This window comes from Lynx rufus, unplaced genomic scaffold (assembly GCF_022079265.1).
Source record: "Lynx rufus isolate CCGP_SWC_20201006 ecotype Redwood Valley unplaced genomic scaffold, mLynRuf1.p SCAF_8, whole genome shotgun sequence".
Lineage (NCBI taxonomy): Eukaryota > Metazoa > Chordata > Mammalia > Carnivora > Felidae > Lynx > Lynx rufus.
The window spans coordinates 83,050,256-83,111,203 of record NW_025814896.1 but is presented as its reverse complement, the minus strand read 5'-3'; the positions used below and the strand labels follow the sequence as shown (position 1 = coordinate 83,111,203).

At 39.6% G+C, this 60,948-nt stretch overlaps 1 pseudogene; it reads right to left on the bottom strand.

Annotated features, from left to right (window-relative positions):
- Positions 1–6,017: 6,017 nt before the first annotated feature.
- LOC124504098 (trafficking protein particle complex subunit 2-like) lies at positions 6,018–53,507 on the bottom strand (annotated as a pseudogene).
- Between the last annotated feature and the right edge of the window lie 7,441 nt (positions 53,508–60,948).

The following is a 60,948-nucleotide window of genomic DNA, read 5'->3' as shown; positions in this document are numbered from 1 at the left end:
CAGTCATCAATGATTGTTGCCTGTTTGGACCAGAAAACAATCAAGTATAGTTTGCCTGACCCACAATTTCTCATTTCCAAGTCTATTAGGTTTTGACCTAATTAGCCACTGCAGGTGCTTTCCAAGAGAAGAATTATAGTTTTAAAACTAGGTTAATTAAATTACTTTTAAAATAAAAAAACAAATCTCATAGGCACTTAGTGTGTATAAGCTATAGTTTTAGTTGGCATTTTAGTTGTGATATTCCTCATTAAAAAGGTTAATATTCCCTGCCCACATCTCACCATATACAGAAATTAACTTGAAATGGATCAACGATGTAAATTTAAGAGCTAAAACCATGAAACTCTTTTAAAAACATAGGGGATATATAAATCTTCACAACCTTGGATTAGGCAATGGTTTCTTAGATGTGATACAAAAGCACAAGCAACAAAAGAAGAAATAGATAAATTGGACTTCACCAAAACTGAAAACATTTGTGCTACAAAAGATACCATCAAGTGAATAAAAAGGCAACTCACAGAATGGGAGAAAATACTTGCAAATTATACACCTGATAAGGGACTTGTATCTAGCATATATAAAGAACTTCTAAAATTCAATAATAAAAAACAACTGACCCAATTTTAAAAAAGGAAAAGGAGAGGGCACCTGAGTGGCTCAGTTGGTTGGGCACCTGACTCTTGATTTTGGCTCAGGTCATGATCCTAGGGTCATTGGGTCAAGCCCCACAGTGGGCTCCATGCTTAGCTTGGAGCCTGCTTGGGACTCTCTCTGTCTCTCCCTCTGCCCCTCTCCCCTGCTCACGTTCTCTCTCTTTCTCTAGAATAATTTTTAAAAAATAGGAAAAGGATTTGAATAGACATTTATGCAAAGAAGATATATAGAATGGCCAATAAACTCACGAAAAGAAGCTTAGCATGATTAGCATCAAAGAAACCATAAGGTAAATGCAAATCAAAACCACAATGAGCTTTCACTTCATACTCACCAGGATAGTTGTAATCAAAGTGGCAGATAATAACAAGCATTGACAAGGATATGGAGAAATTGGAAGCCTTATCCATTGCTGGTGGGAATGCTAAATGGTATTGCTGCTTTACAAAGCAGGCTGGAAGTTCCTCAAAAGGATAATCACAGTTAACATACAACTTAGCAATTCCACTTCTAGGTATATATCAGGAAAATGAAAACATATGCCCATACAAAAACTTGTACATAAATGTTCATACCAGTATTATTCATAATAGCCAAAAAAGTAAACAGCCCAAATGGCCATCAACCAATGAGTATACAGACAAAATATAGGGTGTCCAAATATGCATAATGGAATATTATTCATCCATAGAGAGGAGGGTAGTATGCTACACAGATGAACCTTGAAAACATGACGCTAAGTGAAAAAAGCCGGTTTCAGTTCCATTTGTAATTTATGATTCCATTTATATGAAATACTCAGAATGGGCAAATCTGTAGAGACAGAAGGTAGATTATGGTTGTCTAGGACCAGGTTGGTAGGTTGTGGGGAAGGAACAGAGAAATGAGTGACTGCTAATCAGTATGCAATTTCTTTTTAGGATAATGAAATGTTCTAAAATTGCTTGTGGTAATGGTTGCACAACTCTACTGTAGTATTTACTTATTTTTTTCTAGTTTTATTGAGGTGTAATTGAAATATAGTGTTGTGTATATTTTAAATAAGTGAATTTCTCCACGAAGCCTGTTTTTTAACCTTTCAGGATAAAAGCTAAAGTACTCCCCTCGGGGCCAAATTGCTCTACTATTAAGGGTGGACTAGAACTTGAATTACTGATTCTATCAGTACTCCCTCCAACCCAAAAGCTATTCTTCCTACCAAACACTCTAATGCTATGACTTAACAGCACTCTAGGTCCTAAATGCTGAGTCTTGCTTCACCAAATAAAGCTGAGATGTCTGGCATAAATAAATTGAATGGATGAATGTCAGTGTTCTTTCTAAGTTAGTTGGGGGAATGTTCTAACATATTAGGACTATAAGACTGACAAGCATGGCCACAGGGGCCTTTTTAAAAGTAGAGGTTAGGGGCTAAGAATCCAGCATCATAAAGACTTGGATTTAAAACTTGGCTCCCCTCCTTTCAGACTCTCTGAGCAAATTGCTCAATCTCTTAAATACATTATCTTATCTGGTCCTTATGTCAGGTATTGGTAGTCCCATTTTTTACAAATGAGGAAATTAAAGCTTAGCAAATTTATGTAACTAGTCAAGTTCAATTTCTGTACGTGGCAAAATGTTCATACTTTTGTCTGCCCACCTCCAAAGCTATGCCTCCTAATCACTTACAAACCACAATGGCAGCTTATTAATTTATGATGGGAGATGTATCCATTGACCAAGAGGTTTGAATCATCTCTTCAAGGTTAATTTTCCAGTTTCAAACACTTAGGAAATTTAATTAGTAACCAGAATTTTGATAGGTAAGTGTGGACTCTGAACAGAAATAATTGAGGAACTATTCTATGCAGGGAAAGTCTAGACACTTCCATCTGCTTTCCTAAAACCAGTAGGGCTCTGACTTAACCAGGTGTCGTTATTCACTCAACAGCTATGTTTAGAAGATGTACCATAAGCCAGGTCCCATTCTAGGACCTGGGCATAGTCTTGGCCTTCATGAAGCTTACATTTAGTTGGGAGAGACACACCATTAAAGAAATGAACTTAAAAACATGATGAATTCAGATAACCAAAGGGCTATAAGGAAAATAATAGAGAGTGACTTGGGATGGGGGGCCCCACTCTGAGAAGATAGCACATAACCTGAGCCTTTGTGTCCGTTAGGATTAGATTCAGCAGTAAGTGACAGAAAACATAGAATAAAAGTGACCTTTGGGGTGGCTGGGTAGTTCGGTCAGTTGAGCATTTGACTCTTAATTTTGGCTCAGGTCATAATCTCATGGTTCATGATTCTAACTCCTTGTCAGGCTCTGTGCTGACAATGCAGAGCCTGCTTGGGGATTCTCTCTCTTCCTCTCTCTCTGCCCCTACCCCACTTGTGCACACGCAAAAGTGACTTTTAAAAAACCCTGATGTTTATTTCACTGTTATGTAAATGAAGTCTGTAGGTGAGAATTCTAGGGTTGAATGACATTTTTTTTTTAATGTTTATTTATTTTTGAGACAGAGCATGAGCAGGGGAGGGGCAGAGAGAGAGGGAGACACAGAATGGGAAGCAGGCTCCAGGCTCTGAGCTGTCAGCACAGAGCCTGACGCGGGGCTCGAACTCACAGACTGTGAGATGGTGACCTGAGCTGAAGTCGGACGCTTACCCGACTGAGCCACCCAGGCGCCCCAGGATTGAATGACATTTTACAGCAACAAGGATCTAGTCTCCTATGTCTTGTTGCACCCCTTCCCCCATCCTCAGTCATGGTATCTAATGGTTGGTTGTGCTCTAGCTATCATTTCCACATGCCAGCCAGCAGAAAAGAGGAAGGGCCGGGGAGGGGTATGGAAATGGTGAAGAAGGGCAAGCATCTTCCTTTTAAGAACCCTCCCTGAAAGTTGCATATGCTATTTCCAGTTCCATCTCACTGGCTAGACTTGGCTAGCCACATCTAGCTGTTAGAGAGGCTGGAAAATGGAGTCTTTGTTCTAGACAGCCATGTGCCAAGCTAAAAATTAGAGGTTCTCTTTCCAAGGAAGAGATGTTGGGGAATGAATAGTGATCTTTGCCTTAAATGATGAGAAGGACCAGTTATATAAATATCTGGGGGAAAGATCTTTACAGGTGAAGGAAACTGAAAGTACAAAGACCCAGAGGCCAAAAAAAGAATGAGTAAATGAAAGAAAGAAAGAGAGAAAGAAATGAGGTTGGTAGGTTGATTTCAAGAAACAGAAGTCTATAGATCACAGTGAAGAGATTCGATTTTATTTCAGTCACAGTGGCACACTTTTGGAAGGTGTTGAGTACTGGCAGGTTTTGTTTTAAAACTGAATTTGGAGAAATGGTGAGGATATCAGTTAAGCATAAGACATTTTCTCCACTCTCTCACTAATTTCACAAAAATGAGATAAAATTTTTGTTTGCTTGTTTGTTTTTTAAGAATAAAGCTTACAGGGCAAGAAATGTGGAAAAGAGATAAAAGAAGGATGTCAGCAAATATTTGTAAGCTGGAGAGCAGAAGGAGGAATGACAGTTATAAACAAACCTCAGGAAGCTTAAAATTTAATGCCTGAGGTTGGGATGCAGGGAAAAGCAAGCTTCTTCTTGAAGCAGAAACCTGAAAAGGAATTGATTAAACATCGGTTAAAAATTAGTTGGACTCCTAAATATCCCCCTTTAGCCCTTTCAGCCAGATGACACCCTGCCCTGCCCCCCACACCACCCCTTCTGTCATGGAATGGATTGGATTTTCTCTAGAGTGAGTTAAAGCCAAAGGGACTCTGGACTCAGGGACACACACAGCTGGGAACTACAGGGAAATTAATGGGAAATCTATATCCAAAACAGCAAGACACCCAGCCTCCTTCCTACTGAACTGCTAACAAACTAGTAATCAGTTTTCATATAGATGCAGACAGCTGGGGATCCTCTAACAAAAATAGTCAAACCTCTCTACTAGATCACACTACGGTAATACCCACTGGTCAGCAAGCCTCAGTACCCAACACACAGCTGCCGGTCAGTTTTTCAGTGTTTCTATTTTAAATATCATTGGACAGCCTAAGATGTCAAACACTTGAGGAAAATCTCTGATACCTAAGACAAAAACCAAAACATGACAATGTAGGAAGAAGAGAACTTCTAAAAATCAATATCATTAATGTCTTTGTATCCTGAGAGGGATTAGAAAATTTTAAACAGGATAGGAGAAAAATTCAAAAGAAAGGTTGGAACATAAAGGTCAAGAAACTTTCCAGAAAGTTGAGTGAAAAGGCAATAAAACAGAAAAATTAAATTGGAGGTTCAGGCTAGAACGTTTACTATCAGAATAATGGAATTTACAGAAAGAAAGAACAGAAAACAGAAGGAAAGAAAGAATTTGAGAAATAAGACAAGATTAATTCTAAGAACTGAGAAACAATTTTCTAGACAATGTCCCATTTCTCAGAAAGTTACTAAAGGATGTACTCCTGGAAAATGGGGGCAGTTATTCAAGAAATATGAAATCAGGAGAATTAGGAGACCAGGGATTCAAGACAGAAGAAAGATAAGAATTCCATGATTGATGGTAGAACATAAATCCCAAGGAATCTGTTGTGCATCACTCTAGAGTCTGAATCAGGACAGGGTATTTCAGGAGGGAAATCTCTCTCCCCCCCCTTTCTCTCTCTCTCTCTCTCTCTCTCTCTCTCTCTCTCTCTCTCTCACACACACACACACACACACACACACACACACACACACACACACATACTAGATCATCTGATGTATTTTAAGACTTTGGGAGCTATAAATATGTACTTTTAGTGGAGAGTTTGGTGATAAACTAGTGATTATTTCTTAAACAGAGGAAAAACCAGACAATGATTAAGTCCAGGGAAAAAAATCTAAATTGTAATACAAAAGGAATGTTATTATGTATTCTACATGGCTCAGTATGGGTGTAACTCCCAAATAATGATCTAATCAAATATTATGATGTGTTGCTGCTAGGAGGATGGGGGGGCGTGTGTATGTTGGGAAGGAATTGTAATGGAGTTAAATGATCATTAATAGTAGATGGTTAAGGGGTGATGTTTAAACTGGAAAAGATCAAGAAATAGCTGAAGAAGCATGCTCAGAAATAAGGAGTTAAGTATCCAAAGAAACAACTAAAAGAGTTAAAAGTAGTTGCTTTGGGGAAGCAGAAACTGAGAGTTGAGAGGGTAGGGCTGGGACCAGATGTTCATTATTATAAGCTTTGTAAAACTGTTTGACTTTTTTTCCCCCTAAAACTTTCCCAGACTATTTAATCAGGTTACTTACAATGTCCACATTCCTGAGAATACCCCATTGTAGTGACATTGTTTATTTCCAAATTTTTCTGCATTCAACTTAAAAGGTGTTTCTTCCCAAGAAACTGAACTTTTCTGTCAAATGCGTTTGATGGAATAGGAGAAATGGCTTCATAAAATGGATTCATTGCAAACTTTCTGTATAAATCATAAAAACCAGTAAAGAAGTTCTTTTTTTTCTTAATGTTTATTTTAGTTGAGAGAGAGAGAGAGAGAGAGAGAGAGAACAGGGGAGGGGCAGAGAAAGAGGGAGACAGAATCCAAAGCAGGCTCCAGGCTCTGAGCTGTCAGCACGGAGCCTGACGCGGGGCTCGAACTCACGAACTGTGAGATCATGACCTGAGCCGAAGTTGGACACTCAACCAACCTGAGCCACCCAGGTGCCCCAGTAAAGAAGTTCTTTATTCCATCGTCACACCTTGTTTCATGAAGCATAATACATCTCATATGCTGCAGTAACAAATGCTGAAACAAGCCACTCATTGAACTTGTCCATGGTTTTCAAGTACATGTTGTCTGACAGCCACATATTCTCATCTATGTGGTCGAGAGCAGCATGAGCTAGAAACTGGTTCAGATGATGATGATGATCTTTGGATTCTGCTTTCCCAGCTGGCAAAAATTCCATCTCAAACACTGGATCATCATGGTGGCCAACAGTTACAAAGTAGAAGCTTCTAGACATTGTCTTCAATATATAGCTCCTGCGGAGAGACACCGACAATGGAGACAGCCAGTCAGTTACCCCCGCAGACCCTCACTCAGCAGCCGCTGTCAGAACTCCCTGAAAAGCATTTGACTTTTTAACCTGTGTGTGTGTGTGTATGTGTGTGTGTGTGTGTGTGTGTGTAGATGTAGGTGGAATACACCGTACTAAATAATGGCTGATTTTTATTTTTATTTTTTTGCTTTTTGGCTTTATTTTTATCAAAGCTTCTTTACCCTCTGCAACATAAATTGCAATATCATAGTGGAGATACTGTATTTTGCTTAAATTAAATTTTAACCCTGGATTTGAGAGCTTCCTTAGACTTCTACGTACAATATGGAAGACACCCTAGCATAATCTCATCAGCACCACTTTACAAACTTTTGCAACTTGATTATATACGTTGTTACCTCAACTTAGCTACTTAGTGTTGATTCTTACAGGTTTCTATTTCCAAGTATAATTTTTTTTGTCCTTGAGGTTTGCTGACCTACAGGTACACAAGGACTCTTTTATTGCATAAATTTTGTTACAAGTTGTATTTAAGATCCATACTGTATGGGGCACCTGGGTGGCTCAGTTGATTGAGCAGCCAACTCTTGGTTTTGGCTCGGGTCATGGTCTTCTGGTTCACAAGACTGAGCCCTGTGTCAGGCTCTGCACTGACAGTGTGGAGCCTGCTTGGGGTTCTCTCTCTCTTCTCTCTCTCTGCCCTTCCCCTGCCTGGATGTGCCCTCTCTCTCTCAAAATAAATAAATAAACTTAAAAAAAGATCTATACTATAAGAAAATGTATAACATTTATTATAACATTATATAACATATTATAACATATATATAAAACTAAATGCACATCCAATATAACATATATGATAAAACTTGTGTCTCTAGGGTGTGTTACAAAATGACAAATAATTTTAGTGAAGATTATTAGAGGTTTTAGACAAAAGTTTTAATTTAAGAATCCTTTGAATTATCTAGATAAAATGCATACAATTTGATTGAATTCAGAATTTATATACGTTTAACCTATGTAAGATACTCAACTACTTCGACACTGTGATTAAAATCTGATGGAATAGCTCGCTATGGAAAAGAAACACGAAGCTTGCGGGGGCAGTGATAAATTTAAATCTCTAATGAAAGATTAAAAAGGGATCTGTTGAATGCCCAAATCTCCCAACAGCAGCATGAGGAACAGCTTTTGTCACAAGCTGTTCCAGGCCTTGAAGCTTAACAAGCAAGTCTCAAATAAAAATATGTGAGTTTATAGAAATGAAATGGAACCTAATAAGACTAAGCACAGGCCCTGCCTCTTCGATTGGCCTGGAGGCTTATGATCTGTTTCTTCTACTTCTTGAGATTACTTATCTGTGTTATGGTCTTTGTGAGTCTAGCTGAGATCTTCACCCACATCTCCCTGGTGAAGCTGTAAGCTCTCTTCCATGATGACTCACCTCCAGACCTGGCTTTCAGATAAGGTGTAGACAGCAGGAGGACAGAGCAGGGAGTTAACTCTCTGATGCCACTGCGAAAGCAACATAACAATCCTAGCAATCTAGTCTAGTGGTTTCCAACTTTTTCAGCAGGAAGATCCCTTTGAATACACTTTGCTGCTTAATATTGGCTGTTGCTCTAAAGTGTTGCCGGGCAGAGCACACACTCTCTCTGCTCAGTTTAAGCAGGTGACTATCTGACATGTGCCCCAATAACTGTTGTGGCACACCCTGAAATAATCAGTATCACTATTATGAAATAACAGTATCACTGTTCTTTTGCAGAATATTGAAAATAGCCCTCAGCTACCTGTGACTACCTTCAGATTTGTTACAACCCCATTATTATTTTTTTTTTATTTTAAAAATATTTTTTTACATTTTTTCATTTTTAGAGCAGAGAGAGAGCACGAACTGGGGAGGAGGAGAGAGAGACACACAGAATCTGAAGCAGGCTTGAGTCTCTGAGCTGTCAGCATAGAGTCCGACACGGGCTGAAATCCACAAACCGTGAGATCAAGACCTGTGCTGAAGTTTGATGCTTAACTGACTGAGCCATCCAGGTGCCCCACAACCCCCTTATTTTAAAGATGAGTAAGCTGAGGCACACAGAGTTAAATGAAGGAATAATGAATATAGTTATATCATGGAATATAGAATCGAGCGGGAAGCGTTCTGAACCATGAATTAGAAGGCCTGACTTCTAGTCTTCTTTAGGAAGACTTAGCTTTATGATCCGGGTCAGACTTTTTATGTTTTTAGGTTTATTTATTTTGAGACAGAGAGAAAGAAAGAGGAGCAGAGAGAGAGGGAGAGAGAGAATCTCAAATAGGATCCACACTGCCAGTGCAGAGCCTGACGTGGGGCTTGAACTCACAAACTGTGAGATCGTGACCTGAGCCGAAATCAAGGGTCAGACACTCAACTGACTGAGCCACCCAAGGTGCCCCCACTCTTATTTTTGCATTGGCGATGTTCTAAGTAGGATGAACATTACTTCCTCCTCATATACCTGTTCCTTCCTCAGTCTCCTTCCCTTGTTTTCCTTTTCCCCTTGATTAGCAGAATAAGATTCTCCCTGTTTACCCCCATGACCTGTATTAACATTTCTAGAAATGTGATCACTTCTTCATATTTGTTCAGGTAAATGTAGATATTGACACATTACACTTGAATGGAGTTCCCTATAGATTATAAATGTAATACACCAGTGCCTGAGAAAAGGTTGTCTTCGGTGCCATCATCTCTGGTGGCACAGAAACCTAAGTACGCTCAAGTAGACTAACTCATACTGGAGACCTGTCCCATAATTTTGGGAACATGGCACTCTCACGTAACACCTAGTGCAGAGAACTTGAATTTCCTTTTGAATATCTGGATGGTTTAATCTTGGAATGTGAAGTTGCCACAGAAACAGACCTGCTCAAACCTGTTTGGGCGTTCTTAAGGATGAATGATTGCTCTTTACTCTGGTTAAGAGGAAAGACTTTCCATTGTCGATTTGGTCTGACAATCACATTAATGTAGAAAAAGGCTTTGTGAAGCATTATAGACAGTTTTGTAAATTTTGAAGACCTCAAGGAAAAGAGTTTACTAGAGATTTGCTGCTATCAACTTTGTACAACGGAAAGGCACAATCTATTACTCATTCAGGAAGAATGGAATGAGATCACTCAGCATGTGATAGCATAACATTACTCCTGAAAATGAACACTAGTCCACTTATTGGAAGTTAAGAGGAGTTGAAGGTCTAAATAAAGCTCTAAAGAAAATCATAAAGTCTCATTCTTAGTAGGAACAATAGCTTACTGTTTATTGAGCAACTTGTTTCTGCCACACACTATATAATAGTCCTTTTATAATTTTATTTTTTTAAGTGTATTTATTTATTTTTGAGAGAGAGATTGGCAGAGAGAGGGAGACAGAGAATCCCAAGGGGGCTCTGCACTGTCAGTGCAGAGCCTGACATGGACTTGAACCCATCAACTGTGAGATCATGACCCAAGCTGTTATCAAAACTTGGATGCTCAACTGATGGAGCCACCCAGGCACCTCATACACAAAGCCCTTTTAATATACTATGTAACTTAACTAAATTCTCACAACAATCCTGGGAGGTGAGTACTAGTATCACTGGTGAGAAGTGAGACTAAGGTTAAAGTCAGCTCGGAAGGCCTCACGCCTGGTAGGGACATCAGAATTCAAACCCACGTCTGTCTGATTTGAAGTCTGAGTTCTTTCCATGATAAAACACTGCAGCTGTTTTTTATTCTTCTGTGCTTTTTGTTTGTTTTAGTTCATAGTTAATCACATAGATACAATGTGAATTCATTCTTCTTTCAACATATGGTGCATTAGAGATACACTTAAAGTCCTCTCTTTAAGCTCATCATTAATCTCAGTTCCTTCTCACCTTCCTCAGAAATAACATTGCTTTAAGTTTTGGAAGATCCTTAGACATCATTCTTAGACTATCCATTAGATACACAGGAAAAGCTATTCAACATCATTAGCCATTATGGGAATGAAAATTAAAATCACAATGAGATACCACCATACACCTATTAGACTATTAAGTGACTAAAATAAAAAATAGTGATAACATCAAATGCTAGTAAGAATGCAGAAACGAGATCTTTCAGACATGGCCAGCCAGAATGTAAAGTGATCCAGTGAGTCTAGAAAATATGTCTATCAATTCCTTATAAACCTAAACATCACTTACCAGGCAAGACTTTAACTTTTACCCCAGAGAAATGAAAACATACTTTCACAAAGGAACCTATTCAGGAATGTTCATAGCAGTCTTATTTGCAATAGCCAAAAACTGGAAACAACCCAAATGTCCTTTAATAAGCAAATGGTCAAACAATGTATGGTTCATCCCTATCATGGAATTCTACACAGCAGTAAAAAGAAACAAACTATCAATACACAAAACAAGAACTTGAATGAATCTCAAGGGAATCATGCTGGGTGAAAAAAAAAAAGTCTTAGAAGGGCTACATACCATTTGACGCCTTTTATATAACATTCTAGAAATGACAAAATTATAGAGACAGAGACTAGATGAGTGGTTGCCAGGTGTTTGGGATGGGGTTTGGGGAGCATATTGGGTATGACTTCAAAGGAGTAGCATGAGAGACCTTTGGGTGATGGAGTGACTCTCTATCTGGGATTGTGGTGGTGGTTACATGAATCTACATATGTGATAAAATTGCATGGAAGTATACACACACACACACACACACACACACACACACACACACAGGAGTGTATATAAAACTGGTGATATATGTAGGGCACCTGGGTGGCCCAGTTGGCTAAGGGTCCGACTCTTGATCTGGGCTCAGGTCATGATCTCACGGGTCCTAGGATGGAGCCCCACGTTGGGCTCCCCGCTGACAGCACAGAGTCTGCTTGGCATTCTCTCCCTCTCTCTCTCTGTCCCTGCTCTGTGCACACACAAGCTCTCTATCTCTCTCTCAAAATAAATTAAAAATTTTTAAAGATCTTAAAAGTAGTGATATCTGAATAAAGTTGTGGATTATATCAATGTCACTTTCCTGTTTTTAATATTGAACTACATTTATGCAATGTATTATCATTGGCAAAAAAAATGGATCATGGGTACATGAGCCCTTTCTATATCATTTTTTACAACTTCTTGTTAATCTATGATTATTTAAAATTTAAAAAGTCAAGTTCAAAACATATCCATTGCATACACTTACGTTCCTGTATAAAATATCTAGTATTGACTTTTGTGTGGGTTTTTTTTTTCATAAATACTATCATTGTGAAGTATCCTTCTGCAAACATGATTTCTCACTCAACATTCTGTTTTGAGATCCATTCAAAATCTGTATATAGACACCTAGGTGTTGTAACTACCGCATAGGATTCTAATATATTAATATGTCACATTTTCTTCATCCCTCCCCAATTTATGAACATTTAGATTTTTTCAATGTTTTCTTATTACAAAGCCTGCCGTGATGAATATTCTTGTATGTGACCTGTTGTACACATGGGTAAGTTTTTCTACTGTTGTATTTCCTGTTCTTAGAGGTAATAAGGATACTAGCTATCAATGTTTATTGAGCACTGGCTATCATATTGTTATGATTGGTGAGGGATTGGGGAAGTTAACTAACTTACCAAAAGTCACACAGCCAGTAAGTGGCAGAGTCAGAATTCAAACCCATCCTGTCCAATTCTGAACCATAGTCTTTTGTTTGTTTGTTTGTTTGTTTGTTTGTTTGTTTTGAGAGAGATAGAGAGTACACACACAGGTGAGCAGAGGAGGGGCAGAGAGAGAAGGAGAGAGAAAATCCCAAGCAGGCTTCACGCTGTCAGCGCAGAGCCTGACATGGGACTCAGTGCCACCAACCGTGGGATCATGACCTGAGCCGAAACCAAGAGTCTGAGGCTCAACCAACTGAGCCACCCAGGCGCCCCTGAAACCCATGTTCTCAACCACTGTGATGTGCTGCTGCCTGCATTAGTGTTCAGTGTTCAGAATTTTCTGGATATCTTCCCTGACTGTTAATCAAGGTGTCCTCAATCTGTACTTTGCAGTTTGATCTTTTAACCTAAAATGGTGTCTTTTTATTTATTCTGGTTAATTAAATCATGACTTGAGGCCATAATTTCAGCATGTTGAGATAGATACTTATTTCAAACACAAGGGTTTTTAGAGCACTTCCTGTAAAGTATTCCTGCCAAAAATGTTGAACTTGAATCTAATCAGGCTTCTAGTATTAACTTCCATTTAGAGCAAATAAAAGGAACAGAGAGATAGTTAAGTGATACCATAGGGAAGCAACTGATATATACATAATGTAGAATATTCTATAGGACAATGAACACGGTTTTTGTGACAAATCAATACCATGAAAAAAGTGTACATGTATTTGTGTGTGGATGGGGTGGACAGACTTCTCTAAATTAAAAGGAATTTAGGAGACATGACAACCAATTATATTGAGATCTTATTTGTACTTGAATTTAAATAAACCACCTTTTTAAAAAATTTATTTATCCTGAGAGAGAGAGAGAGAGAGAGAGAGAGAGAGAGAGAGAGAAAGAGTGCACGCACAAGCAGGAGAGAGGCAGGGAGAGAGGGAGAGATTGAGAATCCCAAGCGGACTCCAATGAGGGCCGAACCTGAACCCACCAACCCAGGCACCCCTAAATAAACCAGCTTTTTAAAATACTTATTTTTGAGAGAAAGAGACAGAGTGCAAGCAGGGAAGGGCAGAGAAAGGGGGAGACACAGAATCCGAAGCAGGCTCCAGGCTCTCTCAGCTGTCAGCACAGAGCCCCACTCGGGACTTGAACTCACAAGCCATGAGATCATGACCTGAGCTGAAGTCCGACACTTAACCAACTGAGCCACCCAGGAGCTCCTGAACAAGCTTTTAAAAAAGTCACTTTTCAGGGGCACCTGGGTGGCTCAGTTGGTTGAGCATCCAACTATGGCTCAGGTCATGATCTCACGGTTCATGGGTTTGAACACCACATCGGACTCACTGCTGTTAGCCTGTCAGCAGAGGCCATTTCAGATCCTCTGTCCCCCTCTCTGCCCTTCCCTCTGCTTGTGCTCTCCCCAAAATAAATAAATATTATTTAAAAAGACATTATTGAGATGAGCAAGGAATTGGGATTTTCTGTTACTAGATGATGTAAAAGGACACTAAGGGATTATTGTTAATTTTGATAAGTGCTTTAAAAAGAATTGTGGTTATGTGAAAAGATGTCCACTTTAAAAAAGAGATTGGGGGTATTTGGGTGGCTCAGTGGGTTAAGCACCCAACTCTTGATTTCGGCTCAGGTTGTGATCTCACAATTCCTGAGATCGAGACCTACATTGGGCTCCGAGCTCACAGCACAGAGCCTGCTTGTGATTCTCTCTCTCTCTTCCTCTCTCTTTGCCCCTTCGTTACTTTCTCTGCCCCTCCCCTGCATGCGCACTCTCTCCCAAATAAATAAATAAACATTTTTTTAAAGATTTTTTTTTTGAGAGAGAGTGCAAGCAAGTGGGGGAGGGGCAGAGAGAGAGAGGGAGAGACAAAGAATCCCAAGTAGGCTCTGAGCTGTCAGTGCAGAGCCTGAGGTGGGGCTCAAACTCACCAACTGTGAGATCTGAGCTGAAACCAAGAATCAGAAGAATAACCGACTGAGCCACCCAGGTGCCCCCCAAAAGAAAGATTCTTACCAAAGTATTTGCAGGTGGAATTATATGATGTCTGGAATTTTCTGTAAATACTCGGGGGGTGGGGTGGGTGAGGGGGGGAGGTAGATACAGCAAATGGGCAAAATCTTGACAATCACTGAATCCAGAAGATAAACACATGAGAGTTCATTGCTGTTTTTTACTATTTTGCCAAAGTTTATAATAAATTTTAAAGTGTTTTTAATTATAAAGTATTAGAAAACATGGCAGGTGAGGATAAAGCTTTGAAAATAAGAGAGGGGCACCTGGGTGGCTCTGTAGGTTAACTGTCCAACTCCTGATTTCAGCCGTGGGTTTGAGCCCCACGTCCAGCTCTGTGCTGACAGTGAGGATTCTCTCTCTCCCCCTCCCTCTGCCCCTCCCCTGCTTGCAGGCTTTCTCTTTCCCAAAATAAATAAAGTTAATAAAAAAAAAAGGTAAGAGAAAAAATACAGCTCATAACCCACTACTCGGAGACACTGTTAAAATTTAGATGCATTTTCTTCTACTACTTTTCTATGCATCTTTTGTTTAAACTTTCATAGTGAAGATAAAAATCTTGATATAATTTTGTGTCCTTTTCCCCTTTACCTATGTAAGCATTTTTTTTTTTTAATTTTTTTTTCAACGTTTTTTATTTATTTTTGGGACAGAGAGAGACAGAGCATGAACGGGGGAGGGGCAGAGAGAGAGGGAGACACAGAATCGGAAACAGGCTCCAGGCCCTGAGCCATCAGCCCAGAGCCTGATGCGGGGCTCGAACCCACGGACCGCGAGATCGTGACCTGGCCGAACTCGGACGCTTAACCGACTGCGCCACCCAGGCGCCCCAATGTAAGCATTTTTAATATTATCGTGAATTTTCCTAAGCATCATATGTAATGATGACATAATAGTTCGTTGAATAGTTATAGCCAGGCCGCATTTGATATCTCTCCTCTGTGCTTACATGTCATTCTATTAAGATTTCTAATAAAGCATTTATTCTGTGTCACATTTTTTGTGTGGGGGGAGGTACAGTCTCGTCCTATGTACTAAAACTAACACCGTGCTGCAAAATTTTAACTAATGTAAAAGAATTAATATTTTCCATAACTGAGTATATACATGATCATGATGGTGTCTGCCATGACCTGGAGCAAAGAAGGTGATACGAGATAGCACAAAGCAGCATACAATTTGCATTGAGATAATTGCCTTATAATGTGACAAAAAGCAGGCACCAAAGCAAGACTGTTTGTATCCTAGAACATTAATACATTAGCTTGGGGAGAATAGATTGTCAGAGAAAAATCAAAAACCAATTCGATGAATTAATTATTAGCATGCTATTTTATTTGTATGTAAGAGTGAAATGCCGACAGATGAGATTTATAGAATAAGGAAAACAGGAAAGAGATGAAAAAGAAAAACACTGGGAACAAAGAACTTTGTTTCCCTTTTCTTAGGTAAGTGCTGCCTCAAGGTGTTAACAACGGTTTGGGTTATGGTTTCCCTAGAAAGGTTAGCTGTGAAACATTCATAACGAGCTGTCTTTGTGTGATGTTTTCCTCTGCCCTCTGTTAGCATCTTTTGTTCGTCTTAATTAGGCCAGGAACCCACATCAAAATTTCTCCAGCGCTTACAAGTCAGAAAAGTAAACAGTTCTATTCAAATTACAGAATGGTAGACTACCCAGCTTACAATGGTTCGGACTTAGGATTTTTCTACTTGACCATGGTGCGAAAGCAACATGCATTTAGCAGAACTGTACGCGGAATTTTGAGTTTTGACCTTTTCCCAGACTAGCAACGCATGTAAGGCACTCTGGTAATGCAGGGCAGCTGTGGTGAGTGCAGGTCTTAGCCATGCGACCCCGAGAGGAAACGACCCATAGCACTTACACCCACTCTGTACCCACACCGTGATTTTGTTTTTCACTTTCAGGACAGTATCAAATAAATTACATAAGATATTCAACACTCTAGTCTAAAATAGGCTTTGGGTTAGATGATTTTGTCCAGCTGTAGGTGAATGTAGGTGTTCTCAGCATGTTTAAGGTAGCCTATGCTAAGCTACCGTGTTCAGTTGATTAGGCATATTCAATCTATTTTCAACTTATGATGGGTTTATTGGGATGTCCAGGAAGATCTATAGTTGCCTTGTAACTGAAAGGTGTAGGAGTAGACTTCAGGCAGAGCGTGATCAGGGATCCAAATAATGACATCAGGACTCAATTTCTCTTAATCTCTTGGTTACATCTGAATTGTGTTGGCTTTATTTCAGGCAGGCTTTTACCTTGAGGCGGTAAGATGATGTCAGCAGGGGCGCCTGGGTGACTCAGTCAAGTATTCACTCTTGATTTTGGCTCAGGTCATGATCTCGCGGTTTGTGAGTTCGAGCCCAGAGTTAGGCTCTGTGCTGACAGTGAAGAGTCTGCTTGGGATTCTCTCTCTCCCTCTCTCTTCCACTCCCCTACACTCTCTCCTCTATCTCTCTCTCAAAATAAATTAACTTAAAAAGAAAGGGGGATGGCAGCAGTTCTCCATCCTATAACATTCTGGGTTCAAAGTTAGTTGAAAAGAAGTTTCTCTCCATGTTAGGCAAATTTGGTCAAATGACCTGCCCTGAACCAATCACTGTAATCAGGGGAATGGAATTCCAATTCTCGGCTGGTCTTGGCCACAGATTGAGGGAAGGTACCTATTGCCACACATGACTAAGAAGAGGAAGAATCCCTAAGAGGAAGTCAGATTGTGGTTACCGAAGGAAGGGGAAATGGATGTATGCCGGACAAGCAAAGTGCCGTAGGAGGCCACCATAGTGCAACAATATATGTATCAGTTAGGATTTTTTTAGATACAAGTAACAACAACAAGAAATCAAATTCTAATTGCCTTTCACAAAATAAGAAAGAAATTTCTTAACTCCTGTTCAAAAATGTACCCAGGATTTGTTTTAATCAGATATGGTAAGACATGCAGTCATAGAAATGATCATCACGTAGGAAGAAGTTTATACTCATAGACCCCTAAAAACAGGAGACATGGTATGCCACACAGGGCCAGGTGAGGAAGCCCTAGGGCTGGTCATGAGGGAGAGAGGTGTGAGAAGGAAGAGCATGGTCCAGAGCCTTTATTTAGGGTTTTTGTGAGAAGAAAGGGGTAAAGCAGAGTGGATACAATGAGTTAGCTTAAGATTGAATAGTTTGAGGGGAGACTGGGTGGCTCAGTCGTTTAAGCATCCAGCTCTTGGTTTCAGCTCAAGTCACGATCTCTTGGTTCGTGAGTTTGAGTGTCACGTTGGGTTCCATGCTGGCAGCACAGAGCCTCCTTGAGATTCTTTCCCTCTCTCTCTGCCCTCCCCCACCCCCGCTCATTCTCTCTCTTTCCCTCTCTCTCTTTCTTAAAATAATTTTTTTTTAAAAGACTGAATAGTTTGATTAATTTCAGTAGGCTCTGGACTATAGGGATGATCTCTAGTTGTCTGTACCTAGCTTTGGGGGTGAATTAGCTAGTCCCAGAAGGGGCAGTCTCTCCAGGATCAAAGCCCCAAGTGCCAGAACATCCAAAACACTGGAAATACGAAAGTACATCAACATAGCTCCCGTAACTGAAAAGTCCAGGGAAATAAATTTTCTGGTGTAGCTAGACATGACACACACAGTATTATCTCTGCATCATGCTCAGGCTCCACCTGGTGGCTCTTGGCAGTCCCAGACTCCACTGCTCCCTCTTCCGCCCACACTCCACAGAGCCTAAATGACTGCAGGAGCTCGTCTCTGCATCCTCTCTGCTTCAAATCCAGAAGGAGAGAAAGAGCTTCTTTCCTCCCACAGCCAAACACAACTCCTGGTTCTTATTCTTCTTGGCCAGACATGGGCCAATCACTGCAGCCAAGAGGATGGGAATCGCTTACTGACTTAGGGAGCACCCCTAGCATTGCAACCAAATGGCTTGAGAGGTGGCTGTTTGGGTGTTCTGGCATGCTATGTTGCCAGAAGAATGGGAAACCAAGAAAACAGCTGTCCACACTACATAATGGATGTCAGACATGTTTATCCTGGGTAGCTCTTACCTTGTAATTACTGCTGACTTGTTTCGTGTAACCTTGACCCTTCCAATCCAGTCACAAGTACCATCAAGAACTGTAGTATTAAAAAAAATTTTTCTTTATTACATTTATTTATTTTTGAGAGACAGAGTGAGACAAAGTGAGAATGGGGGAGGGGCAGAGAGAGAGGGAGACACAGAACCCGAAACAGGCTCCAGGCTCTGAGCTGTCAGCACAGAGCCCAACATGGGGCTCGAACCCACGAACTGTAAGATCATGACCTGAGCCGAGGTCGGACGCCCAACCGACTGAGCCACCCAGGCGCCCCAAGAATTGTAGTATTTTGATTTCCAGAGAAGATGGTGGAGTAGGAGGACCCTACACTCACCTTGTCTCATGGATACAACTAGATTAACACCCACATCAGTGTAAACAACCCGGGAAATAACCCAAAGACTAGCAGAAGGACTCTTCATAGCTAAATGCAGAGAAAAGGCCACATGGAAGAGGGTAGGAAAGGCAGAGATGCAGTTGGGAGCCAAATGGACCCATGGGACTATCTGTGGGAGGAAGGGATACTGAGGGTGTGGAGAGGGGAGAGAAACATACCTTCCCCCCAGGAACCCTAGGCACAGGGAACCTGCATGGGAAGATGAATCCCCATCACATCTGGCTTGGGAAACCAGAGGCACTGAATTTCATGAGTTCTTAAAAAAATTGTTTAATGTTTATTTATTTTTGAGAGAGAGAGACAGAGCATGAGTGAGGGTGGGACAGAGAGAGATGGAAACAGAATCCAAAGCAGACTCCAGGCTCTGAGCTGTCAGCACAGAGCCCAATTTGGGGCTCAAACTCAAAAGCCATGAGATCATGACCTGAGTCAAAGCTGGACAGTTAGCCAGCTGAGACATCCAGGCGTCCCTAAAAAAATATGAATTTTGTGAGTTCTTAAAATCAGCATGGCTTAACACTTTGAACTTAAAAAAGCAGCGGGCTTGGCTTTGGGAGAGCCAGGAAGGCAATAGGAAACTGAGTCCCTGCCTCTAAAGAGATAGTACAACAAATAGCCCTGTGGAGATACAGCATAGAAACAGAAGTTTGAAAATTTTCTTAGGTATATGGGAGGGATATTTCTTTACTAATCTCAGAGCATGTGCTGGAGGGGCAGGGATCTTTGGGAGACTTCTCCAGGAACAAAGGAGTTAGCAGGCACCATCCCCACCCCCACCCTTCCAAGCCTGGATGCATGGACTAGTTCCTGCTGGAACTAGGACAGTGCTAACACTTGCTACCTCACTTTGCTAAAAGCACACACTGGCCTATGTTTTTCTGCAGACATGCCCCCTCCACCCAGGCCTTGGCTCCAGATGCCCTCCCATAGCAGACCTTGGTAAACCTGGCTAATACCGAGGACCCCACCCCAGCACATTTCTGTGCATATGCCCCCCTTCAATCTGGCCTTCCTTGGTCCTGGCAGGTCCTGTCCATAGCAAACAGGCATAAACCTTGCTAACACCAATACTGTGCTCTGAATTCTCCTGCAGACTTACCCTCTCCAGTTCCCCCCATGCTGGAGCTATCCAAAGCGGTTCCACAAGTGTGGCAGTGTAGAAGCAGCCCTGACAGGGACAAGCACCACTGCAAAATGACTCCTACCCCAGGGAGAGGGGAAGATACCCATACATACCAGTCCAACTGTAGCCCCAGATGTGGGCTGGGGGCAGATGCTGGGTCTGACTGCAGGCCCCACATACCAGTGAAACTTTCTCAGGGGACAACACAAGGAAAGAGCCCCACAGTTTGGTGTCACCCCATCTCTGGCAAACACCTAATCTGATTCAACTCAAGCCCAAGAAGGCCCCCGACTGGCCCCACTAACAACACAGGGACCAAACCCTGCCCACAACAGGCAAAGAAAGACATTGCTGATGACTGGACTGAAGATAAAAGTGGCTCAATCACAATAGCAGGGTGCACACAACACACATATGAAACACCCCTAAAATGCCAGGTTTGGGTGAATGAGGGACTTTGCACTGCAGGGCACTATAGGACTTCTTCTTCATAAGGCCACTACTTTCAAGAGCAGGAGACATAGCTGACTTTCCTAACACATAGAAACAGACACGGAGAGTTAGACAAAATGAGGAGAGAGAGGAATATGTTCCAAATGAAAGAACGGAACAGAATCACAACAAGGGAGCTAAACGAAATGGAGATAATTAATATGCCTAATAGAGAACTTAAGGTAATGATCATAAAGATACTCACTGGACTTGAGAAGAATGGAGGACCTCAATGAGACCCTTAACAAAGAGATAGAAAATATAAAAAAGAATCAATCAGAGATGAAGAACTCAATAACTGAAATTAAAAATACACTCTTGGGGGCACGTGGATGGCTCGGTTGGTTAAGAGTCTGACTCTTGATTTCAATTCAGATCATGATCTCACCATCATGAACTCAAGCCATACATCAGGCTCTGCACTCGGTGTGGAGCCTGCTTAAAATTCTCATTCTCTCTCTGTCTCTCTGCTCTTCCCCTCCTCTCCTCTCGCTTGTGTGTACACACATGCTCTCTGTATCTTAGAAAAGAGAAAAAATACACTAGATGGAATAAATAGTAGACTAGAGGAAGCAGAAGAATGGACCAGTGACCTGGTAGAGAGAGTGAGTAATCAAAGGAATCAAAATGAACAGTAGAGAGAAAAAAATAGTAATGAAAAGTGCAATAGACTTAGGCAACTTAAGCATAATAACATTCGCAATTTAGGAATCCCAGAAAGAGAAGAGAAAAAAAAAGGCAGAAAATGTATGTGAAGATATAATAGCTTAAAACTTCCCAAATCTGGAGAAGGAAACAGATATCCAGACCTGGTAGGCACAGAGATCCCCCAACAAAATCAACCCAAGGAGACCCACACCAAGACAGGTAATAATTAAAATAGCAAAAATTAGTAATAAAGAGAATTCTAAAAGCAGCAAAAGGAAATAGTTACATAGAAAGTGAGCCCCATAAAGCTATCAGCTAATTTTTAGCAGAAACTTTGCAGGTCAGAGGGGAGTGGCATGATATATTCAACGTGCTGAAAGGAGAAAAACAAACAAACAAACAAACAAACCCTGCAACGAAGAATACTCTATCCAGCAAGACTATTATTCAGAATAGAAGGAGAGATAAAGAGTTTCTCAGACAAACAAAAGGTAAAGGAATTCATGACCACTAAACCAACCCTACATGAAATATTAAAGAGGACTATTCGAGTGGAAAGGAAAGACCATAAGCAGGAATAAGAAAAGTCGGAAGTACAAAAACAGAAAAATAAAGTGTATCTATAAAAATCAGTCAAGGTATTCACAAAATGAAAGGATGTAAAGTATGACACTATATACCTAAAACATGGTGTGGGGGAGGGGTAAAGAATGGGTTCAAACCTAAGCGACCATCAATTTAACAGAGTGCTATATGCATAAGATGTTATATTTAAATCTAATGGTAACCACCAACCAAAAACTAGTAAAAAAAAATATGCACAAAATAAGGAGAAAGTAATCTAAGTGTATCACTAAAAAAAGCCAGCAAACTGTGAGAGAAGAGAGCAAGAGAAGAAAGAGAAAAACTACAAGAACAACTGTAAAATAAGTAACAAAAGGGCAATAAGTACATACCTATCAAGAATTGCTTTGAATGTAAAGGGACTAAATGCTCCAGGTGAAGACACAGTGTGACAGAATGGATAAAAAAACAAGACACATCTATATGCTGCCTACAAGAGACTTATTTCAGACCTGAAGACACATGCAGATTGAAAGTAAGGGGATGTGGGGCACCTGGGTGGCTCAGTCGGTTGGGCGTCTGGCTCTTGGTCTCTGCTCATGTCATGATCTCATGGTTCATAGGTTCAAACCACAAGTTAGGCTATGCACTGGTGGCATGGAGCCTGCTTGAGATTCTGTCCCTCTGCCCTTCCCCCACTCATGCTTGCACACGATCTCTCTCTTTCTCTCTCTCAACAAATAAATAAACATTAAAAAAAAAAGAAAACAAGGGATGGAAAAGCATGCAAATGGAAGTGAAAAGAAAGCTGGGGTAGCAATATATACATTGAATAAAATAGACTTCAAAACAAAGACTATACCAAGAGACAAAGAAGGGAATAATTCAATAAAAGGATATAACAATTATAAACATTTATGCACCCAACATGGAAGTACCCAAATACATAAAGCAACTAATATCAAACATAAAGGAAATAATTGAAAGTAATACAATAATAGTAGGGGACTTTAACACCCCACTTACATCAATAGATAGATAATCCAAATGGAATATCAACAAGGAAACAGTGGCTTTAAATGACACATGCAACCAGATGGATGTAACATATATTCAGAGTATTCCATCTTAAAACAGCAGAATACACATTGTTTTCAAGTGCACGTGGAACATTCTCCAGAATAGATCACATATTAGGTCACAAAACAATCTCAACAAATTTTTAAAAAATGAAATAATGCCATGCATCTTTTCCAACTATAATGCTATAAAACTAAAAGTCCACCACAAGGAAAAAATCTAGAAAGAACACAAATACATGGAGGTTAAATAACATGCTAATGGGGCACCTGGGTGGCTCAGTTGGTTAAGAGTCAGACTCTGCCTCAGGTCATGATCCTATGGTTCATGAGTTCGAGTCCCGTGTGCTGACAGCTTGGATCCTGGAGCTTGCTGTGGATTCTGTGTCTCCCTCTCTCTCCTTCTCTCTGCCCTTCCCCCACTCATGCTCTGTTTCTCTCAAGAATAAAACATTAAAAATTTTGAAAAAAAATAACATGATACTAAACAATGAATGGGTCAACCAAAAAATCAAAGAGAAAATTTAAAAATACATGAAGACAAATAAAAATGAAAACACAATGATCCAAAAACTTGGGGATGTAACAAAAGCTGCTCTAACAGGGAAGCTTATAACAATACAGACCTACCTCAAGAATCAAGAAAAATCTCAAATAAACAACCTAACTTTACATCTAAAGGAGCTGGAAAAAGAAAAACAAACAAAACCCAAAATCAGTAGAAGGAAGGAAATAATAAAGACTTAGAGTAGAAATAAGACAGAAGTTAAAAAAAAACCAATAGAACAGATCAATAAAATCAGGAGCTGGTTCTTCAGAAAGATCAACAAAATTGATAAACATTTAGCTAGACTCATTAAAAAAAAAAGAGGACTCAAATAAACAAAGTCAGAAATGAAAGAGGAGAAATAACACCCAATGCCACAGAAATACAAAGGATTATGACAGAATACTATGAAAAATTATATGTCAACAAATTGGACAAACTAGAAGAAATGAAACTAGAAGAAATGTTTCCTAGAAACATATAACCTCTCAAAACTGAATCAGAAAGAAACAGAAAATTTGAACAGACCGATTACTATCAATTAAATTGAATCAGCAATAAAAAACAAAACAAAAACAAAAAAACCTCCCAACAAACAAAAGTCCAGGGCCAGAATGCTTTACAGGTAACTTCTTTTTTTTTAATTTGTTAAAGTTTGTTTGTTTATTGTTTATTATTATTATTATTATTATTATTATTATTATTTTGAGAGGGCACAAGTAAGTGAGGGGCAGAGAGGGAGAAAGTGAAGGAAGGAGAGAGAGAGAAGCAGGGCTCACCTGAAGTAGGTCTTGAGCTCACCTGAAGTAGGACTCATACTCACCCGAAGTGGGGCTGGAGCTCACCCAATGTGGGGCTCAAACTCACAAACCGTGAGATCATGACCTGAGCCAAAATCAGATGCTTAACCGATTGAACCACCCAGGTGCCCCTTCACAGGTGAATTCTATCAAACACTTAAAGAAGAAATACCTGGGGCACCTGGGTGACTCAGTCGGTTAAGCATTCAACTCTTGATTTCAGCTCAGGTCATGATCTCATGGTTTGTGAGTTTGAGCCCCACATCAGGCTCTGCACTGTCAGTGCAGAGCCTGCTTGGGATTCTCTCTCCCTCTCTCTCTCTCTGCCCCTCCTCAGAGCTTGCTCTCTCTCTCTCAAAATAAACTAAACATTAAACAAATTTAAAGAAGCGGGGTGCCTGGGTGGCTCAGTTAAGCGTCCAACTTCAGCTCAGGTCACAATCTCATGTTTGTGAGTTCGAGCCCCATGTCCAGCTCTGTGCTGACAGCTCAGAGCCCGGAGACTGCTTGAGATTCTGTAACTCCCTCTCTCTGCCCCTCCCCTGCTCTCATTCTATCTCTCTCTCTCTCTCAAAAATAAATAAACATTAAACATTTTTTTAATTTAAAGAAGAATACCTATTTTTCTCAAACTATTTCAAAATATAGAAGAGGAAGGAAAGTTTCCAAATTCATTCTATGAGGCAGCATTACCCTGATATTGACACCAGATAAAGACACTACAAAATAATAGAACTACAGGCCAATAGCTCTAACGAACACAGATGTAAAAATCCTCAACAAAATATTAGCAAATTGAATCCAGCAATATATTTAAAAAATCATTCACCACTATCAAGTGTATTTATTCCTAGGATGCAAGGTGGTTCAATGTTCACAAATCAGTTAATGAGATATATCACATCAATGAGAGCAAGGATAAAAACGACATGATCATTTCAACAGCTGCAGAAAAAGCATTTGACAAAGTACATCATTCATGATAAAGAAAAAAACCCTCAACAGAGCAGATTTAGAGGAAACATACCTCAACATAATAAAGGCCATATATGAAAAATCCACAGCTAACATCATACTCAATGGTGAGAAACTGAGAGCTTTTCCCCTAATATCAGGGACAAGACAAGGATTGCCACTTTCACCACCTTTATTCAACATAGTACTAGAAGTCCTAGCCACAGCAATCAGACAAGAAAGAAAGAAAGAAAGAAAGAAAGAAAGAAAGGGCATCCAAATTGGTAAGGAAGAAGTAAAACTTTCACTATTTGCAGACTATATATATATATATATATATATATATATATATACACACACACATACATGTGGTAAAAACCTGATGACTCCACCAAAGAACTATTAGAACTGATAAGTGAATTCAATAAGGTTGTAGGATACAAAATCAATATACAGAAATCTGTTGCATTTCTATACACTAATAATGAACTAGCAGAAAGAGAAATTAAGAAAACAATTCTATTTACAATTGCACCAAAAATAATAAAACACCTAGGGAATAAACTTAACCAAAAAGGTGAAAGACCTGTACTCTGAAAACTATAAAACACTGATGACAGTAATTGAAGATACACAAACAAATGGAAAGATATTACATGCTCATGGATTGGGAGAACAAATATTGTTAAAATGTCCATTTTATCCAAAGTTATCTACAGATTTAATGCAATCCTGATCAAAATCCCAAGAGCATTTTTCACATAACTAGAAGAAATAATCCTAAAATTTGTATGGAACCACAAAAGACCCCAAATAGCCAAAGCAATCTTGAAAAAGAAGAACAAAACTAGAGACATCACAATCCCAGATTTCAAGACATACGTCAAAGCTGTAGTATTCATAACACTATGGTTCTGACACACACAAAAAACAGACACATAGATCAATAGAACAGAATAGAGAGCCCCAAAATAAATCCACAATTATATGGTCAATTAAGCTTCAACAAAGCATGAAAGAATATACAGTGGGAAAAACACAGTCTCTTCAACAAATGATGTTGGGAAAACTGGGCAACTGCATGCAAAAGATTGAAATTGGACCACTTTATTTCATCATACACAAAAACTCAAAATGGATTAAGGACCTAAATGTGAGACCTGGAACTATAAAAACCTAGAAGAAAGCACAGGCAGTAATTTCTCTGACATTGGCCATAAGCAACATTTTTCTAAATATGTCTTCTGACACAAGGGAAACAAATGTAAAAGGAAACTATTGGGACCAAATAAAAATAAGAAGCTTCTGCACAGCAAAGGAAACAACCAACAAAACTAAAAGGCAGCCTACAGAATGGGAGAAGATATTTGCAAATGACATATCCAATAAAGGGTTAGTATCTCAAATATATAAAGAACTTATACAGCTCAACACACACATGCGCGTGCGCGCGCACACACACACACACACACACACACACACACACAATGAATTTCTGAGCCATAAAAAAGAAGGAAATCTTGCCATTTGCAATAATATGGATGGATCTAGAGAGTAAAATGCTAAGTGAAATAAGTCAGTCAAAGAAAGACAAATACCATATGATTTCACTCATAGGGGGGAATTTAAGAAACAAAACAAATGTAGGGGTGCCTGCTGGCTCAGTTGGTAGAACATGTGACTCTTGATATTGTGGTTGTGATTTTGAGCCCCACGTGGAGTGTAGAGATTACTTAAAAATAAAGATACTACTTAAAAAACTAAAGAGCTCACTTAAGAAAAAAAGAAATGGGCAAGAAAAAAACCCAAATGAACAAAGAAAAAAAGAGGGGTGCATGGATGGTTGAATCAGTAGAACATGCAACTCTTGATTTTGCTGTCATGAGTTCAAGCTACATGTTGGGCATGAAGCCTACTTTAAATAAATAAATAAATAAATAAATAAATAAATAAATAAATAAAATGAAAGGATTATTTAAAAAATAATAAGAAAAGGAACAAATAAAAAAAAAATCCAAAAAACCCAGACTCTTAACTCTAGAGAACAAACTGATGGTTACCAGAGGAGAGGTCAGTGGAGGGATGAGTGAAATAGATGATGTGGATTAAGAGTATACTTATCGTGATGAGCACTGAGTAATGTATAGAATTATTGAATCATTGTATTGTACACCCGAAACTGCTATACCACTGTATGTTAATTATACTGGAATTAAAATTTTAAAAGATAATTGAAAACAAAATCCAATACAGTATAATCTTATTACAAACCATTTTTAAGCCCATTACAAACTGGCAGCTAGGGATAAGGATAAAATTATTTGAACCCCTGTATTACTAAACCCACACAATAAAAAGATACTTCATACAAAAACAGAATAGAACTCTAGTGGGTTTTGTTTATTATTTGGCGGGGGAGACAAAGGGGGAGAGAGAGAGAGGGAGGGAGAGAGAGAGAGAGAGGGAGAGGGAGAGAATCTTATGCAGGTTCCTCGCTCAATGCAGAACCCAATACAGCTCAAAGCAGAGCCATACATGATGCTGGGATAGAAATCAAGAGTCCAACACTCAACAGACTGAGCCAGCCAGATGCCCAGAACTGTAGTATTTTAAAAAGTCTCACAGATACCAAAAAATCAAGAACCTCTGTCATATAGTTAAAGTTGATACATTAATTGATGGAGTTGGATCCTCAGCATCCCTTCCCCACACCTTATAATACTATTGACATGTGTCCAGTCTTTCTATGTTTCATGTTTAAGATTTCTCAAATCATGATTAGCAGTTTTGTGATCATGTTTGCAAAGTCTTTTATTCCAATTCAGTGCCATTTCTCTTGACATTTGATTTCTGTCATCATAGGCTTCAATTTCATCTTTAACATAGTTATTCTACCAACATCCATCCACATCTTGCAAATAATGTACCAGCTATAAGACTCCAGGGACATATGGATGGATCATAATCTCCAGGTCCCATGGAGGGCTCTGAGGGGTCTAATTCAATTGGGGTAATTCTTCCTCCCTTTGTAGTAGTCATTGATTTAGATAATCTAAATAGAAGCCAGTTGCATGGGATTGGCTGACCACTGGAATTGGGTCAGGATTGGCCCAATGAGGGAAAAAACTTTGTTTTGAAGATTTAAAAATTCTATTTTTGGGGGCACCTGGCTGGCTTACATAGTAGAGTGTGCCACTCGATCTTGGGATTGTGGGTTGGAGCCCCACGTTGAGTGTAGACGTTACTTAAAAATAAAATCTTAAAAAATTATATTTCTTTTTTATTTGGATTGTGTTATAGCGCAACTTTCATTGAATTTACAGTGTAGTTTAGAAATGAGATATAGATATGAAAATTTAAGTAATTTCTCCTGACATCCCCTCTGAAGGATTCTTGTCCTCCTCTCAACTGCTTGCCCTACTTCTATGTAAATTTAAATGGTGGTTATGCAGGAAACCTCCAACGTCTATAGGACATTGTAATTTCTTCTTGATTCCAATACCAATACTATGAACAATACATTGATATTTCCATCTTCAGGAGTTTATATAGCACTATGTGTGTGTGTGTGTGTGTGTGTGTGTGCGCGCGCGTGTGTGTAGATATATCTTTGTCAGTCATTTTAGTATTGTGGAACTAAGAAAGATGATGATTTATTTTCATTAGTAAGGTTGGAGATGTTTACTCTGCAGACTGAGCTTTTGGAAACAGTGAGGAATGCGTGTGACGATTTAGCTGCTAAACATGCTCTTTAAAGTGTTTTTAGAAACATTTTATAAATGTTTTATAACAATGTTGCAGTAAGCATCCTTGGTAGTTAAATCTTTGTATACATAATTATTTCCTTAGGATGTAAATTCCCAGAAGCAGAATTGCCTCATAGCTACATCTTTCAGGCCTTTGCTCCTGGCTAAGAACACCTTAGCTTTCTAATGTGTTTTCCTGCCTCTGGTTTCTCTCTCCCTCCATTCTGTCTTTTGTGGATAAGTTTATTTTCCAAAAACATTGTGCTCATTATTTTATTTCCCTGCTGAAAAACCTCCCTGTCCCCTTGCTGGGGAGTGGTTCTTTATTCTGATATTGGAGGACTTTTACAACCCGACTCTGCCCCAGATTTCTAGTCTTTTCAGCCACCACTCCCATGTATGAATATCTTTCATTTTAACTAAATTCATCTATCTACTCCCTATCTCCCATTATGTTTTGCAATTTCCTATCTTTGCACTTTTGTTCATGCTGTTCCCACCCCGTATAACAAAACCCCAGATCGAATAATAAAGGAAATGTTAGGAAGAGGAATGAGTCATTCAGTTTGTCAAAACCTTCTATAGACTTTTCCTCCACCAGTTTTTCTCCACTTCACCCAAACTGTTGAGTGTCCCGCTTTCGGTGCTAAAAATACCCAAGTGTATGTGCGGCACCTCAATCCCTTCCCTTTCACCCTCTCGCCTTCGCCACAGCTGAGGGCTATTGACCTGCTGCCTGTGCCTCAGCCTCTTCCTCTCTCCCATCAGTGGTCAGGCTCAACCTCCTTCTCAAAGCTGTTTTCTCTTTTGTCCACCACCACATCCACCTGATTCATTGTCACTGTGTTCTTCACCTGCAGCCCCCTGGCTTCTCCTCTTTGCTGGCCATTTCTGGCCTTCTCTGGGTCTGCTGTCCACCACTCTCTCTCTCTTTTTCTGCTCTGCTTTTCTTCTTTTATTATGATTCCTGTCTCTCAGGTCAATGCCTCTTAGTTCCAGAGAGAAGACTCTCACAGTGCTGACAGCATGCCTTTCTGTCATTTTCAATAACTGTCTTCTCCAATCCCATGAAGCAGAACATGCTTTTCCATCCTTCTAGGCTCTTTTTGTCATGTCTCCATCCCTTCCTTATGGATCCTACAGCCGTTCCCAATGTTCAGATGCTCTTGCCTCAAAGTAACAGAGAACAAAACCTCAGTGAAAGAGTTCTCATCCACAGGAATCGGGAAGATGAAATATAATAACTACAAAAGTTTTAACGAGAGAAAAAACTTTCTTTGCCTCATAGGGTTTTTTTCAGTCTCAGTTTTGGTTTCTGGAGCACAATATAAAGGAAAATCTACATAAATTCTAGAGTGTTATTAGGCCCGGGGGAATGACCTAAATAAGCTTAAAATAAAAAGACTTCCTTAAAGTACAGCCAAAGTGTGAACAACTCTGAAAGTGTGGCAATTGCTAATGATAAAGGGAGAGTTTAGAAAGAAAAGGCCATAATTTGGGTAGAGAATTTAGACCTAATCAAAGGAGACAAATACATAATTCTCAGACAGCACAGACCATCAGTTTTTAAAAAATAATTTCCTTAACTTCATTTGACTGACTGGGGTTCTTATTCCCATTAAGAAACCAATTTAAGGGGCGCCTGGGTGGCGCAGTTGGTTAAGCGTCCAACTTCAGCCAGGTCACGATCTCGCGGTCCGTGAGTTCAAGCCCCGCGTCAGGCTCTGGGCGGATGGCTCGGAGCCTGGAGCCTGTTTCCGATTCTGTGTCTCCCTCTCTCTCTGCCCCTCCCCCGTTCATGCTCTGTCTCTCTCTGTCCCCAAAATAAATAAAAACGTTGAAAAAAAAATTTAAAAAAAAAAAAAAAAGAAACCAATTTAAAGATAAACCCTGTGGGGAAAATTAGACTTTTTGAATACCATAATAGATTTTTTGAGGGTAGATTCAAATGAGAACTATTATATTCCTTTTACCTGGAACGATTTTTCATATTATATCAACGTATAATAATTTAAATGTATATATGTATAATAAAATAACTCCCTTCAGTTGTTTCTATGTCTTTTGTTCACGAAGTTGTATTTGATGTGAACTAGACTTTGAAATCAATATAGTATAAGACAAAGGCATAACAATGTGATTTGGTGAGTGAAGGAAAAAGGGGAGGAGAGAAAATGATCAAGTGGAAAAATGTCATAATCAATATTTTTGATATCTCATTGTTCAAAAATCTTAGACAAATAATTTTTCAAATCTTCTCATAGCCTTTTAAGTAAGGTTATGTGAAAGCACCATTTTCTTTATTATTTTGAATTATCATATCATCAACATCCTTTTGGAAATTTATATGGAAAATTTGCTTTAAAAAAATAGTTTTGGGGGGCGCCTGGGTGGCGCAGTCGGTTAAGCGTCCGACTTCAGCCAGGTCACGATCTCGCGGTCCGTGAGTTCGGGCCCCGTGTCAGGCTCTGGGCTGATGGCTCAGAGCCTGGAGCCTGTTTCCGATTCTGTGTCTCCCTCTCTCTCTGCCCCTCCCCCGTTAATGCTCTGTCTCTCTCTGTCCCAAAAATAAATAAACGTTGAAAAAAAAATTTAAAAAAAAATAGTTTTGGGGCACCTGGGTGGCTCAGTTGGTTGGGCATCTGGCTCTTTTCTTTTTTTTTTTAAGTTTATTTATTATTGAGAGAAAGAGAGAGGCAGAGCATGATCTTGGGAGGGGCAGAGAGAGGAGGAGACACAGAATCCCAAGCAGGCTCCAGGCTCTGAGCTGTCAGCAGAGAGCCTGATGCAGGGCTCGAACTGACAAACCGGAAGATCATGACCTGAATTGAAGTCAGACGCTTAACGGGATGAGCCACCCAGCGGTCCCGAGCATCTGACTTTTGATTTCGGCTCAGGTCACGATCTCGCGGTTTGTGCGATGGAGCCCCAGTATTCTGTCCGCAGTCCCTGGGGGAGAGCCTCTGCCATATAAGTAAAAGCTGCACAGAGAAAAGGCCTCTTCAGTTTCTTGGCTATCCTCATCAGGAATATAGCCTCTGAAGTCCGAGATAGAGGACAGGAGAGATACTGGTAGCACCTCCCGCCAAGATACTGTACTCCTTGACTGGAAACTAAAGGGAAAGAAAGCCCCTGCCTTCTTGGCCAAATCTGCCTAAAGTGGAACTTCCACAAAGCTGAGCTGGAGAAGGGGAGACAAGAAGCAGGTTGTGGCTCAAACACTACAGATTCTTGCTGTCAGTACTGAAATTTAGTAGATTCCCTTGAATAACTATTTCTTTATTTGCTGTATAACCGTAGCACAATTTTCAGAGACTTTAAGTGGGTGTTTTTGTAGTCTTCTTCAGCTACAGTTATTTTGCTGGGGAACTGATTCATGTAGTACCTCAAGCTGCTATTCTGGAACTAGAGTCCCTTGAATTTTAGTTTTTGCAAGTAATCTTAGAATGGTTAAAGTAACAAGTCAGTTGGAGAAAGCAGTTCTTATTTTTTATTTTTTTTAATGTTTATTTATTTTTGAGAGAGAGACACAGAGCGCGAGCAGGAGAGAGGGGCAGAGAGAGAGGGAGACAGAGAACTCCAAGAAGGGCCCAGTCTCCAGGCTGTCAGTACAGACCCTGATGCAGGGCTGGAACTCACAAAGTGTGAGATCATGACCTGAGCCGAAGTCGGACGCTTAACCGACGAAGACACCCAGGCGCCCCACTGGAATAACTTTTAGAAAAAAATCACAACTACGTGATTTTTTAGACTTTTGGTATATCCGTTAAGAATTGTGCACGGGGGCACGTGGGTGGCTCAGTTGATTAAGGGTCCGACTATTGATCTCATTTCAGGTCTTGATCTCAAGGTTATGAGTTCAGACCCCAGATGTGTTCCACACTGGGTATGGAGCCTACTTAAAAAAAAGGGGGAGGGGGAGCGCATCCGGGTGGCTCAGTCAGTTAAGCATCCAACTTTGGCTCAGGTCATGATCTCACAGTTCATGAGTTTGAGCCCCACATTGGGCTCTGTGCTGATGGCCCGGAGCCTGCTTCAGATTCTGTGTCTCCCTCTCTCTCCGCCCCTCTCCCACTTGCACTCTGTCTCTATCTCTCAAAAACAAATAAAAAGATTTAAAAAAAACTTTTTAATTAAAAAAAAGAACCTTGTACAAATTGAAATGTCTTTACTGATCCTCAGAACAACCAATAAAAACTCAATTATGAAAGAAAAAAATAAACATAAAGGCAGTGATGATTATAAAACACAATGAAAATCTAAGTTAAGGCTTTATATTTGTTTTAAAACCCATGTTCAGGGGCACCTGATTGGCTCAGTCGGTTAAGTGTCTGACTTCGGCTCAGGTCATGATCTCATGGTTTGTGGGTTCAAGCCCCACGTGGGGTTCTGTGCTGACAGATCAGAGCCTGGAGCCTGCTTCAGATTCCGTGTCTCCCTCTCTCTCTGCCCCTTCTCAGCTTACACTCTGTCTCTCTTTTGCTTTCTCAAAAATAAATAAATGTTAAAAAAAATTAAAACACATGTTCATACATAATTATGTCCAAATCAAACTTTCATCTACTAGTTGAGTTGAATTCATCTCCTTAGGATATATGTTATTTATATCCTGTACCAACAATTCCTTTGTATTAGACTGTATGGATTAGTAGCAACACAATCATATCACTTTAATGAATTATTAGTTCCTTAAGTTTTGGTCTCTATTTGGATGGTTTAGCCTTTAACAGTACAAGCATGTGCAAAAGAAGAGACAGAGCATGTCTTTGTAAACACAGCAAACCTACAAACTGTACTAATTCTTATCTTCTTAAAAGCTGGCCAACGATAATTCAGGACATCCTCAGTACAGAAAACACCAAAAACATACTTGACCACTCCCCCTTTTTAAAACATAGAACATGTTAAGGTAGAAATGGCAGGATCTGTTGATGGATAGACTATGGGCTGTGAGAAGACATGAGGATAACTTGATGGCTCTGCGCTGAAGCCACTGGGGGGATGGTGTTGCCATTAAATAAAGTAGGCAGTTCTGCAGGGAGAGTAAGCTTTAGGATGTGGGGGTTAATCAGGGATATTTTAGTAATGAAAATGTTTGGGCTAGTGTCTTAATCACAACTTCACCCTTTTACGTAATTTGAACCTTCTCTCAGCTCTGGCTTGCTTTAGGCTGGAAAGGCAACAGTGGGGACAGGGCATGGTCAGCTTCTGTACTTCTTTTCCAACTTTGGTTCTCCTCCTCTTTCATGGCTCTCACTCATCTCTTCTTTCAGGATAGGAAGGGACAGAAAGATCTCACTGAGAGTCACCTCATGGAGGTGCCCACTGAGGAACAGATCTCTTCCTCTCATGGGCCTCCTCCTTGAGTCCATCAGAGATTCCTGTGCTGGGCTCTTTGATGACTGCTCCCTGGACCCTGGCAATGCCCCTCCTCTGACTGCCATTCTTGACTGTTCTCTTTCGTCTTTCATGCCACCTCTTTGTTGGGAACTGATGATCTCTCCAGGACAGAATCCAAGACAGACCTAGGACCTGCATTCGGTCCATAAGGACCACCAATGCCTTGCCCTGCCCTCAGAGGGAGTGCGGTCCACATTGAGTGTAGCGCTCTCTACTCTGCCACCACTTAAAGCTGCTTTAGCCTGGAGAATTTTTTCAGAACTAGGTTTGGCACTTGCTTCTCTGCCACACAAACTCCAAGAGAGACACATCAAATTCTCCAAGGGGTTCCCTTAAAGGCCCCTCCAATAGTTGGCTAACATGGGAGGACATACACATTAGATTACAAAGCAAAACAAACCCCTAACAATACCAAGTGTTACAAAAAAAATTGTGGAACAACTGGAATTATCATATACTGGTGGTAGGAGTGCCTCTTTGGAAAACCTTTGACACCATCTACTTAACATGACCTGGCAACCCTAAATCTAGTTAGATATCTACTATATATATATATATATATATATATATATACACACTATATATATATATATATACACTATATATATATATCTACTATATATATATCTACTATATATATATCTACTATATATATATCTACTATATATATATCTACTATATATATGTATGTATATATATACATATATATGTGTATATATATACATATATATGTGTGTATATATATATATATATATATATATATATACGATCAATAGAAGACATATAGAGTAATGGTCATAAACTTGAAACAACCCAATGCCCATCAGCAAGAGAATAAATATTAATAGTGGTGTATTTTCTAAATGGAATTTTTTGAAAAAGGAATGAGCTACTGCTTTATGCAATATGGGTAAATTTCACAGATATACATTAAGTCAAGGAAAAGAAGCAAAGTACAAAGGAGTACACCCTCTTTGAGTCCATCTATATGATGTTCGATAACAAACAAAACTAATCTATGTTGTTAGAAGTCAGGATAGTATAGTAAGTAGTGACTAGGGGTGGGCAAGAGAGAGGTTTCTGGGTTAGTTGAATATTCTATATTTAATGAGTGATGGTTGCATTTGTAATGTGATAGTTCCATACATTTCTTTAAAAAATTAGTCTAGCTGAATAGTTACAATTTGTGCATTTTATAACATTTGTTACACTTCACTAAGAGAGAAAGTGAAAACAAAATTTATGGAGAAAGTCATGTTCTCACAACTATTAATGCATTGCATTTTCATTATTTGATAACACGGGCCTGGACTTATCTAGGAGTGTTTTAATTGTGAGGACATTCTGAGTCCAATACCCCTGGAAAAGACATTTCGCAAAGTGAAAATGTTATGTCTAAGTAAAAATAGCTGTCTTCCTTTGCTGCCCGTGGTTGCCGTTTTTGCTAAGTTTCTGAGGGTTCCACTCAGCCAGCCGTGCGGCTTCCAGAACTTCTTCCTAGAATTTACCAGCAGGGGTCAGCCCTGTACAAAACCCAGAGGCTGGAGCTTTCTGAGAGTTGGAACTTTCTTACCAGTTCAGTCAACCTGTCCTGGCCTTTTACTTCTCTGACTTCACATCTCTAGCTACGCTTTACTCTGTCACCAGTACCCACTCCCATGATCATGACATGGACCAGAAACTTCACTGCCTTCTTCCCTCCTTCAAACACACTGCTCTATCCTTCCACTTTCGCAAGTAACCACCAGCAACGCTCCTTTCATGTCATCGAACCCACCATTCTCTCTCCATCCTGCTGTCCCCTCCTCTCTTCACTGACCCCTTATTCAGCCCTGACAACATGGCTCATCAACACAATTACTTTGGCAAACACCTTCAACTCTTTGACCACGCCAGACCCCAGCTCTTAACTCATTAGTGATTTCTCATCGCCCTTAGGATGAAATACAAAACCCACTCCCGTGCCCACAAGGTTTTGCATGACTAGTCCTGTGCTAGTGCGTCTTCTACCTTGACTCCTACATCACATGGCTCACCCCACACTTTCAGTTCCTCCCGACACCAGTATGAAAGTCATTTCTTCCAAGTCCATCCTCTTATTCTCCTTCCTGATGAGGTGTTTATTTCTTTCAAGACACAATGTAAAATTATACCCATCTTTGTGTACTTGTGTGCTTAATGTTTGTCTTTGACATGAGACTGTGCACTCAACAAAGGCAGTGGCCATATCTGGTTTGCTCATTTTCATACAAACACCAAGCACTTGACCCCACAAAGACAGGAGACAGATGTGGTACCCTCTGTTGTTTAAAAAATATATATATATATTTTTTTTTTAAAAAATGTATATATATACAGCACTTTGTATAATATTTGTGACTTCAGAGAACTTTCACTCCATTATCATAATAATTGCATAAGATAGGTTATATTAGTAAGATAAGCATTAGAATTCCTATTTGATAGATGAAGAAAATGAGACACAAAGAGAATGGACTAAAATGTCAGAGGAAGGACTAAAACCAAAATCTCCAATTTACCCATCTGTGTATCTTAACTAGTGTTCTTTTAATCAAACTTGCAGTGAGGAAGATAACTTAATAGTTAAACGCTCAGGCTCCAGGGATAGGCTGCTAAGGTTCTAAACCCTGATCCAACACTCAACTTGCTGTGTGACTTTGGGCAAATCACTTAACTTCCCTGAGCTTCAGTTTCTCCATCTCTAAAGTGGAAATAATAATATCTATCTGAGGAGGTTGTAGTGAGGCCTTAATACACACACACACACACACACACACACACACACACACATATATGTATATATACATATATATATTTATGGTGCTAAGCATGGTGCATGAGAAGCACTCAAAATTAGTCATTATATGTAGAAGTCTTTTGAGAATAGTGATTATATTTCCTTTTTTCTAGTAACTCTAACAGCACAGGGCCTTTCAAGGTGATGTTTAACACAAATGCTGGACACGACCTTCTGGCAACATTGGGATTTTTGTTTTCTTGAATTTATTCTTATCTGTGAATACTGTTGCCTTTGAGGAATGAAAAAAAAAAGTGTAATATGTACCCTTGGTGTGACCACTCCCATGTGTATACCCTTTAAGACCTGATAATTAGGAGCAGACTTCTAGGCGCCTGTTTTCTCTTAGTTCACTCATTGTAGAGTCCATTTTCCTGTCCCTCTTTGGAAGAGTGTAATTGATATAACTTGCATCCTCAAACTCCCTTTATTCTGGGATGGCTACATATACGATAGCCATGGCAGTTATTGTGACTTGACCTAATGAGGCATCGAGTTAATAGAGTAATCTCTACCCCCACAGGACAGGATAGAAAATTATAGAGTAGCACGCAAAGGAGGCAGGTTAGTTCTCTTTATGGTGCAAGTCTAAAGAAGTTTATTAGAATGGAAAAATCACATGCCCTTTGAAAAATTGCTTTATGCAGGATAAAGTGATAGTTTAAAATAAGCCTACAAAAGAGAAGTAAAGGTCATGACATTTTATCTCATTTGGATGGCCCTTTTAAAAATATGTCATGCTGTAATATTTTTGTCTCCTGCAGTTACTACTATAAACATATAGGAATAATGGCCCCTAATGAAAGTTGTGAAACATATGAGTGAAAATTTCTTTTATTTTATTTTTTTAATGTTTATTTATTTTGAGAAAAAAAAAAGAGAGAGTGGTGGAGGGGGAGGGGCAGAGTGAGAGAGGGAGAGAGAATCCTAAGCAGGCTCTGTGCTGTCACAGCAAAGCCCGATGGAGCACTTGAACCTATGAACCTCGAACCCATGAACCATGAGATCATGATCTGAGCCTAAATCAAGAGTCAGAAGCTCAACTGACTGAGCTGCCCAGGCACTCCTACATAAGTGCAAATTTAAATGGAGGTTTCCCTAGAAAGTTAACATAAATGACTAATGGGTTGCAATCTGTTAGAGAAGACTAAAATGCTTTGTTTAACTATGTATGGTGATGCCTCTTCCTGTCTTTGTCATCATTTATGCACATTTTTACATAACTACCTGAGATATGAATCTGTAAGAATTTGTTTAAAATGCAGTAAAAGCATTTTTACCTATCCTGTGTCTTTTACAGAATTCAGTAAACTATTAACAGCATAGGACAGAATAGTCTCCATCTTAATGTTTAATGATCTTTTTATTGAAACTAAATTAATCAGCTTTATTAGGTTCTCTTTTACCTACAGTCCATTTTTTTTTAGAAATGATGAATTGGTTCTCCAGCATTCTCCAAAGATGGCCAATGACATTTTTTAAATGAATGGTTTGAACTTACTATTTATCCATATTTCAGGGGTTTGAATTAATTACAGCTATTATTTCTTATTGCTTCTCAAACCGTTTCATCTTGGGCCAGTAGGAATGTCTTGAAGTTTGCTTCTGAATCATTTTGACACGATTCTATTAATCTTTGATAACTTCTTTGCTTTCTGGTAGGATCTCAGGTCTCAATGTGTATATATTCTACTTCAGACTTGGAATTAGCCATTTATTCAAGAAGTTTTGTTCCTTTTAGTAGGAAACTGTATTTAGAAACTACAATCTAATTGCTCAAGGTGTTTGCTACTGAGTTAGTCATTATCTGTAGGCTTTTCCAGAAAGCTACTTTAAACAAAAATTCTAATTGTTTCATTTGAGGAATGTATCTCATTCTATTATCTCACTTTAAAATGTCTTGCTTTCCCCAAGTTCTTTGTGACTCTCCTTATGGTCTTAAACACTCATTTTTCTACCTGGGTTTTTGGAAAGTACCCTTTCCTCCCTTGAATAAAATGTTTTGATTGTTGGAAATCAACAGAATTTGAGCATATATGATTTCTTTAAGCAGTCTGTATGGCATAATTCTAAGGGAGTGGACATTGGAATCAGATTGCCTGGCTTTAAATCCATAATGTGGGAAATTAACTTGATGCAATGGTGATTTCCAAGCATCCTACCAAGCAAGCTATCCTAGAGTAGGTCATGGTGCAGAAAGGTTCACAGATTAAAAAAAAAAAAAAAATCAGTTTGTTGAATCACCTTAAAGCATACAGCTAAAAAATGAGAGGTAAGAGATGAAATAGACTGAGACATTTATGAATGGGTCCGAGCCACATGGAGGACCACACTACCTGAATTCTATGTTATACAATGTCCTGATGGATATTCTCTCTCTCCCTTTCTGCCACATTAGTCTTCCAGGCTGATTGTACGATTATAAAGACCAAGTAAAGATTGAACAAGGTGCTTGGCAGGAAGGTGACTGAAACAGGCAGACTCTTAATTTTGGGGGAGAGGCACAAATACTTTCAGCCCAAAGCTATAGCTTGCCAATTAGGCTGCTAAGCAGCAGTGGATTTTATTTGCATCTCTTGGATTGAGCACATGTGGAGCCAGAGTGGGACTGAAATGGGTGTCAGTAATGGGTACGTGATTTTGGAGATAAAGTTAAGATATGATAAAGATATTGTGGTTATGTTTAGAAAAAAAATTTAAAGAGATATGAGTTTGAAACACAGGAGGAGAACTTGACAGTATTATTTTAGCTCTTCGGGTTGGTAGAGGAGTTGCCTTATTTTTCTGCTTCTTGGTTCCAAATCCACACAAACAAGTCAGAAGATGGTTTACAGGGTGTGCTCTTCAAAACTAGCTCCTTGGAATCTTCCTAGTGCTGAGGGAGGTTAGGTGATGATAGACAGTAGGAGGCAGGGGTACAGAGTTGTGGGAGAAACCACCACATTCACCATTACCAATGACTTAATGGTTTCGTGGGAAAATATGCTTTCAAAGTAGTTGTTGAGCCACCTTAACTGGATCCCTAATTACATGACAAGTTTATGGCAATGAGGACAAGCTTATCAAAGCTATTACTATGATTATCAATAACTTCTACCCATTTTACAAAGGCTTATTTTTAATAAGCATTGATTCTTTTGAAATTCCCAATGTATCCAGGCAAGATATCTCATGTTAATGAGGCTATTAGTAGGAAAATTAAAATGTGAAACCTCTGAAAATGTATATGATGTACAAATTTGTGAATAAGAGAAACTTAAAACTTTTTAAAAATTTCATTAGACAATTTGTAAGATATAATTTTAAAACATTAAAAAATATTCACAAGGCTACCGCTGTAATATAATTATTCTAAATTTTTTGTGTGTCGCTTTTTACTTACATAAATAATTCTTAAAGAATTATCATAATGGGGCACCTGGGTAGCTCAGTCGGTTGAGCATCCAGGTCTTGATTTTGACTCAGGTTGTGATCTCACAGTTAATGGGATTGAGCCCTGTTTTGGGCTCCGCACTGACAGCATGGAGTCTGCTTGGGATTCTCTCTCTCTCTCTCTCTCTCTCTCTCTCTCTCAGCCCCTCCCCTGCTCAAGTTCTCTTTCTCTCAAGAGAAATAAACCCTAAAAAAAGAACTTTAATAATATTTTTTCGATTTCATGTTCTGCTTTTTCATGTTTCCAAGTCTTTCTGATTATAATTTTAATTTCTTATATTTCATTCTGTTGATACACCATAATTTACTGAATTATTCTAATATTGTGTACTTAGGTTATTCTCACTTTTAAAAATATACCATACTCGGGGCGCCTGGGTGGCGCAGTCGGTTAAGCGTCCGACTTCAGCCAGGTCACGATCTCACGGTCCGTGAGTTCGAGCCCCGCGTCGGGCTCTGGGCTGATGACTCGGAGCCTGGAGCCTGTTTCCGATTCTGTGTCTCCCTCTCTCTCTGCCCCTCCCCCGTTCATGCTCTGTCTCTCTCTGTCCCAAAAATAAATAAATGTTGAAAAAAAAAAATACCATACTCAGTGTTGGAAGGAAAGCTGTATTAATATTTATTTTTGCTCTGCTTCAATATTTTCTTTGGGATAAATTGTTAGAAGTGAAATTACAATAAGATAGCATGAGCTTCCACTTTTGCTTTATATGGTCTTACTGTTCCCACAGGGTTTTATCATGTGTATCCCTGACCTGATATATAAATTAGGTAACAATTCCTGGTCTATTTCAAAATGCTTATCTAGAATCTTTCAAAAACACTCTTTAGAAGTGCCTGGCTGGTTCAGTCGGTAGAACACGCAACTCTTGATCTCAGGGTTGTAAGTTCCAGTCCCACCTTGGGTGTAGAGATTACTTAAAAATAAAATTTAAAACAAACAAACAAACAAAACACTGTTCATATTTACAAATCCAAAAACCGACCCTTGAAAAGCAGACTATAACAGTAATAAAGAACAGGAATTCTTCTCATTTGCCTAAAGTGTTAACATTACGAATGTAATTAACTGATGTATTGATTTTGTTTTGGGGTTTTACAATTTTTATTTGCATATTTAAAAGGTGTTCATTCTAATAATTAAAATCATTTGAACAAAAAAATGCCACTCCGATTAAACTGCATTTTATAGCCTGCAGGACACCTTGGACCAGCTTGGTTTTTACTCTAGATTTCATTGTTGTCCCATCCAGCTTCTTCCTTCACCACAAAGTTCTTTTCTTTCCCAGCCAGTCAGATGGGAGAAGCAGGCCTTGCTCGTCAGTAGTTCTTGGTTCTTTGATATGAAAAGGGGACAACCGTTTAAACTTGATCCACGCCCTTTGCATCTTACAAAGTTAAACAGTTAAAAGAAGTAAAATAAGAAGGCAATGCTTATGGAATGTACAGCACACGCCTCATTACCATTCACCTGCTGGCTTCTCCTAGTCAGCCGTTTCTTTTGAAGGCAGTGGAGTTTTCTCTTGCATTTCTGTCGTCTTCAGTTTCGACTTACTGAATGTCTCAATCTCAGCCATATCAGGTTTATCAGGCAGGGTTGCATAGGAAATGGAGTGAGGTGCACGATGGAGTCAAGTCCCATCTGGGCAGTGGCTGCCACTGCGTCTTAACTGATGTATTAATTGCAAATTTTCTTCTTTCTTTGACAGAATAATGTACATTATCCCAATTATCCCAATTTTGTGAAATGTATCCTTTCTTTAGAAAATACATCAATTATCAAATGATTCATTTTAACAGCTCACCTTTAGCCTCCAGAGCTGGCTTTATGTTGTAAGGGTGTTGGAATTCCTTCCCTCCAACTAACCAGGTTTTTTTTTTTTTTTTAAGTTTATTTATTTTGAGAGAGAGAGAAAGAGAAAGAGCATGAGCAGGGGAGGAGCAGAGAGAGAGGGAGAGAGAGAGAATCCCAAGCAGGCTCTGTGCTGTCAGTGCAGAGCCCTACTCGGGGCTTGAACTCACAAACAGTGACATCATGACCTGAGCCAAAATCAAGAGTCAGAGGCTTAACAGACTAAGCCATCCAGGTGCCCCACGTAACTGGGTTTTTAAATCCTAACTGATTTAAACTTCTTTTTTTTTTTTTTTGGATGTTTATTTATTAAAAAAATTTTTTTAACATTTACTTATTTTTGAGACAGGGAGAGACAGAGCATGAACAGGGGAGGGTCAGAGAGAGGGAGACACAGAATCTGAAACAGGCTCCAGGCTCTGAGCCATCAGCCCAGAGCCCGACACGGGGCTCGAACTCACGGACCGCGCGAGATCATGACCTGAGTCAAAGCCGGCCACTTGACCGATTGAGCCACCCAGGCGCCCCAATGTTTATTTATTTTTGAGAGAGAGAGAGAGAGTGTGTGAAGACGAGAGGGGGAGGGGCAGAGATAGAGGACGACACAGAATCTAAGCAGGCTCCAGGATCCGAGCTGTTAGCCCAGAGTCTGGAATCACTGTGAGATCATGACCTGAGCCAAAGTCAGAGGCTTAAATGACTGAGCCACCTAGGCACCTCTTAATCCTAACTGATTTCAATCACTCCTTTTGGGGTTATGTAAATAAGGTTCATTATATACAAAAAACTTTTATACTACCTTTTAAAAATAATTTTTAAAAAAATTTTATTTATTTCTGAGAAATAGAGGCAGAGCACGGTCAGGGAAGGGGCAGAGAGAGAGAGGGAGACCAGAATCTGAAGCAGACTCCAGGCTCTGAGCTGTCAGCACAGAGCCCGATGCGGGGCTCGAACTCACAAAGTGTGAGATCATGACCTGAGCCGAAGTCGGATGTTTAACTGATTGAGCCCCCCAGGTGCCCCTATACTACTTTTTAATTTTACATAATAAAATGCACAGATATGAAGTGTATATTTTGATCAGTTTTGACAAACACATAAACCTACATAAACCATACCCCAAAAACCCCAGAAAGTAACTCCTTCTAGTTAGTGCTTTCTCCCCTAGCCTCCTGAAACAATCACCCTTCTGATTTCATTCTGATAACTTTGTCTTTCTAGAACTTTATATAAATGGAATCATTCAGTAGGTTTGTTTGCCTCTTTAGTTCAGCATTAAAAAAAAATTCACTCATATTGTTGCATGTTATCAGAAGTCTATCCCTTGTTGTGCTGAGTAGTATTTCACTTTATGAATATATTATACTTTATCTGTTTTCCTGTGAATAGACATTTAGGTTGTTTCCAATGTCCTACTACTGTGAGTAAAGCTACAATGAACATTCATGTACAACTCATTTTGTAGACATGTGTTATTTCTTTTGAGCAAATTCCTAGAAGTAGAATAGTTGGGTCATGGGGTAGGAATATGTTTAACTTTATGAGAAAATAATCAACTCTGACAAATAAATAAGAAAAAGAAAATTGTATAGAAGAATCAGGGAAAGACTTGAACAGATTTTATAATGAAAGAAATCCAAATGGCCAATAAATATGTGAAAAGATGTTCTGTTTCATCAGTTATCAAGGGAAAGCAATTTAAAATTACAATGTGATCCTCTATAAAATTCGAGTGTGATATATCATACATTTACCAGAGAGACTGAGTTAAAAAGATGGAAAATACCAAGTATTAGTGAGCACATGGAAAGAAAGAATTCTTTCATACTACCAGTGTTGAGTGATAAAAATCAGACATACAAAGGGGCATTCTGTATGATTTTATTTCTATAAAGTACAAAAAACCAGTCAACATTAATCTATGGGTTTGAAATCAGCATAGAAGTTATCCCTCTGTGGGAGAGAAGGTAGTGACTAAACGGAAACATGATGAAGCTTTTAGAATAGTAATGTACTGTTTCTGGATCCGGGTGCTGATGACATAGCTGTGCTGTGTTTGGTTCATGAAAATTTGCTGAGCTCTGAATGCATGATACATGCATTTTTCACTATGTATATGTTTCAAAAAAAAGTTTTAAAAAATACTACAATGTAATATAACCACATATCCACCAGAATAGCTAAAATTAAAAAGATATAAAGTAGGGGCGCCTGGGTGGCTCAGTCAGTTGAGCGTCTAACTTCGGCTCAGGTCATGATCCTGTAGTTTGTGAGTCTGAGCCCTGCATCTGACTCTGCACTGACAAGCGTGGAGCCTGCCTCCCTAGGAGGGAGAGAATAAGTAAATACAATAAATAAACTTTAAAAAAGTACTTAGGGGCGCCTGGGTGGCTCAGTTGGTTGAGCATCCCGCAGTTCGTGAGTTTGAGCCCCGCATCGGGCTCTGTGCCGACAGCTCAGAGCCTGGAGCCCGCTTCAGATCCTGTGTCTCCCTCTCTCTGCCCGTTCCCTGCTCATTCTCTGTCTCTCTCTGTCTCTCAAAAATGAATAAACGTTAGGGGGGGAAGAAGAAAAAAAAAAGAATAAACGTTAAAAAAAGTGCTTAAAATTTAAAAAAGATATAAAATACTAAGTACTGGTGAAGATCTGCAGCAACAAGAATGCTCACACAATCCCTTTGGAGAACTGTTTGGCGGTATCTACTAATGTGAAAAATATGTAAGCATATGTGTATATGTCATTTTGTGAATATTACCCAGGAATTCCATTCCTAGGTATACATATTCTATATGCATTCAATATGTAAACAACGGTTTAAGAGTGTTCATAGCAAAAGTATCCATAATAACCAAAAGCTGGAAACTGCCCAAATACCCATCAACAGTGGAATGGATAAGTAAATTGTGGTATACACACATGGCAGGAGCTATGTATCAATGAGAATCAACAAACAACAGCTGTGTGCAACACGCAGATGAACTTCACAAACCTAAAGTTGAGAACCCAGGTATCAAAACGTATTAGTCCATTTATATAAAGTTTATTTTTTTTTAATTTTTTTAACGTTTATTTTATTTTTGAGACAGGGAGAGACAGAGCATGAACAGGGGAGGGTCAGAAAGAGGGAGACACAGAATCTGAAACAGGCTCCAGGCTCTGAGCTGTCAGCACAGAGCCCGACGCGGGGCTCGAACTCAGGGACCGGGAGATCGTGACCTAAGCCGAAGTTGGCCGCTTAACCGACTGAGCCACCCAGGCGCCCCTGTATAAAGTTTAAAAAGAGGCAAAACTAATCTGATATCAGAAGGGAGGGAATGACTAACTTAGGGAGCATTGTGACTGGTACCAGTGACAACAGGGTTCTTGGGGTTGTGATAATGTTCCGTTTTATGGTCTATGAGCATTACATCAAAATGAGAACTTCATAGAAACTCATCAAGCTGAACACCAATGATGTGTGTGTGTGTGCGAGTGTGTGTGTGTGCATGTGCTGTGAACTTTTCTGTATGTTATATGTCAATGAAAATTTACTTTAAAAATTCCCAAGGAAGGAGAGGGTCCAAGATGGCTGTGTAGGGAAATCCTGAGTTCACCTTCTCTGTTCAACATTCCCAAAGTTACAACTACATTCTGAATAATTCTTTCCTAAAAAGACCTGAAGACTAGCAGAATAGCTCTTCCACTACCTCTTTCACAGGAAAGGAAGGAAGGAAGGAAGGAAGGAAGGAAGGAAGGAAGGAAGGAAGGAAAAGAGAGAGAGAGAGAGAGGAAGGAAGGAAGGAAGGAAGGAAGGAAGGAAGGAAGGAAGGAAGGAGCAAGCCATGTCAAAACAAGTAGGAGGGGCAGAAAAGTGGTCTTGTCAGGACCCCCACCCTTGGTGTAAACTACCCACAAGAGGAAGGCATAGCACAAATGCATGGCTCCTCTCTGAGGAGTGAGGGGTTTGAGCCCTACTTCAAGCACCCTAGCCTGTCAGACCTGGATCTGAAAAAGTGAGCCCCCAAATGACTGGCTTTCAAACCACAGAGTAATATCTGAGAAAGCAGGAAGGCTGTAGGAAATGGAGACTCCACTCTTGAAGGGCTCACACACAGACTCAGTTGCTACAAGTCCCAATGTGAAAGCGGTAGCTTGACAAGTGCCTGGGCCATGTGTGAGGAGACTCACTGACTGGAAGAGCAGGGGTCTGTTGGAGATCTCTCTAAAGACAGAGGTGCTAGCAGGAAATTTTTTTTTTTAACTCTCTTTCTCCTTGCTAGCCCAGTGCTGGGAGATGCCATTTGGGGCACTCTCAATCCTCCTCGATAACATGGTTCACCGCATCCCAGTGTTCTCCTGAGGCCCCACCTTGCCAGACTTGGCCCAGAGCTTGTCCACTGAGGCCTCCTGCCCTGCGAAAGCCAATGGACAGGCACACCATAGCCAGGTGCTCCTCCACTGCTGCCCTGCCCCACCAGACCCAGAAGGTGCATGCACTTCATACAGAGGACACCCTTGAACATCTGGCACTGCTTGCCAGAGGGGCTGGGACTGAAACAACTGGAGAGACAGAGCTTGGCAGCCTACCACTCCCAGAGCACTGCACAGACATCTGACTGAAACACACCTGCTAGTGTGTGTTTCACCTTTCAGGGACCATGCCTTCAAGACTGGAAGAGACAGCTGCTTTGTCTAATACATAGAAACAAACATAGAAAGCCAGGAAACTGAGGGGAGAGAGGAATATGTTCCAAATGAAAGAACGAGACAAAATCTCAGAAACATACATTAATGAAACAGAGATAAGTAATCTACTTGACAAGGAGCTCAAAGTAATGGTAATAAAGATGTTCACTGAACTCAGGAGAAGGATGGATGAACACAGTGAGATCTTTAACAAAGAGGTAGAAGATATAAGAAGGTTACAAACAAAAGTTCCAGAACTGAAGAATACAATAACCAAACAAAAATTGCACTAGAGGGGCACCTGGGTGGCTCAGTCGGTTAAGCGTTCAACTTTGGCTCAGGTCATGATCTCATGCTTCATGAGTTTGAGCCCCACATCGGGCTCTGTGCTGACAGCTCAGAGCCTGGAACCTGATTTGGATTCTGTGTCTCCCTCTCTCTCTGCCCCTGCCCTGCTCGCGCTCTGTCTCTGTCTCTCTAAAATAAATTTAAAAAAAAAATTTTTTTTAAATGCACTAGAGGATTTCAACAGCAGACTGGATAAAGCAGAAGGACAGATCAGCAAGCTGGAAGACAAATCAAAGGAAATTGCCTAGACAGAGTAACAGAAAGTATAAGAATTTATATTTATTTATTCATTTATTTATTTTAATGTTTGTTTATATTTGAGAGAGAGAGAGAGACAGAGTGCAAGTGGGGAAGGGGCAGAGAGAGAGGAAGACACAGAATCCAAAGCAGGCTCCAGGCTCTGAGCTCTCAGCACAGAGCCCGTCATAAGGCTCCAACTCACAAGCCGTGAGATCATGACCTAAGCTGAAGCCGGACACTTAACCGACTGAGCCACCCAAATGCCCCATAAGTAAAAAATTTGTTTAAAGTGGAGATAGCTTAAGGAACCTGTGGGACAACATCAAGTGAAATAATATTCACATTATAGAGATTCCATACAGAGAAGAGTGAGAGAGAAAGGGTCAGAAAATTTATTTGAGGAAATAATGGCTGAAAACTTCCCTAATCAGGTCCAGGAATCCCAGAGTGTCAAAAAAAAAAAAAAAAAAAAATGAACCTAGAGAGATCTACACCAAGACACATTATAATTAAAATGGCCAAACTTAAAGGAAATAACCTAAAAGCAGCAAGAAAAACAACTTTATAGATATAAGGGAAACCCCATATGGCTATTAGATTTCTCAGCACAAACTTTGCAGGCCAAAAGAGAGTGGCATAACATATTCAAAATGCTGAAAGGAAAAAACTTCCAACTGAGAATTCTCCACTAGCAAGGTTATCATTCAGAATCGAAGGAGAGATTAGGAGTTTTCCATATAAGCAAGAACTGAAGGAGTTCACCACTAAAATGGCCTGAGAGGAAATGTTCAAGGAAATTCTTTGAGCTGAAAAGGACTAGCACTAATTAACAACAACAGCAACAACAAACCACCTAAATATCTAAAGGTAAATATATAGTAAAGGTAGAGAATCAGTCACTTATAAAGCAAGTATGAAGGTTAGAAGAAAAAAACTGGTAAAATTAACTAAAACTACAATAATTAGTTAAGAGATGCATAAAGTGAAAAGATGTTAAATGTGACATCAAACACATAAAACATGGTAGGGGGAGTAAGTACACAGAATTTTGGAATGTGTTCAGATTTAAGTTGCTGTCAACTAAAAATACACGGTTATATACATAGGATAAAATATGTGAACCTCACAGTAACCACAAAACAAAAACTGAAGATAAAGCAAAATGTAAATACACAATAGAAAATGAGAAAGGAATCTAAACAAAACACTAAAGAAAGTCATCAAACCACAAGGGAAGAAATAAAGGGGAGGAACAGGCGAACTATAATAAAAGCCAGGAAACAATTAACAAAGTGTCAAGAAGTACACACCTATCGGTAATTACTTTAAATGTAAGTGAACTAAACTCTCTGATCAAAAGACAGAGTGGCTGAGTGGATTAGTAAAAGAAGACATATCTACATAGTGCCTATAAGAGACTGACTTCAGAAGCGAGGACACAAACAGACTGAAAGTGAAGGGATGGAGAAAGATATTCCATGCAAATGGAAATGGAAAAAAAAAAACATAACAGGAATGGCTGAGTCAGTTAAGCATCCAACTCTTGATGTCAGCAAGGTCATAATCTCATGGTTCGTGACTTTGAGACTCACATCGGGCTCCAGGCTTACAGTGTGGAGCCTGCTTGGGATTCTCTCTCTTTCCTTCTCTCTCTGCCCCTTTCCCACTCATGCTCTGTCTTTCTCAAAATAAAGAAACTTTAAATAAAGAAAAATAAAATGACTAAAATATTTAAAAAGAAAGACTACAATAAAAGACAAAGAGGGAAATTAAATAATGATAAAGGGGTCAATCTGGCAAAAAAGATATAAGATTTATAAATATATATACACCCAAAATAGGAGCACCAAAACATATAAAACACATATTAATGGACCTAAAAGGAGAAATTGACAATGATACAATAATAGTAGGGGACTTAAACACCCCCACTTACATCAATGAATAGATTAATAAGGAAAGATCAACCTTAAACAACACATTAGACCAAATGCACTTAATAGACATATATGGAACATTCCATCCAAATGCAGCAATTTACACATTTTCCTCAAGTACAAATGGAATATTCTCTATGACAGACCACATGTTAGATGACAAAACAAGTCTCAATAAACTGAAGAAGACTGAAATTTTATAAAGTGTCTTCTCCAAACACAATGGTATGAAACTAAAAATAAGTTACAAGAAGAGCGCTAGAAAAACCACAAAAATATGGAGATTAAACAACATGCTACTGAACAAGTGGGCCATTGAAGAAATCAAAGAAGAAATAAAAATATAGAGAGAGACAAAGAAAAACAGATATACCAAAATCTGTGGGATGCAGCAGAAGTGGTTCTAAGAGGGAAGTTCATAGCAACATAGGCCTAAATTAAGAAAAAAGGAAAATCTCGAATAAACAATCTAACTTCTTATACCTTAAGGAACTAGAAGAGACAAACAAAGCCCAAATTTAGTAGAAGGAAAGAAATAAAAAGCAAAAATAAATAAAGTAGATACTAAAAACAAAACAAAACAACAGATCAATGGAACTAAAAGCTAGTTCTTTAAAAATATAAACGAAATTGACAAACCTTTAGCTGGACTAAGAAAAAAAGAGGGCTCAAACAAAATCAGAAATTATAGAGGAAAAGCTACAACTGATACCACAGAAAGACAAAGGAATATCATAATTATATGCCAACAAACTGAGCAACCTAGAAGAAATGGATAAATTCCTGGAAACATACAGTATTCCAAAACTAAATCATGAAGAAATAGAAAATCTGAAAATATTTGATTACTAGTAAGAGTAAGTAAGTGAGGGGTAATAAAGGGCTCAGTAATAAAAATCTCCAAACAACCAAAAGTCTTGGTTCACTGGTGAATTCTACCCAACATTCAAAGCCTTAATATACATCATTTTCAAATTCTTCCAAAAACTGAAGAGAAGGAAATGCTTCCAAAGTCATTTTATGAGGTCAGCATTACCCTGATAGCAAAACCAGACAAGGACACCACACACACACAAAAGAGAAGTACAGGCTAATATCCTTAATGAACAGATGCAAAAATACTCAAAAATAACAGTAAACTGAATTCAACAACACATTTAGAGAAGCATATATTGTGATCAAGTGGGATTTATTCCAGGGATTTTAAGCGTGGTTCAACATCTGCAAATCAATCAATATAATATACTACATTAACAAAATGAAGGATTAAAATCATATGATCATCTCAATAGATACAGAAGGAGCACTTTGACAAAATTCAACATCCATTTACAATAACCGCCCCCCCCCAAGTTGCTATAGAGAAAACATACCTCAACATAATAAAGGCTGTGTGTGACAAACCCACAGCTAACATTGTACTCAATGGTGAAAAGCTGAAAGCTTTTCCTCTAAGATCAGGAATAAGACAACAATCCCAGTCTCGTCACTTTTATTCAACACAATACTGGAAGATGTAGTCACAGAAATTAGGCAAGGAGAAGAAATAAAAGGCATCTATATTGGAAAGGAATAAGTAAAGCTGTTATTATTTGCAGATGACATGATACTTAATACAATAAAACCCTAAAGACTCCATTTATTAGAACTAATAAATGAATTCAGTAAAGTTGCAGGAGAAAAAATCAACTTACAGAAATCAGTAGCATTTCTATACACTTATAATGATAAATTATCAGAAAGAGAAATTAAGAAAACAATCCCACTTACAACTATATCAAAAAGAATAAAATACCTAGTAATAAATTTAACCAAGGAGGTAAAAGACCTATACACTGAAAATTATGAGATACTGATGAAGGAAACTGAAGATGACACAAATAATTGGAAAGATATTCTGTGCTCATGGATTGGAAGAATATTGTTAAAATGTCCATACTACAATTCAATGTGGTTCCTATAAAAATTCCAATGGCATTTTTCACAGAAGTTGAACAAATAATTCTAAAATTTGTAGGAAACCACAAAAGATCTAAATACCCAAAGCAATCTGGAGAAAGAACAAAGCTGGAGGTATCCTGCTCTCTGACTTCAAGCTATATTACAAAGCTATAGTAATCAAAACAGTATGGTAGTGGCATAAAAACTGATACACAGATCAATGGAACAGAATTGAGAGCCTGGAAATAAACCCACACATAAACAGACAATTAATTTACAATAAAGAAGCCAAAAATACACAATGGAAAGAAGATGTTCTCTTCAATAAATGGTGCTGGGAAAACTGGACATTCACATACAAAAGAATGAAACTAGACCATTATCTTACACTATATACAAAAATGAACTCAAAATGGATTAAAGAATGTAAGATTTGAAAACATAAAATTCCTAAAAGAAAACATATATGGTGAGCCCCTTGACATCAGTCTTACTGATATTGTTATGGATCTGACCCTAAAGGTGAAAGGGGGAAAAAAAAGCAAAAATAAATAAATTGGACTACATCAAATGAAAAAACTTCTGCAATGTAAAGGAAACCATCTTCAAAACAAAAATGCAACCTCCTGAATAGAATAAGATATTGGCAAATTACACACTCAATAAGGGGTTAATATCCAAAATGTATAAAGAACTCATACAAGTGAATAACAAAAAAAGCCCAACAACCCAATTTAAAAATGGGCAGAAGATCTAAAGAGACATTTTTCCAAAGAAGACATCAGATGGCCAAGTTGTTCAGAAGTTGTTCAGAATCACTAAATTTAGGGAAATACAAATCAAAACCATAATATCACCTCACACTGGTTAGATTGGCTATCATCAAAACGACAAGAAATAGGGGCACCTGGGTGGCTCAGTTGGCTAAGTGTCCGACTTCGGCTCAGGTCATGATCTGGCAGTTTGTGAGTTTGAACCCCACATGTGGCTCTCTGCTATCAGCACAGAGTCCTCTTGGGATCCTCTGTCCCCCCTCTCTCTGCCCCTCTCCTGCTCACTCTCTCTCAAAAATAAACATTTAAATAAATAAAATAAAATAAAATAAAATAAAATACAATACAATACAAAAGGCATTTAGGGGTGCCTCAGTGGTTCAGTCAGCATCCAACTCTTAACCTCGGTTCAGGTCATGATCTTCCAGTTCACGAGATTGAGCCCCATATTGGGCTCTGCACTAACAGCACAGAGCCTGCTTGGGACTCTCTCTCTCTCTCTCTCTCTCTCTCTCTCTCTCTCCCTCTCCCTCTCTCTCTCTCTCTGCCCACACTCTCTAAACAAACAAACAAACAAACATTCTTTTAAAAGGCACTTATATTTTCTGATTGTAAAAGTGCAACAGGCAAATAATAGACATTTGGGGGAAACGCACAATGAAAGTACATTCCATCACTTGCAGAAAATATTTCCTTGCTATCATCTTTATAGACACAAAATACACATAACCGGGGACCATGTTGTACACGTTTGCTTTCTGAAATATATTAAGCACATTTTCCCACATCAGTAAATAATCTTCAAAACCATGAAAAAAAAGGCCCTCAGATCGGAGATCCAATTTGACTTAAACCGTACCCAAATGCTATCTTGTCTCTTTGGATCGCTCTTCTTTTGTCTTTCAGGGTTATCAGAAAAATCATAGTGCCATCAAAAAGGGAAGGTATCTATTGCTCCTTGCAGCAATGTGAACATAATACATACAAGAGCTCTAGATAGTCTAGTGACACAACATTAAGCTTTGTCATCAGTGTGCAAAAGCTGACTAGTTTGCAAAAATAGAATAAAATGCAGTTTTGCAGTGTCATGTGGCTTTTACCCCAGTTAGAGAAATCATTAACTCAGGCACTCTGCAGTACAGGGGGTTTGACTAACCTTGCCAATTTAGCCAGGCAGCAAAAGAGGAGCCTGTGGCAGCCATCTTCTCTGAAGGAACAAAGCAAAGAGAAATAATCTGGTGCAGAGTTCCAGGCACGACGTGCTCCGGTCCAGCTGTTGGTTCTCTGACTAAACACGGCTTCCCTCTGATCATTAAGGGGAAAAAACATCCTCAAGAAAGGATTTTAAGTGACTGTAAAGAAAAGCCCAACCAAAATATCCCTTTTCCCTCCTCAAGTGGGAAACTTTGGTGGGGGGGGGGGGTTCAGTAGGCTGTTGACTTATCTACTACAAAATGTCGAAAAATGAGCTAAGGAAAGTTTAAATGTTTTATCTGTTCCCAAAATGAACTTTCCCTGCTCATGGCCGGCAGCAATTTCTGGGTCCACGGGCACCTTCTTTGGCAGCTGCAAAGAATAATGCGGCTCCCTTCGTGATGCGAGCTGACTCGGCCAGCAGGGGGCGAGCGGAAACAGTCCCCTCCCTCCTCCCCGCCCGAGGACTTCAATGAAGTCCCATATCTAGTGCGCACATCCCGTTTGTGGCCGCCCGGACTCACCTACCCGAAGGAAACCAGGGTGAAACTGCCTCAGATACTTAGCGCGGCTCTCCACAGCTTCACAAATTAAGCATAAACTCCATGTTCTTCAAGATTGGCTCCAGATGACTGTTTCAGTCAAAGTGGATGGTTTATGTTGGTTCTTGTTGGGGAAGTGCAAAGGCAGACCCAGTATATTGCAAGAGTCTGGGTAGTGGGGACAGTGACAGTTTAGTTTAGCAACCACACTTTCTCCATCCAACTTCGTTGTTAAAAAGTCTATTGCTTTTGAGGGAGGACCCCATGCGAAGAAGCAAAGAAAGCCAGCGTTGGCCAAGAAATATAAAACCCCCAAAATGGCTTTCTCTGGTATTCAAATTTAGGCAATTACTTGCAGCTCTTCTCAGCACTCATCCCTGGGTCTTGTTACCACCTGGAAAGAAACTAGAATGCTTTCAGAACTGCCACACTTTTCAACTACCATCAGATAAAAGTCATAGTTTAAAAATCCTCATCTGATTTCATTTCACCAAATGGTTAATATTTTTCTACTTCCTGTTAACAAAATATCAAATGCTAGGCTAGCTGCTGGACTAATCATATTTAGTGGTATAAACATTTCTTTTTCATCAGCTATATAGGAAATGTTTGAAGACAAAAGTGGCTCCCCTATAGCTTCCCGACCTGCATAGGAAACTCTAAGTGTAAGTCAGGGTATTTGTATGTGTCCCATGCTGTGTCTGGAATATGGTGCTTTGCAAATACATCTAAATTAGAATAAAATAAAATAATAAAACATTAGAAGAAAATATGAGAGAATATTTGTATAACCTTGGGGGTGTGGCAGTCTTCTTAAGCAAGATGAGAAACCCAGAAAAAGTAAAGGAAAACAACAGAGGGGTGCCTGGGTGGCTCAGTCAGTTAAGTGTCCGACTTCAGCTTAGGTCATGATCTCACGGTCCGTGAGTTCGAGCCCCAAGTTGGGCTCTGTGGTGTCAGTTCTGAGCCTAGAGCCTGCTTTGGGTTCTGTGTCTCCCTCTCTTCTCTGGCCCCTCCCCTATTCATGCTCTGTCTCTCAAAAAATGAATAAACATTAAAAAAAAAAAGGAAAACAATAGACATGTTCAACTACATAAAAATTAATACTTTTTTTGCAAGGCAAAAGAAACCATAACCAAAGTGAAAAGGTGAAGAAAAATGTTTGCAATAAAAATGATGGAAAATGGTAAATATCTTAATAAACTAAGCCTTCAACAAATTAATAAGAGACAACACAATAAAAATGAGCCAGTGTTATGAAAAGGCAATTCATAAAAGAGGAAATAGGTGAAAGTGCTCAGTTTCATTGAAAGTCATGAAAATGCAGGAATATAAATAGATGCATGAAAAGTATAAAAATACCCAATTTATGAGGGACTATCTTAGGGCCCAGGGACCTAAGGGAGGTTAACAAGCTTGGGATTGGAAGTCAAAATGGCTTTCAACTTTTTTTTTTTTAATGTTTATTTATATTTGAGACAGAGAGAGACAGAGCATGAGCAGGGGAGGGGCAGAGAGAGGGGGATACACAGAATCCGAAGCAGGCTCCAGGCTCTGAGCTGTCAGCACAGAGCCTGACACAGGGCTGGAACTCACAAACCGTAAGATCATGACCTGAGCGCAAGTCAGACGCTTAACTGACTGAGCCACCCAGGTGCCCCAACATGACTTTCAACTTTAACTGTAATGCTGTATTTCTTCTCCTAAAATATATTAGGATTAATGGGGAATGTGGCAAAATGATAACCATTAACCAAACTGAGTTGTGTCTTTTGGTTAAAATGTAAGTGCATTTCTGTTGAGTATATGCCCAAGAGTAGAATTATAAGGTCATAGGCTACACGTCGGTCTAGAAATGTTCTCTTTCTTAATCTGGGTGTTGGCTATAGGGGTGTGCTCAAGTTTATGAAAATTCACTGAGATATACACTTATGATATGTGCATTTCAATAAAAAATTAAACAATAACAAAAAGTATAAGGCAACAACACTTCACAGCCACCAGCATGGCTAAAATAAAACAGTAGAAAATACCAAGTTCTGACAGGGATATATAGCAACTGGGTTGCTCATGTATTACAAGTGGAAATATACCTCTATACAATCCCTTTGGAAAAGTGACATATTCTACAAACAGTGAAAATATGTGTACTCCATGATCGGACAATTCCAGTCATAGGTAGACCTACTTAGCAGAAATTTGTCTATATGGTTACCAAAAGACAAGGGTTAAGACTTATGAGATGCCACTTTTTCAATATATTTTTAACGTTATTTGCGAGAACTTTGGCATTTAAAAACTGTATATATTTAAGATATGCAAGTTGATGTTTTGATATATTGTGATACTATTCTTAAACCATCAGATGGGGAGGGGAGAAATTACAGAACATCAAAGATATGAACTTCGGACAAATTTATATATATTATTAACTTGGTGGGATATCCCTGAGAAGTTAAGTGAAGAAAGCAAGTTGTATATAAACTGACCTCATTTTTGTAAGGATAAAATCAAAGACAAAACCCTTTTTATTTGCATGTATGCTTGTAAGAGCAAGAGACTATGAGTAAGTTAATCAAATCAAAATTTTAATATCGAAGGGAAAGATTAAATGGGGAATGAGGAGACAGGTGATTAGCTTTTTCTTTAGTTATGTCTGTATTGCCTGACTTGCTAAACCTAGATTTTTTTTAAGTTTATTCATTTATTGGGGCGTCTGGGTGGCTCAGTCGGTTGAGCACCTGCCTTCAGTTTAGTCATGATCTTGCGGTTTGTGGGTTTGAGCCCCGTGTTGGGCTCTGTGCTGACAGCTCAGAGCCTGGAGCCTGTTTCGGATTCTATGTCTCCCTCTCTCTCTGCCCCTCCCCTGCTCACGCTCTGTCTCTTTCTGTCTTTCAATAATAAATAAACGTTAAAAAATTAAAAAAAAAGTTTACTCATTTATTTTTGAGAGAGAGTTGACATAGCAGGGGAGGGGCAGGGAGAGAGAGAGACAGAGAATCCCAAGCAATCTGTGCTAACAGCACAGAGCCCAATACAGGGCAACCCACAGACTGTGAGATCATGACCTGAACTGAAGTCAAGAGTCAGACACTTAACCAACTGGGCCACCTAGGTGCCCCAAGAATTGTTTTGAAGTAATTATTTTTGACATAATTCACATACAATAAAATTTGCCATTTTAAAGTATACAATTCAGTAATTTTTAGTATGTTCACAAAGTTGCACAAGCATTGCCACTACCTAAGAACATTTTAATCATTTCCCTCCCTAGTCTTGTAAAAAACAGGTACCCATTAGTAGTCATTCCCCATTCCTCCTGCCTCCCAGCCTCTGGCAACCACTAATCTACTTTCTGTCTCTAAGGATTGCTTATTATGCACATTTCAGTTAAGTGGAATCATGTAATATGCATGTGGCTTTTTGTGTCTGGCTTCTTTCCTTTGGCATGTCTCTGAGATTCAACCATGTTATAGCATGTACCAATGGTTCATTCCTTTTTATGGCTGAATAATATTCCATTGCATGGATATAGGACGTTTTAATGATCTGTTCATCAGGTATTGAATGGATACTCCAGAATAATCTTATTTTAAGGTTGTCTGAATAGCAAACTTAATTCCACCTGCAACCTTTTACCTTCTAAAGCTAATATAGTCACAGGTTCTGGGGACTAGGATGTGGACATCTTTTCTCTGCAGTTGGGGGGCGGGGATTATTCTGTCTACCAAATTCCTCATCACAAACTTTGGATCAGAACACAAAAATTTTTTTTTTGAGAGAGAGGGGGCACAAGTGAGTGAGGGGGTGGAGAAAGAGAGAATCCCAGGAGGGGCAGAGGGAGAGAAAGAAGTGGGGCTCACCCAAAGTGGGGCTCAAGCTCACCTCATGTGGGACTTGAACTCACGAACGATGAGATCATAACCTGAGCTGAAGTGAGATGCTTCACCACTGAGCATCTGGGTTCAATCATTGAACCAGCATAAACTGCAGGCATTGTGCTAGGGGTCAGGAACATGGCTCTGAACAAGGCACAGAACCCCTAATGCAAGCAACCCCCCTGCCAGGTCCTCCCCTGGTTGGGTGCTGCCACTCAGGGAAAGGGTGGGGCTGAGAAGCCCATGCCCCCTCTCCTCCACACCCCCACTAACAGCACCCCTGCCCAGTCCTCTTCAGTTTTCAGTGTCTCCCTGACCCTCTACCTTCATCACACAAAGCGTGGCTTCTCCTCTTCTCCCATCTCCCCTCCCCCAACTACTAGCATAATCCTCAAGCCGTAATAATCCCAAACAGTCCACTTCCCAGGTTGGATTTTTCAAGTAATGACGTCAGGGCGAGGCAGGAGTGATATGTGGACCCGGAGGAAGCAAGGATAGGCGGGGTACAGTGGGAAGGAGGAGCAAGAACCCTCCAGTTCCTGTCTTCTTCAAAGCGCAGTGTGGTCAAGTGGTTAGAATCCCAGTGTCTGAAGGTCCTTGTTGCCTGGGTTTGAGCCCAGATTTTCCCCTTACCACTGGAGCCATCTTGGACGCTGCTCTTTAACCTCTCAGTTCCCATTTCCCCATCCATACCACAGAAGAATAGTTATTTGTGAGGTTTTATTTCCTAAGGTTGTCTTCATCATATGGATAGAGCACACAGGGCAGCACCTCAAACACAACAAATGCTCTGTGTGTTAGCTAAAAGCATGATTTGGGGAGCCCTGTGCCACCATGACACCAAGGCAGGCCTGCCCGCTTCTGTCTGTTCTCCTCTGCAGCTCGTGCGTGTACCTCTCAGGCAAAACTCAACATACGCCATATCCCAGGACTAACAGCAACTCCTAGGGACAACAGCCTAAATTCATTTTAAGTAGAAAAAGAAGGTTTGGGGACACCTGGGTAGCCCAGTCCGTCAAAGCGTCTGACTCTTGATTTCACCTCAGGTCATGACCTCACAGTTCGTGAGTTCAAGCCCCATATCAGGCTCTGTGCTGACAGTGTGGAGCCTGCTTGGGATTCCCTGCCTCCCTCACTCTCTGCCCCTCCCCCCACCCCTCTCTTTGTTTCTCTCTCAAAAATAAATAAACATTAAAAAAAAAGAGAGAGAGAGAGAGAGAGAGTAAAAAGAAAGTTTGTGTCCAAGAGACAAATCTGCAAAGGTTTCCGTGACCCCCTGGCAGATGACCTCCAAGATTGTCATGCCCAGTGATTTTATTCCTCTTCTCCCAACTTCCTGCTTCTAGATTTGGCCCAGGGGCCTACTTCTGCCTGACAAAGCCCATTTCAGTGCCTTTCCAACAAGAAACATCCTTTGGCAACCCTCCTAGAATGTGCAAGCAGCTCATTTTAAAATAGACTCCCTTTTTTTCTTTGGTTCTTCTACATTTAGTATACAGCGTACTAAGTGGAAAATAGTCATCAGAGTGCTTCTTCCCATTTTCTGCTCTTCTCTCTGCCCTACTCTTTTCTTCTGGGTCTCCCTTTCCTTCCCCTTTTATCTTCTCTGTTCTCTGTTTCCTCGAATTTCTCTTTATGGCTGCTGTTGTCCTGGACTTGGCATTGTTCTAAACCAGACAGACTCAAGTCTAGGAAATAGTTTTTCTTTTCTGAATTCAGTGCTTGGCTTAAAAGGGAGAGTGGAGAGTTTCTTGGGTGAAGACTCAAAGCTGGAGACAGAAGCAACGGAGTCCAGAGAAGAGACATCCTGAGCTGATGAGTTTATTTCCGGAGCAGTCGTTCTCCAGCTTCCCGAGAGTGGTCCGACTTACTTTCTCTTAGACTCAGAATCAAATGCGTGTTGAACCCAAGCATTCCCTGGTCTTCAATCCAGTGTCTTTTATCTCTGGGTTTCAGGCTGTAGATGACATCAACTATTTTTATTGTTTATTGTTAAGTGCCTTTCTACTCTTGAATTGATGTCTGATTTATTTTGTTGGTTGTTACTTCCTGAGTCGTGAAGGGAGAGGTTCCAGCGTTCAGGAAGCCCAAGAATGGATGAGATTTGCCTGAACGCTTAGCAACCTCTCTCTAAAACTGAAGTTTTTCAGAGCTATGCCCAAGGCTCAGGTCCTGGGACAGAGTTTGCTCTTAACCTACAGATACCCTATTTATCTCAGCTGTTATTAGACTATGAACAATATTTCAAGGAAAAGAAAATATTTTAGTGTTTAACCACAGTTTATTTAGTGCAGGTAGATGTGAATAGCACCTTTAAAAAACAAAGGGTTAGAGGCACCTGGTTGGCTCAGTCGGTTAAGCGTCTGATTTCAGCCCAGGTCATGATCTCATGGTTTGTGAGTTCGAGCCCCACATAGGGCTCTGTGCTACAGCTCAGATCCTGGAGTCTACTTCGGATCTGTGTCTCCTTCTCTCTCTGCCCTTCCCCTGCTTGCACTCTGTCTTTCCCTCTCTCTCAAAAATAAATAAAACATTTAAAAAAATATTAAAAAAAAAGCATTAGCTGTGTAATCAGAACAAAAAATCAAGTTGTCATTCAACTTCTTTTTTTTCTAAATTAATCTCTGAATTTGATTGATTGGTTTGTTTTAGTTCTGCAAACTGATTTTTTTTTTTTAACCAATTCAGACAGCAATGTTGAGACTTCGCTTCTCCACCGTGTAGAGAAGAAGTAATTTTCCTTTTACTATTCTGAGCTCTTGGCTGAGACCTCTATAATAAATGATAGATTAATGTAATGAAAGAAAAGCAAACAGAAGTTGATTAAATGCATACCTCAGTATACATGGGAAATACCAGGAAAAAATGAGTAACTCCCTGCAGTGGCTTAGAATTCAGGATTAAATATGATCTTAATAACGAAAGGGGAGGAAGAATGTAGATCTCTTAGGAGAGAGTAAATGATTTTCAGGAAAAATGAATGGGCCCCTAGAAGAACAGATGAGAGGTATGATAGTGTGTGACAAAGTCTGTCTGGGTGTGGTGTGGATTTCTAGTCTCCTCTCCAGTGATAAAAGTGATAAAAGTCA